The 72,089-nt window shown below is 33.9% G+C and overlaps 4 protein-coding genes and 2 long non-coding RNA genes across 7 annotated transcripts; 1 reads left to right on the top strand and 5 right to left on the bottom strand.

The window, feature by feature from the left end:
• Window positions 1-5,826: 5,826 nt before the first annotated feature.
• On the top strand, window positions 5,827-6,822 carry LOC120259982. The gene has a single exon (XM_039267432.1). The coding sequence runs from the start codon at window positions 5,827-5,829 to the stop codon at window positions 6,820-6,822; it is 996 nt and encodes a 331-aa protein (XP_039123366.1).
• An 18,998-nt stretch (window positions 6,823-25,820) lies between these two features.
• LOC120261704 lies at window positions 25,821-34,866 on the bottom strand. 2 transcript variants are annotated; one of them, XR_005536626.1, is made up of 3 exons: window positions 34,584-34,866; window positions 26,923-27,138; window positions 25,821-26,832 (listed from the first exon to the last, which is right to left on the bottom strand). It is a non-coding gene; the product is annotated as an uncharacterized LOC120261704 (long non-coding RNA). The 2 variants fall into 2 exon arrangements; XR_005536625.1 differs by lacking the exon at window positions 34,584-34,866 and having other exon boundaries at window positions 25,821-26,212; window positions 26,565-26,832; window positions 26,923-32,279.
• Window positions 34,867-35,474: 608 nt separating this feature from the next.
• Window positions 35,475-38,188, bottom strand: LOC120261790. The gene is made up of 3 exons (XM_039269775.1): window positions 38,118-38,188; window positions 36,982-37,482; window positions 35,475-36,086 (listed from the first exon to the last, which is right to left on the bottom strand). The coding sequence occupies exons 1-3, from the start codon at window positions 38,185-38,187 to the stop codon at window positions 35,548-35,550; spliced, it is 1,110 nt and encodes a 369-aa protein (XP_039125709.1). The 5' UTR covers window position 38,188; the 3' UTR covers window positions 35,475-35,547.
• A 3,532-nt stretch (window positions 38,189-41,720) lies between these two features.
• LOC120262291 (dihydrolipoyllysine-residue succinyltransferase component of 2-oxoglutarate dehydrogenase complex 2, mitochondrial-like) lies at window positions 41,721-43,870 on the bottom strand. Its single transcript, XM_039270384.1, has 10 exons — window positions 43,837-43,870; window positions 43,653-43,727; window positions 43,455-43,510; window positions 43,333-43,377; window positions 42,961-43,233; window positions 42,779-42,873; window positions 42,518-42,608; window positions 42,318-42,428; window positions 42,019-42,213; window positions 41,721-41,932 (listed from the first exon to the last, which is right to left on the bottom strand). Exons 1-10 carry the CDS (start codon window positions 43,853-43,855, stop codon window positions 41,741-41,743), a joined length of 1,152 nt encoding a protein of 383 aa, XP_039126318.1. The 5' UTR covers window positions 43,856-43,870; the 3' UTR covers window positions 41,721-41,740.
• A 4,209-nt stretch (window positions 43,871-48,079) lies between these two features.
• Window positions 48,080-48,701, bottom strand: LOC120260854. Its single transcript, XR_005536509.1, has 3 exons — window positions 48,622-48,701; window positions 48,451-48,525; window positions 48,080-48,156 (listed from the first exon to the last, which is right to left on the bottom strand). It is a non-coding gene; the product is annotated as an uncharacterized LOC120260854 (long non-coding RNA).
• A 3,217-nt stretch (window positions 48,702-51,918) lies between these two features.
• Window positions 51,919-56,509, bottom strand: LOC120259821 (CDP-diacylglycerol--inositol 3-phosphatidyltransferase 1-like). The gene is made up of 11 exons (XM_039267265.1): window positions 56,334-56,509; window positions 55,940-56,026; window positions 55,505-55,589; window positions 55,376-55,425; window positions 54,547-54,586; window positions 54,362-54,406; window positions 54,216-54,281; window positions 53,374-53,488; window positions 53,245-53,301; window positions 53,062-53,160; window positions 51,919-52,465 (listed from the first exon to the last, which is right to left on the bottom strand). The coding sequence occupies exons 2-11, from the start codon at window positions 55,998-56,000 to the stop codon at window positions 52,406-52,408; spliced, it is 678 nt and encodes a 225-aa protein (XP_039123199.1). The 5' UTR covers window positions 56,001-56,026; window positions 56,334-56,509; the 3' UTR covers window positions 51,919-52,405.
• Between the last annotated feature and the right edge of the window lie 15,580 nt (window positions 56,510-72,089).

Here is a 72,089-nt window from a genome sequence, read left to right as displayed (position 1 = left end):
AATTATTTGTTGTATAATTAATTAATATTTAAACTTTTTATTTAATACTGCACCAATTTCAAATCTTCCATCAACTAGCTTTTTAAAATAAAAACTAATAAATTAAGTTCTTAATTTTTTTTACTTTAATGTATAATTAATTATGTTTTTCTCCCAACAAACAAATCTATTCCATAAAAAATGTAGCTTCAATATTTTTTTAATAATTTTTTCATTAACTAATTAGGGTCAGTTTTATGCTTGGGCTTTAGGCCTTTATAAGCCTTGAGCCGCCCCTGTTGTCAATTTAGCATCCAATTTCTATTGAATTTAATTAACTTTTTCAACATCAAAGCTATATTAAAAAATAAAAAATTAATAAATTAATATTAATGCTTAAATCATGTTAGTATAATGAGTAAACCAAAATTAGATGAAGAATAATGAAAGAGCATAACAAAAATTAGAAACTTTTATAAAAGTGTACATAAAATCCTGCTTGTTATCTTAAATTGATTGTTTAATTTAAGATAACACCTTTGAAAGCCCAAGACCCCCTCCCTTTCTTAAAGACTTAACTCCTGGCTATAAATGGAGAATTCTAATGGCAAATAGGCCTTACTCCTTGTCATCCAAATTTTTAAGCAACCCACTTTTCCACAGGAAACTCTCCCTTCAACCATTAAACCTCAAGCTTTAGCATTTGCAGTGGTCGAACCAGTCTCTGCACAGGATGATCATATCTTTTCTCAAACGGAGGTTCTTCCCTCTCATGAGGACAGTGATGAGTTAGTTAAGTCACCATTGGATGAAGTGGATTACGACACTAATGATGAGGAGGGGGAACACCAACAGTTCCTAGTTCTTGCAAAATCACTAGAATCTGCTAACATCGACACACCTACTGACCCTCCTCAACCGGTGCCAGAACCGTCACCACTTGCACAACGAAGCGGCTGGGTAAAGAAACCTCTTTCACAATGGAGTGAAGAATCAAGGTTCACAATGGACCCTCCCCGGTCCACAAAGAAAAAAGAGATACATGATTTCCCAAACTTGTTGGAGATCCATTAGAGGCATCCGACTGTATAACTTCATAGAGCTCCCTGCAAGAGGTTCAACTGGTGGGATTGTAATAGCCTAGAATAGTGTTATAGCTACAAGATAATGTGTTTTCCATGGGAATTTCTGTTTTTCGCTGGAGTTCTCAAGTCCACATCAATCCTTTTGGCTATTTATGGTAGTTTATGGGCCAAATGATCACAACCTAAAATCTGATTTTTGGAACGAGATCCGAACAAGTAAAGGACAATCATCACTCCCCTAGGTCATCGGTGGAGATTTTGACGAGATTTTCAACATCAAAGATAAGAATAAGAGCCACCCAAATTTGGAGGGCATCCAGAATGCTTCCCTCCTAATCTAAGACCTCCAACTCTTTGAACCTCCACTTGTGGGTAGGAAGTTCACCTGGACAAACAACCAAGTTTACCTCACTTGGGTCCAGCTTGACTGCGTCCTTACATCTCACAATTGGATCATGTTCTTTCCAACTACCATTCCAACTTCGCTCCCGAGGTTTGGATCTGATTTCGTTACTCTATGTCATGAAGCTGACCCCCATATTTTTCACCCCTGGCCTTTCAAATATGAAAGTGTGTGGGAGACTACGGAAGGTTTCAATGATCTCATAAATGAGTAGTGGTTGTCACCGACCTACAATGGTTGTTTGTGCATTTGTCTTTACCAAAAAATCTTTAATTCCTCAAAAATCAGCTCCGCAATTGTTCAAAAGAGGTATTTGGTTTGGTAACCCAACCAAAAAAATCTTTGCTTCATGAGCTAAGTTCTTTAGACATTCTAAAAGAAATAAGACGCTTAACTGTTTTTGAACTGATAAATTAAATAGATATCCATTCCAACCTCAACTCCATCCTTCGCCAAGAGGAACTTTATTAGAAGCAGTGATCAAGGATTACCTGGCTCAAGGAAGGAGAAGCAAGCACTAAGTTCTTCCATGCCGTAGTAAATGGTCAACACAATCACAATACCATTCCTCAATCAAAATCATTTCGAAGATCCTTGCTAACCGTTTGAGTAAGGTTATTGATAAACTCATAAACCACACCCAAACAACCTTCTTAAAAGGTAGAAATATAGCTGATAATATCATTGCAGCTGAGTAGATAATCTTCAACATCCAAAAGCACAATTTCTTAGGACACATCTTCAAAGTTGATTTTTCTAAGGCTTTTGATATGGTTAATTAGGAATTTCTCCAAGACCTTTTCATTGCCGTGGATTTTGTAGCCAATGGATTGAATGGATCTTAGCTATTCTAAAACTTTCAAGGCAAAAATACTCATCAATGGTGTCACTACGGGGTATGTTAAGTACCAACGCAGGCTTAGGCAAGGAGACCCCCTTTCTCCCCTTTTTGTTCTTGTTGGTAACCGATGCTCTTAGCATGATGTTTACTAATGCACTTGCAACTGGTATCCTTTATGGAGTCCCACTGGGAAATCAGGGGAAGATGTGCCATCTTCAATATGCAGATGATATGTTGCTAATTACAACTAGAGGAGTAGAAGACCTAAGGATTTTTAAACTTTTCCTCTATCTCTTCGAAGGCATCTCTAGATGTCAATCAACTTTCATAAAAGCTTCCTTTACTATGCAAAGTACTGTGAACTACTAGATTCAACATGCATTTACACCCTTAACTATACAACACACAGACTCCCAGGTACCTATCTTGGTATTTCCATTTCAAGAAGAAGCCCTAGACGTCAGGATTGGCTAAGCATGATTCGGGCTCGCCTCACCTCATGGAAACTCCGTTACATATCTACAGGAGATAGACTATCACTAATTAACTCCATCTTATCCACCATCCCTACTTACTGGATGTCTGTTTTCGAACTCCCAAAGTGGGTGATTCACGACATAGATAAAATACGTAGGGATTTTCTTTGAAACACCAAGGAATCAGCACACTCAAAATGCAGACTTGTTGTATGGCCACGAGTTTGTAAAACAAAAAACCAAAAAGGTTGGGGTGTCCTAAATTTGAGAGATTTTAATTACGCCCTTCTTGGAAAATGGTGGTAGAAGCTTTCCAAGAATAGCTTTTTTTGCTAGTCCCCAGTAATCTCTTTTAACTATAATAGGCTTAGCAGATTGGAATTGTTTTTTCACACTTCGCCACACAGAAAATCGTTCTTCTGGATAGCCATTCTTAACTACTGATATGTTTTCCTAAAAGTTGCAAATATAACCCTTAAAAATGGTTGTTCTACCTTATTTTTGTATAATAGATGCCTCGAGGAGAGAGCTATAAGGGATGTGTGGCCAAACTTATTCCTAGAATGTCAGAACTATTACCTCATGGTAGCTTAGTTTAACTCTCTTCAAGTCGCTGACCTTAATGCTCAATTCCATGAACTTCAGGGTCAATTATCAATTATGCTTACAAAAGGTGTGGATTACAATGTTTGGTGTTAAAACAAACCCGGGAGTTTCACTGTTAAGTCTCTCTACACCTTCTTGAACGATAGTGTAATCAGGAGCTTGCTTAACAAATCAATTTGGAAAGGAGACTGCCCCCTTAAAATCAAAATTTTCAATTGGTTTACCTTGCACAATAAGATTCTCACCCTCAATAACTTAGCTAATAAGGGTTGCAATAGAATTTCCATTACAACTTGTGTGCAATGCAATGCGGCAGTGGAGATTGTGGATTACCTGCTCCTGACATGCCCTTTTACAACTAGAATATGGTCGTACTACAATGCTCTCCTCAACGTCTCTAGTATGTCTTCTAACCGGGAGGAGGCATAGTCTGATTGGGCTATCAATATAATCTCCGGTTCTTATGGCTTGGGAAACCTCCTCATTCGTGCGATTTGGTGGAATATTTGGCTTGAACGGAATAATTGCATTTTCTCATGCATAGCATATTCTTTCTTATCATCTATTTGTAAAATTGACCATATGATTATTGCTTGGATAAATGCAACTCCTGATTCTCGTAAAGCTATACTTAAGGAGTCACTACTGTTGATCAAGAGAAGCCTGGACTTTGTGGGACCTTTGACCTCTGTGCCAGGTGGAACCCATAGCTCGTTGAATGAAGATCTAGATATTTAACTGTTGGCTACCTTTGCCTCCTTTTTTTCCATTTGTTTTGTGATGTATCTTTTATGTCTTCCCTCCACCCTTGGTGGACTTATTTTGTGTTTTTATTTTTTCTTATTGTTATTTTCTTTAGTCTTGTTTTTCTTCTTTGCTTTCTATAGCTTGCCTTGGTTTTTTTTTTAATTTTTTTGGTCCTGTTCAGTTTTGTTCTCAATAAACTTGTGGTTCATCCACTTTTATAAAAAAAAAATTATTGTTTACATATATGAACAAAAACACAAACCATGAGTATTATTGCTTAAAAAAAATATAATACCAAATCTAATGAAGAACACTTCTTCTTCTTCTTCTTCTTCTTCTTCTTCTTCCCCAAGAAAGATAATCCGTCTTCTGTCTCTGACTTTCGTCCCATCTCTCTCTGCAATGTTTGCTACAAAGTTCTCTCTAAAATCCTTGACAATCGCCTTAACACAGTCATGCATAAGCTTATCGGTCCTGAGCAAACGGGTTTCCTCACCGGTTGTGGCTCCTCCGATAATGTCATTGTGGCCCAAGAGATTGCCCTAGGATGATCATTAAAATAGACATTGAGAAAGCCTTTGATACTGTTGAATGGAATGCGATCATTGCTACCCTCCAGAGAATGTGTTTTCCGGATTTATGGATTGCTTGGATCAGTGCTTGTATTTCCTCTACTTCTTTCTCTCTACTTATCAATGGCCGAAGCTCTCCCTGGATAACTAGTAGTAGAGGATTAAGGCAGGGAGATCCCATCTCCCTCCTTCTTTTTCTCCTAGTCACCCAGAATCTGTCGACCATTCTCAACAAAGTTCTTACCCTTTCCCTTGTCTCAGGTTTTAACCCTTCTCTTTCCCATGATTTTAATCACCTGATGTTTGATGATGATCTCCATCTGGTCACCACTGCCTCCCGTAAGACGGCCCGTAACTGTTTGTTATGCCTTAATTTATACCATTCCATCACTGGTCAACGGCCTAATCCTTCCAAATCTGCTGTCTATTTCCCTTCTTGGTGTAATAATAAACTATCTAATTCCATCTCATCCATTCTGGGTTTCAGCAAAGGATCTTTTCCCCTAAATTACCCGGGTATTCCTATTTTTCCCACCAGATTACTTGTCCTTCTTTTTAACTTTCTCATCTCTAAAGTCTAGAACAGTATCTCTGCTTGGAACCATGCTTCGCTCTCAACTGCTAGCAGAGTCACTCTTCTCAATAGCTGCATTTTCTCTCTTCCTAACTACTTCCTTTCGGTTATGCATCTCCCGGATTCAATTCTCGATAAGATTTCTAAACTTGCCAGAACCTTTTTCTGGAGTAATGGCAGCAATGACCATAGCTTTCACTCTATTGGTTGGTCGGTTACTACGCTTAAAAAATCTGAGGGGGGGCTTGGTCTCAGAAACCCTAGGCATGTTAGGCATTCTCTCATGGCCAAGAACATTTTTGCTATTTTAAATTCTGATTCTAAGATTTGGGTGGATATCTTCAATCATAAATATTCTAATTGGCATCCATGGTCTGCTGGTTCTCCTTCTAATTCTTCTTGGTTTTTTAAATCTATTTCTCGTTCTGATCAATGTTTAAAAATGCATCTTCGTATTCTTAGTGCAAATCCTGATGCTTTGGACTTTTGGAGGGACCCTTGTATCTTGGACCTTCCAATTTGTTCAAACCTACTTATCTTAATATGGACTTTAACTTAGACAATATGAACTTTTCGGACATCATCCAAGTGGACAGCCTTAATCCAACCCTTATTCACAACATCTTTGGCCTCAACCTTGACTGGGATTGGATCACTAGTATTAGGTTTGATGTTAATACTCATAATCACTGGGTTTGGGGGCCTATCTCCCTTCGTACCTCAGTCGCTGCTACTGTTTACGACTGCTTGGTTTCTTCTGATCCTAGTCCTTGGCCGGGCTGGAATTACATTTGGAAGCTTTGTGTGTTGCCCCGTATTAAGACTTTTATTTGGAAGTTAGCTCATGGCAAACTCCCTACTAGTGATTATCTTTATAGTCTTAATATTGGTCCCCCTACACAATGTCACTTCTGTGGCTTGGTTTCTGAGTCTGCCTCTCATATTATTTGGAATTGCTATAAAATTGTTCCTTGCTGGAATTCTCTTTGCGCTTCTTTCAATTTGGATTTTATTATTCTTACTGGTTTTAGTACAAGCAACTGGCTCACTTCGAGATTTACCTCTAAGATTTCTGATGCTTTCTTCAAAGCTCTTATTGCCTCTATTGCTTGGATTATTTGGAAAGATCGTTGTAATTTAATCTTCAAAAACTGGCAACCCAAATATCACACCATTTACTCGCGGGCTTGGAATTACTGTCGGGACTTCTTCAAATCAATCGGTAAAGATATCAGGGAGTTTCCTTACCCTTCTCTCACTTCTTCCCCTTGGAGCTCTATCAATCTCTTTACTGATGCCTCTTGGTCTGATTCTTCTGTGAGTTGTGGCTTAGGCTTTATTGCTATTACCAATACTGGCCAAATTTTACTTGCAGGTTCTATGAAATCAAACACTGATTTGCCAATCTCTGCGGAGATTGATGCCATACACTTTGCCCTAGACCAATGCATCTCCAAAAACTGGTCCTATAACCGAATTCTTTGTGATTGTCCAGGAATTTCTGGCTTATTAAAGCACTTCGACAGCTGCGTGGCGTAGCGCTTCAAATCTGCTATTGACAGCCTCAAGATCAAGCTTCTCAACTTCCCTTGTTCGGATATTAAGACTATTCCTCGTTCTAACAACCAGATTGCTGACGCTCTTGCGAACTTTGGTCGTTTACATCCGCACCTATCTCTATTCGATCAGGGCTTGGATCATCCCCGTTGGCTCGAAGACCTCTACCGGAGTTTTCACCTCTTCTTCTAATTAGTTTTTCTTTTGTTGAGCTTTGGCTCTTTTGTCCAAAAAAAAAAAAAAATCTAATGAAGAACACAAACGCGCAAAGCAACTATTACAACTAAACAAAATAAACATGCAAACCAACTATTAAAACTAAACAAAATATAGGTTACAAACACTTATATGGCACATTTGCTAATCAATGGTTTGAATAGCAAAGCTCAAGAAGATGAGAATATACGTGAACAAGTAGGACCAAACATTTAAATACAATTGTAAAGTTCAAATAATAAAATTGCCAAGTCCTTACAGTGACATCCACACCATTCACAAATATTCATTTTTGACCTAATTTTTTTTTATTTTATAATTAATCCTATGAAGAAAAAATGCTAGTTTGCTGCAAAACTTTCTATAACACCAAAAGAACAGACATGACACCACAGCTTTAAAACATGATACAATTTCCATTTATCATTTGATCATCAAAATCATAGAAAGAACAACATCAATAAACATACCAATAATATTACGAATGTAAAGATACACAGAAACTATTTCTGAGCAGAACTGCAAGCCATTTCTTACTCCCTTTCTAGCAGAAAATCTAACAAAGGAAAGAAGAAACAAAAATCACTCATTCAGTTCACTGAGAAAACTTCAAAAACTATATCAATGGAAACATTAAACAAAAAAGTAAATGCGATTTAAGCTTTCAATCACATCTACCAATCAGTATGACATATATTTATACAATTCCGCAAAGTCAACCAACTTCAAAGCAACGCAAAGAACAACCAATCTTGTTCAAATTCCAAAAAATCAATCCGAAACCGCGAAACCCTAATCAATTTAGAGGGGTCTGAAACAGATGCAAGTGAGTTGAGTTGAGAGAGGAGAAGATGGAGCGATGGCAGACCTCAGTAATCCTGGATGAGTAGGAGAATGGGAGAGCTCTAAAGAAGCCAATCCTGGAATTGCAGATCTTACAGTCGCCGGCGAGATAAGGAACAAAAGACAGGAGCGAGATTGGATGGGGAGAAGGAGGAGAAGAGCGAGTCAAGAAGTGCTCAGTGAGTTATCAAGAGGGAGAAAACTGACAATTTCAATTGTCCTATTTATTACAATTATTTGTATCCTCTAGTCCACCTTATTTGATTGCCATCAATTGATGCATTTACCCTTTAAAAAATGTTGAGAACAAAGAGAAAATTGAGGAGGAGATACCTAGAATTCTTGTTCGCATAAAGGCAAATATCTTTGATTATCCTATCTGTTACGGTGCTTTGTGTCCTAAAGTCCACCATGTTTGATTGCCATCAATTGGTGCATATTACCATTTAAAGAAGGTTGAGGAGCAAGAGGAGGTATCTAGAATTGTTGTTCGAATTGAGACTGATATCTTCGATTATCCTATCTATTATGGCGGTTTGTATCCCTCAGTCTACGAGGTTTGATTACCATCGATGGGTGATTTTTAGCCTTTAAAGAAAGTTGGGGAGGAAGAGGATGTTGAGGAAGAAAAGAAAGATAAGGAGGTATCTAGAATTCTTGTTCAGATTGAGTTTGATATATTTGATTGTCCTATCTATGGCAATGCTTTGTATCCTCCAATCCACCTGGTTTGATTGCCATCAATTAAAGTGTTTTAGCCTTTAAAAGTGGTTGAGAACGAAGATAGGTTAAGGAGGAAAAAGTTGGGGAGGTATCTAGAATTCTTGTTCAGATTGAAGCTGATATCTTTGATTGCCCTATTTGTCACATTGCTTTGTATTCACCAATACACCATGTTTAATTACTTTAATCACCTTTTTTAAGTCGTTATGATATGTGACTTGGCAATTTCAAAAAAGCTACTAAAGATTGCTGCTGCAGGAGTTTATCTGTTATCTTAGTCATGATAAATGAATATTCTCCTACATAGAGCCTAATGGCAAAAAGAAGAAATCCAAAGGTAACCCTTCTAGGTGGATTTTCCCTTCTAGAGGAGTGCGTCAGGGAGATCCCTTGTCACCTTATTTATTTATTATAGTTGCTCAAAATCTTACTGCCATCCTCAACCGAGCTCGTCAACTTAATCTGGTTCCTGGTTTCAATCCTGATGTTAATTGCAATTTAAACCATTTAATGTATACTGATGATTTGATTATCATCACTACAGCTACTAGGAAATCTGCCAAAAACATCAAGCTATGCCTGAACCTTTATGCATCCTTAACTAGCCAAACCCCTAACCCTTCCAAATCAAATTTGTATTTTCCTTACTGGTTTAATAGAAGGGTTACTAAGAGCATTGAGTCCATTCTCAACATTAAAAGAGGCAACTATCCTTTTACCTATCTAGGCATCCTTATTACCTACAAAAGGTTGGTGGTTTCATGTTTCAACTTCATGATTGACAAGATAGATAAAACCATTGGTAGATGGAATCGTTCGAAAATGTCTAAACCTGACAAAGTGGTGATGATTAACAGCTCTATTATGGCTATGCCCATTTATTACCTCTCTGTCTATCCTGTTCCGGACGGTATCCTTGATCATATTTCTGCTAGTGTCAGGAAATTCCTCTGGGCTAATTGTAGCAATCGTAGCGGCATCCCTTTAGTTAACTGGCAGAATACTATGCTTGACAAATCTGATGGGGGCATAGGTATCCGGAATCTCATAGCGGCTAAATTTTCACTTATGTTTAAAAATGTCTTGAATTATCTGAATCAAAAGGATGTTTTCTGGGTCCAACTGCTTTTACATAAATATGGGATGATCAATCTTTGGAATTTTCAAATTCCCACAAATTGTTCTTGGTTATTTAGAGGGATCTGTAGAATTGCAGATGATATTAAAGCAAATCTTTGGATGCAATCTATTAACCCCTCTATGACCTCCTTTTTTTATGATCCGTGGTGCTTTGAGATCCCAATTGCTTATAAACCAACCTATCTTAATATGCAGCTTGAGTTTGAACATTTGAATGTGGAAGACTTTATTCTTACTAATAACTGGAACACTCATTTGTTTTCAATTGTGTTTGGAGTAAATTCTTGCCCCTCTGTTCTTGGTCACGGGAACATAATCCATTTGGGACCTTCTCAATGGATTTGGTTCTCTTTGACCAACACTAAATCTTTTAATGCTATTGCTTATAACCACTTCAATAGCAAACACTCGGATCTGGTGAAGTGGTGTGGTTGGGACACCCTCTGGCGCTTGAGGATCTCTCCCAGAGCTAAATTTTTCACCTGGCTTCTTTTACACGGGAAGGTTAAAACTTGTGATTTTCTCAATGCTTTAAACCTTGGCCCCCTCACTTCTTGTGTTTTTTGTGGATTGATGATTGAATCTGCTGAACACATCTTTAACACTTGACCGAGGGCTCTGATTGTTTGGAACAAGATTGCCTCCATTATCAATCAAACCATTTGCTTTCCAGAAGGGATCTCTGCAGGTTATTGGCTGGAATTGCATAGGCATGACTCTTCATTATTTAAAGCTTCAGTCATTGCTGCAGGTATATGGTTCCTTTGGAAAGCTAGGTGTGACTCCATCTTTAGGAACAGGAAGGCAAACTTCATTTGGATCGCCTGGCAGGCCATTGATCATGTGAAGGAACTAATGTCTTCTCCTTTGAATCATATGGGGAAAAGGTTCTACATTTTAAACAGGCCTTGTATTGGCTCTTATGGCCTTTACACGGCAGCCTTTGGGGCGTCTGAACCAGGTATTAGTGGTGCTGGCTTCATTTTTGTTGACGCTAATTTTTCCATCATTCTTGCAGGTTGCTGTCAGTTAATCAACTACTCTATCACTGATGCTGAGGTTAAAGCGCTAAATGTGGCACTTCATTGTGCGCAAATGGACAACATTAACATTTCCAGAATTTATGTTAGCTCAAGGGAGCTCATTCTTAGAGTGGTTGATGGTGTTCACAATATTTCTTGGATCTCTAATGAAGCTGTGGATAATCTCCATCATCTTATGCTTCTGCTGAACAATCCTCGATTGGACTACATCCCTAGGAGCTGGAATCACATTGCCATTACTCTTGCAGTTCATGGTACTGAGGATCTTGGTTGATGAAGCCCATTCAAGATGTTGGTTTTTATTTTTAGCTTGTTTGGTGTAGTTGTTTGGGTTTGTTTTTTTGTTTTCCCTTTCAGTTTTTCCTGAACTTCTTTGTATCTTTCTTGTTTTGTTAATAAAATAGCTGCTGCTGCAGTTCCTTTTTCAGAAAACTGAAGCAGGTGGAAGAATGCTCCTATCACACCAATTTTATAACACCATTTTCCTGCGCTACAACCACCAACCAAGTTAACCGGTGGATTTATGAGTTTGCATATGGTATTCTTTGAAGAAGTTATAGAAGTTTGATGTTATATAGATAGTTTTACTTGTCCCGTACGTTATTGTTGTTCATCAAATTTATTTATTTTTTTGGTGCAGTAGTGCTCATTGTTTCCGTCTTTCTCTAATACTTTTAAACAAGCTATTTAAGATGACAAGTAGGACTAAGTTGTAATTGTTATGTTTTTCTCCTCATTAATATATGTGTAATTTTTATTTCCGCATTATACTGACGTGATTGAAGCATTAATGGTATTTTTTTTATTATATTTTACTTTAGCCATAAACTCAAAAGAAAATTGATGTTGAACCAAGGAAAGGAGTCCAAAGTTGTAGATATATTGCATATTGCTGATCACACTGTAACTACACCGACTATGATTCAAGCCACTATTAACTGAACATCTTAGTATTAATTCATCACTCCCTAGATTTTAGAAAAAATTTATTAAATCAACTACAGATTCATTTTCTAAGTCCATACAAATTAAAGAACAAATAAGTCCAGTAACAGCAGTTGTGAGAAACATACCAAAAATGACGATCTCATTATTTACCGAGTAATCATTATAATACGAGCGCTTAATTTTTATTTTTATTTGCTTTGATTTTTTTTCTTACTTGTGTGTTATATGTTTTTTTTTATTTTTTTCTAGTTTTATTAAAAAAAAATTTATGACATTACAAAAATTCAATAGAGCACCGGTATCAATTAGGGAATACTTTGAAAGAGATAGAAAGAAAATTTCTTTTTTCATATGTAAAAGGAAGTTTCTTCCCATTTCCCTCAAAATACTCCCTAATTGACATTAATATAATCCCATTAAAATTTTGCAATGTCACAAACCTTTTTTTTAATGGAAACTAAAAAAATCAAAACTAAAAAAAAGACATACAACACCCGACTAAAGAAAATTTAAAACAAACAAAATTACAAAAAAAATTAAGCTTTTATATTTTAGATGATTACTCGGCAAATAATGAGATTGTCATTTCTAGTATGCTTCTCACAACTACTACTACCAGAGTCCCCAATAGATTACCAAATATCTTAAATTTAGGGGACATTGGATCCATATTGAGACGCACAGCTGCATTGGCCATCATAGCCGATGTAATTGCTCTGAGATTAGTGTTACATATATCAACATCTTCAGAGGCCTTCAAACTCAATTTAGCATCTATTATCTTTTGAATTTAATTACTTTTTAACATTAACAGTAAATTAAAAAACTTTTATCATTAATGCTTAAATCATGTTAATATAATGAGTAAACCAAAATTAGGCAAACAATAACGAAAGAATATAACAAAAATTAAAAACTTACAAAGAAGTGTACATAAAATCCTACTTGTTATCTTAAATTGATTGTTTACATATATGAACAAAAACACAAGCAGTGAGCATCCTTGCTAAAAAAATATAATACCACACCTAATGAAGAACACAAATGTGCAAAGCAACTATTAAAACTAAATAAAATACAGGTTACAAACACTTATTGATAATTGATATCATAGAAAAATGGATAAATTAAAACAAACTCAAAAACTAAAGCACACAATGAGCACCTAATCCAATCTTAATATTATAGATGAATTACTTATACAATGAACCAAGCTATAAAATTAAAAAAAAAAAAAGAACATGAACATATTCTTTCTAACCTTTTTACTAGGTCAGAAGAATTTCCTAGGCACCACAGCTGCAAAATCAAAGACAAAAAGAACAAACCAAACTCAACATCTAAACATATAACAAACACATCAAAAATGCATTCTACTATCACCAAGAAAAAACACCAAATATAAAAATTAAAAAAAAATGAATCATGCATATCTTTTCAATACAAAAGGACATTGAACGTATTACTGTTATGTCTAGCTAATGGAGCATAGTTTCAACGTTTGCATCATATCAAAAGTTAACATCTTTGGCTCTTTCTACAATAAAATGAAAAAATGTCCTCAGTACAAAATATTGAGAGAGATTTAATATGAACGTAATGACCACAAAGAGCTAGAAAAGCACATCGCAAAGGAGCAAATAAATCACAAACTCATAACTAACAGGAATTAAACCATCTCAATTTTTTGTTGTATTTCCTTACAAGTCGATGGTGTTAAAAACATAAAGGAATGACTTAAACACTAAATAATATCACAGATCTCAACACCAATTGTTGTAGCAAAAAGATTCAATCACCGATCAACCAAACAAACTGAAAATAAATAAGCAAACCCTAAATTCCAAATAAATAAATAAATAAATAAAGAAAAAACAACAACTAAGCTACAATCCTAACATATGTCATCATCTCTAGAATTATCAAAGCAAAACATTTATATATATATATATATACAATGCAAAAACCCTAAATTCCATGTAAGCTACAATAATACAATCCTAACATGATACACACCTTTGCCGCCATCCGCAACGATCACTAGCTTGAAACAAGGGTAATCGACAGTTTGCTGGTTTGGAAGCGCCTGCGACAAAGATCATCAGAAACACCCCTCAAAATGCTCGAAATTAAACGAAAAAAAATCGACAAAGACCGGCACAGAAGGCTCAAAACAGCAGAAAAGACGGAAAATGAAGGAGAGAAGAAGGATGATACCATCGCTAGCTTCGATTTGGAGATGCGCCGCACGCTGGGGCTGCGGAGAGCTCACTCGGGCAGAGGGTTTTATGATTTTTATCGCGGCAAAACTAAAGTCAGGTTTCTCTGCTTCGATTCGATTCCACGCGATATCTTCAGTCGTTTGATATGATCCGACGCTCTTTTCCATTGAATTCAATTAGACCGTACACGTGGCTTCAAAACTTTAGTTGCATGTTTTTTAATTTTTTTTTTTTACCACATGTGAATCATGTGATCATATTTCAATTTGAGTGTCCCCGTTCAAAACATATCAAATGAACACTAATATTTAATTTAAATGAGGATGTTAGGTTTTCCTCTAAAAATTCAGTGACGTTGATGTTGGACTCCATGTCATCTTCACCCGTGGAGGCTGCTACATCAGCAATTTCTCCACATATGTACTTCTCCTCCATGTTAATTGCGATATCAACCTCTTCAGTTGTTTTTTTCTCATCATGTTCTTCTCATTTTCTCCTCCACAGGCGAGAACCTAAAAAATCAAAAAAGTGACATAGTTTCCAACCAACCTAAGGTTGCTAGCAGCGAGCAAACAGTGGGGCCTTCACGTCGGAAGATGTCGATGTTTCTCCAGACAAAGCTCAACCGATATTTCACATTTCTAGGAAGCTTGGTGGGAGCATCATGGAGGTTGATTGGGTCATTAGACCATAGATATGGAACGACCAATTTACCATAAGCAAACTCTTCAATTGATTTTGAACTTTGGAATCCATGTTAAGGTTTGAATGTTAGGGTTTAAGTCAAGTATTTTGTAGATGAAATCCGTAGTTTAAGTGCATGATTATTGCAAACTTGAAGTTTCTTATAATGTATCATATTCAATAGAATTTTCTTTGGTTTCTGTTAACTTGAATTGGGTTATCCGTTGGTGTAGAGAAAATGTAATTTTCTTGGCATGAGAATTAAATTTAATCAGTTCATTAGGTTTCATTACATGACTGATTTGGGATAGTTTTGTATTTAGGTTTAATTATTCCGGACATGTTTTGGGGTGTACTTTATACAATCAATTTTATTGTTTTATGTCACCATAGTGTTAATGTTTGTATGAGTATTTCTCTTAGTTGGGGAATACAACAACCTTTTGTTGTTTTTGATACATGTGAGTGTCTTATGGTATGTTATTGGTTAGCTATTATGGGTAATTGAACATGTGGAGTGTGTATTCTAACTCTTTTGAGTTTGTGTGACTTCTCTGTATATAGGAAATATTTATGGAATTAAATCGTGTATTAAGATAAATTTTGATCTCTCCACTACATTGTTATGTATTCATTTGATCATTTGAGAGCTTCTTTGTTGTTTGTGACCCAGTAATATCACTTTGCTTATGATACCTTCTTTTGTATGTTCTATAGGTAAATGGTGAATGTCATAAGAATTTCTGTTTTGTATCCATTGTTGTGTATTCATTATTCTTTCAACAACTTTGTATTGAATAATGTTGATGGTGAATGAGTAATACTAATTGTTTGCTCAATTTCATCTCAACACCCAAATCAAAATACTTCACAGCAGTGGTCCATTACATAGCAGGCAAGGTAGTCCGATGGAATGATCATAAATTAGCAGGATATGTTAATTTTTATTGTCCAGACAAGATGTCTATGTTAGAAATCATATCCATGGCAAAGGAAAAGAATTTAGAGGTTGAAGGTTGTACTTTCTCTTGGCTAGATATTGTAAGTGAGAATATGGGAATGAAAGACATTAAAAATGATGTGGATGTCTTAGTAATGACCCAGACTGTTGATTTTACTAGAGAGGTCAATATTTATGTTATTGTTATTAGGGAGCTTCCACCCATGTTTAGTGATGTGGAGATTGATGGAGAGCATAGTAAAGATGAAGCACAAGTTGACATGAATGAAATAGATAACATTATAAGAAATATTGGTAATGTCATAAGAGAAGGTGCACATGAAAATATATGCATTTCAAATACAAGGATAGATGTTGCATTAGAGGAAGATGCACTGAATAACATGCAGCATAAGAATATTAATTTAGGACAAGAGTAGTACAATTTACAGGAAAAGGATGATGGCTTAGAATGTGGTGATGACATTGCACATGAAGAAATAAATACACATAACATATGGTATAGTGATTTGGATGGTGGCTTTGGCACTAGTGCTGGCACAGGGGAACACACACAGCACAAGATCAGGAACAAGGAGAAATAGATCAAGATAGTGGCCTATATGACTTAGATTATAGTATGAGCAGTGAAAAAAATATGAAGCTGAGTGCATTATTGATGGGCATGATACTGGGATGGGTGCTAAGGTGGTGGATAGTGGAGTACAAGGCCAAGACATAACTAAGGATGAAGTTGACAGTTATGAACCCTCAGAAGAATTGCATTCATGTTCTTCAATAGAGGAGGAAGTAATAGGTCCAAATTGACCTAAATATGGAGAGTTTGTTGAGGAATTTGATATGAATGACCCACAGTTCAAGATTGGAATGAAGTTCAGAAGCTTCAAGCAATTTAGAGAGGTTGTGAGAAACTATGATATTAAACATAGGGTTGTCATGAATTTTAGACCAAGTAATAACACAAGATGCAAGACAATATTCAAGAAGGGTTGTCCTTTTTATTTGTGGGATGCTCCCATGATCAAGGCTAAGAATGCAGTTCAAATTAAGTTAGGAATTCTCAAACATGAATGCACTAGAGATCATATAAGACATGTGAATGCCTAATGGATTGCACATAATTATCTAGAATAGTTTAGGGAAGATCCAAATTGGTCTGTTGCTGATATTATTCAAGCAGTTAATCCAGTGAGGAGGTTGATATTAGCAGGTTGAAGGCTTGGAGAGCAAGGAGTATTGCAAGAAGGTAAAGTTTTTAATCTTAGCATCTTGCACACATTTTATGATTGGTGTTCCTTTAACTGAACCATATTTTTCAAGTGTTATGTTAATTTTTTTTCCCCATGTGTTTTGCCAAATACAATCTATTAGATGGTGATGAGAATGAACAAATAAGAAGCCTGTATGAGTACATACTTGAGCTATTGATAACACACCCACAAACCAGGATCAATTGTGAAGTTTCAGTGTAATGAAGGCGCATTCCTAGGTATGTATGTTTGTTTGGCTCCATTAAAGGCAAGTTTTCTTGCTAGCTATAGGTAGATCATTTCCTTGGATGGTTGCTTCTTTAAGGGAATGTTTGGAGGGCAACTTCCTTCGCCTATGGGAATAGATGCAAATGATTGCATCTATCCCATAGCATGGGCCAGGATGGACAGGGAAAACTGTGAGAATTGGAGCTGGTTCTTGGAGCTCTTGGCAGGAGATTTGGGGATCAACAATAGCCATAAATGGGCTTTTATATCTGATAGGCAGAAGGTAAGTATAACTTATATCTTTTGTAATGATTCAAGTGCTAGTGCATTGCTAATTGAATGTTCATATCTACCTTCTTTTTTAGTTTTTTTTTCTTTTTTTTTTCTGGTTCTTTATATGTCGTATAACCCTAACATTGACTCATTCAGTTTACTTCTTGCCATAGAAGAGTTGTTCACTGGCCTAGGAGTGACCAATGCCCTATGAATTTACCTGAACCCATCCACAAACATAGAGGGAGAAGACCAGTGCTCAAGAGAAGACAAGTGGGTGAAGATGTTGGATTCAACAAAGGAAAAGTCAATTAAAAGGGTCTCAAGATTAATTATAGCATATGTGGTGCTACAGGCCATAACAAGATGTTTCATGCCTCTCAGGTATGCATTCTTATTTAATCTTAGCACCTCTGACTTTTATTTTGTATGTTTTAATACTCAAGAGTGATATTATGCTAGGGTACTAAGAGGAGTAAAAGGGCAGCAAGTACATCTCAGCCTTGTGGAGCATCCAACAACAATGAGGTGAGTGTATTAATCTACAGGTTTGAAAGAAAATAATGTTGGAACAATCCTAACTTAATGATTCTCATTTCCACAGGTTGTTGAAAAATGACCCATTTGATACAATTGACCCTCAAGTCTTACTGGAGCGTTACCAAAAGGTGAACATCTAATAATTATTGATATCACCTGTTTTTTCCCATCATGCAAGCTAAATTAGATCTTTGTCCCATGATGCAAGGTTGATCTAATGGGTGGATGCCAGGGTAATGAAGGACATGAGGCACCTAAACAACCTCGACCAGATGTAGAAATAAATTTGTTTGCCAACATCAAGACATTTATTCATATGCAAAATACAAGTTATATATCAATGCGAGAGCTTAACACACCTTAGCAAGGTCTGCTTAGACATCTCAACAAGATCTTATTACAAGTGAGATCAATTATGTTTAATAACATTCATTATTTAATTATCAATGTATTTAGCACCAACATTCATATGAATTAATCTATTCCAATTTTTAAATAATGTCTCCATCATTGCAGGTTACAAACATCTCTCAGCAAGGGATGCATAGCTCAATGCAAGGAAATAAAATAGAGGACAAAATGTGGCAAGACAAAGGAAAAATCAATTGTCAACTTGGAGTGAAAAAAGAAGAACAATAGCAATAGCAACAACTGCATGACACAACAATTATAAAGAAAGCCCTACAGCTACCAGAAGCCCTATATTGAGCCCTCGGATGAAGGACAAATCATTGGAGGCAAGGGAGAAAGGAGATATGGAGAAGAAAAGAAAAATATTGAAGTCACCTACAGGCTATGGTACATCTATACCTGGGAAGAACTTTTGATTAGTTCTTTACTTTTTTTGTGAAAGAGTGATTGTTTTACCTTTTTGTGGTGCACATAAAGAAACTAAAGATGTGGGTTTAAAAAAAAAAATATGTACATCTCTTAAAATGTGAAGCCAAGGAACAAACAAAATGAATGCAAGTGCATTTCTTTTTATGAATTGTGGGTTTTTGTTGATGTACTTCTCTTTTATTGTTTCTTGATGAATTGTGTTCCTTTATGGAACTCTATTGAAATAGTTAACTTTTCTGCAATGTAGGTATGCATAATGTATTTTTTTTTTTCAATATTGATGTGCACTATATACTATATTTCTACAACAATGTTAGTTACTTCCCACGTATTTGTGTGTTTATTTATGTATAATTCAAGTGATATATCTATAACAAGTGAATTTTTTCCTTGTATTCCTCCACTTTCTTTTATCTCATTTTTGTAATTTTCACAAGTATCATTTGTGCATTTCTACATGTATTCCCACATAATGGTGTGCAAGATACAAATATAGTTCAAATAATCTGATTTTTCGATTGGAATCAAGAAAAGAAATTTAGGAGATAAACAAAAGAAGTACATGAACACATAGATGGACATGTACGTGCTTCTTAAAGTCTGAAATACATGAAAGATAGGCACTAATGAGCAATCCTAGCTCCACAAAAATTAGTTGTGCAGTAATGTCAAGCTTCCCAAAAATGTGAAACACCAGTTGAGCTTTGTCTGGTGAAACACTGGCATCTTCCGGGGTGAAAACTTCACCATTTGCCCACTGCCGACGACCTCAAGCTGGTAGGAGACTAAATGGCACCTCTTTGATTTGTTAGGTTACTGGCTATGGGAGGAGAAAAGGGGAAGAAGATGACGAGAAAAAAGAGTGAGGAGGCTGATGTGGCAGCTGACATGGAGAAGAAGTGCACATGTGGAGAAATTGCTGATGTGGCAGCCTCCACGGGTGAAGATGACGTGGAGTCTGGCATCCACATCACTAAATTCTTCCTGAAAACCCTAAAGGCCTCACCGGTGTAACCAAATTAAATGTTAGTGTTCACTTTGATACGTTTTGAATGTTGGTGCACAAATTGAAATATGTCCAAAGGTTAGTGCTCAACCAAGAAAATTACCCATGGATTGGGCCCTCATTGGAATGGTTTGTTCATCAGGCCAACTTCAACGAAAGTATATAGGGCGATAGGAGATTAGGGAATTGTAGGTTTCAATATAAAATAGCTTTTAATATTTGTCTGTAGTTTCAACATTTAAAGATTTTATAATTTTATAATTTTATAATAATATTTTGGTTTTGGAGTTACATTTTATTAAAATAATTGAAAATAAAGGAATTTTTCTAAATAAAAATAAAAAGTAAAAATATCAAAATAGTCACTCTATTATTCATATTCCGCCTTTTTAGTCCCTTTAAAATAAAATCTGTATTTTTGGTCCCCTTATTAACATATTTTTAAATTTCTAGTCCAACCATGGGACATCTGTTACCCCATCCGTCTAATGTTTGCTGATGTGGCATACTTAATATTAAAAAATTATTTAAAAAATAAGAGAAAGTTAAAAGTAATATTAAAATAATTCTCAAGTTTTTGGATCCTTTCTTCTTTGTGATCCAAATCCAATCCCTCTACATCCCTAACCGTGAGCCTAGCCCGATCGTGAAGAATTCTCACCAATCTCTATCCTCCTGACTCCAGCAACCTCTATCCTTCCGAATCCGGTGACCCCAAACCCATAAGCACGGCGGCCTTCACCACTATTACACTACACGGCGACAACCCCAATGGATCGACCACTCTTGTGTACGAGGGCCTTCCCAGAGCTTCTTTGGTCAAGCATGCCCCTTTCCTTAATAGATCCATAGTTCAACATATTTGCATTTGTTACATCATATTGGTTGTAGTTTGTACTTATGTGGGTATTATTGTGAGAATTATAGTTTGTAGGTGGTCATGCTTCAACAATGATAGATTCAGAATTTAGATTGATATTCTAACATTGTCTCCTTTTATTATAGTGTTGTTGAGGGCTTCAAAAGGTGTTTTTATTTTTCCTGGAGATAGAATTCATCACAATCCTAGAGCAATATATGATGTTAATTTAGTCTTAGATTTTTATTTTATTTTCACCAATGTTGTAAGCATGGTTCACTGCAATGAACAATTAAATTTATGTTAATTTAAAAGTTACTCCCTCCGTTACTTTTTATCTGTCGTGAATAACCGAATCTCACATACCAAGAAAGTTGGTTATTTCACATAATTTAATAAAAAATTAGTTATCTTTCCAAAATTACCCCTAAGTTATATCTTCACATTTTTCTCTCATATTAAATTTCAAGAAGGGAATTGAATAGAGTGTTAGGGTAATTTTGGAAAAAACAAAATAATAAATGCTTCTTGATATTCAAAAATGACAGATAAAAAGGAACATGGGTTTATGACAGATAAAAAGGAATGGAGGGAGTATTCTATTAATTTAACAATAAGCATGGTTGTTAGCATGGTTAATTATAAGTATGGTTCAATTAAGTTAACAATTATTTTTCAAGATATTTTAAGTAAGAACAACAATGAATAAAAACAACAATTATCTATATTGCTATGAATTCTATGATCCAATTTGATATTTAGTCAACAAACCATTACAACCTTAGACAATAATCAAGTTTCACATAGCATCTATCAAGTTTGAGACAAATATAAATCATTCTCAAAAAACAAAAACATCCTTACAGACAGATTGCTTCCTTCCTTCAAGGTTGAGGAGTTTATGTAAGAACATCATTTATCCTAATTTGTTGTGTTGGTAAATCCATAACTTCTACTATGGAGCCCTGACAACTTTCTATATTATGGTTGTTAGTTGAAAAAAGTCATTTATTCCTTCTGGCCTGGAATCATAAATACCAAAGATGACATAGTAACATATATTACCAATTAAAAATTAAATGCACGTTGAATTTTTTTTGTAACACTATATTTAAATTGAGAACAGATATTACATCCAATTCTACAATGCTAATGAATGATAAATCATGTGGAACTTCTCTTCCAATAATTAATTCTCTAGTGTGAGCACCCTACAACATTGAAAGAGCATATTTGGTTTCTTTGTCAACCATAATTGATTCATTATAAGGATAAAATTATGACAAATAAAAATTCTTATCAAGAGAATTTCCCACTTTTGTTCCATTCAAACAGCAAAATGGTTTCTCAACTATGAATTGAATTTGTAGTCTTAAATAGCAAGTCAAAGTCATGAATTTTTTTTTTGTTTTACAAGCCCACACTAAAAGTAATGCAACTAAATTCACCAAAAAAAAAAAAAAAATCATGAGAATTTTCAGTTCTTAAACAATAGAACAAAATCATGTGAATTTTTTTAATTTTTTTTAATTTTTTTTTGTTAAGCCATTGTTGATTCTGGAGGAATATGATAGCTTTAAGTGAACTAGTGCCAACCCGCTCCAGCTGATACTAGTCCTCTAATAAGAAATAAAATGGTCTCACAACTATGAATTGTGCATTCTTAAATAGCAAGATAGAATCAGGACATTTTTTTGTTACAAGCCTACACTAAAATTATATCAAATCAAATCCAAATGCAACAGTAAAAAATCTTGTCACCATTACACTAATTCATCAGTCTCATGATTGTTCATTCTTAAATAGTAGTACATAATAAGGAGAATTTTTTTTTTACAAGTCTACACTAAAACTAGTGCCAACCAAATCCAAATACAACAGTATAAAACCTTGTGACCACTATATTATTTCAATGCACTACATATGAACTATAATTAACAATTTGGGCATCAACCAGCTTGTTTTAGCCATATCATTTTCAAAATCAGACAATTCTTCTCTTATAATTGTAAATAAAATGATCTCACAACTATGAATTATGCATTCTTAAATAGTAGGTCAAAATCAAAACATTTTTTTAACAGGCCTACACTGAAACTATATCAAATCAAATCTAAATGCAACAATATTGTCACCATTGCACTAATTCAATACTCTAGATTGTTCATTCTTAAACAAAGGGAAATAATCAGGAGATTTTTTTTTAATTACATGTCTACACTAAAACTAGTGCCAACCAAATCCAAATGCAATAGTAAAAAATCTTGTGACCACCACACTATTTCAATGCTTTGCATATTTCATTCTTAAATAGCATTACAGAATCATGTGATTTTTTCTTTCTTTCTTTTCTTTTCTCTCATCTATCCTTTTTCTTTTTTGTGCAAGCCGGAATTGAAATAAATTGCAAGAATGTTGGAAAAAAAAGGATACTCACTCTCAAAATACTAATAGGACCATAACTAGCAATAGCTCTCTCAAAATACTAATATTTCATTCTTAAATAGCATTACAGAATCATGTGTTGCTTGGCCACTTGAACTAATGTTAGAAGAAGTATAGGTAGAAAGAGATCAAGTTAACATGTGAATAAAAACTACTAACTATTTTTAATTAAATAAGAACTCACAACATCATTTTTGTTTGGACAACATCTCTTATTGTGATCTTCAACATAGCATACTCCACACTTGAAGACTCTGCCCTTCCTAGAGAGTTTTGTAGTGATGCTACTTTTCTCTTCCAATGGTTCTTTGCTCCTCTTCTTTGGAGGTCTACCAAGCATCTTCTTGGGTATAGGTGGTAATAGTGGACCTTCTTTACTAGTTAGCCAGAACTATCTACTTCTAACTAGACTGATAGTGAATTATTATGACTTAAGATAAGTTTCTTTTTAGAACCAATCAGACACAAAACTAAGAGGATATTCCCCATGAAATGTTGTTGCAACTATGCCATGCTAACAATAGATACCAATCTTGTCCCATTTATCACAAGTGCAACCACTACTTGCCAACCTAACATCATAGCTTTCCCTCACATGATATTTTGGATCATACAAAAACATCCAAGGTCTATCTTCCACTTGGCAACATATTTTACTTTTTGTAACAATTCTGCTTATGACATATCTCCTAATTTCTTGAAGCATGGTATTTACAGGCTTGCTCTTGGCTTTAACCATAACTCCATTAAAGGTCTCGCATATGTTGTTGTCAATTGTATCAGACTTGACATGGTTGTCGAAAATGCTTGGCACCAACCATGTATAGGCCACTTTTCTAACAAATCTTCTACTGACCTCTCCCATCCTTTCATAGCTTTCATCTTCTCCAATTGTTTCTGCATCTCAAGCCAGCTAATGCATCTTGCAATGATCCAAAATTGAATTTGCAATTATTTACCTGGCTACTGCTTGCCCCATCGGGCATAGATGTGTTTTAGACACATCCTATGCTCAATAAATGGTTTACCAATAACAAAGTTATAAAAACATATTTCAATAAGATAAGCCTCCTGCAGCCCACGAGGAAATCTTCTCTAATAGATTTCAAGCAGATATATATCTTATAGAATAAAGGTAATTCATTGGGATTCTTCTTTCAGATACAACTACCACACTACTATCAGGATTTGTAGTTTTCAATTCCATTGTATAATTATTCAGTACCCCAAAATCTTCCCTAAACTATTGTTCAATTCTTTTAATTGCTAATCTCTTAGCATTCCTGCTTGTCAGTAATGAAAACTACTAACTCCCTTCTCACCATTGTCTTTAAATACCTAGGCTTAATAAAGGGCATAGTAGATATCATATCTCCAAATCTTCTTGCAACTATAGGAGATGTGACCCTTTTATTCTTAGAAGCTCCAATTATACATGAATGGTCAGAGACATAATGTTTCACAACAAACAGTTTTTGTCCACTACACCTTCAACACAAAATTAACCACACACAGCCTTTGTAGAACATTTGGCCCTTACCTTCAATGCATCATTTTTTACATACTTAAACTCAAATCATTTCCTAGTTGAGAAGTCAACAAGCTGATTCTTGAACATTTTTAAATCCTTGAACCTAAGATTAAGTCTAAAATCTTTCATAAAAATACTAGGGTAAAATAACTTGTTATTTGACTTATGTCTCACTGCATCATCAACATCAGAATCCCCACTCATGTCGATATAACTCCTAGGATCTAATGAGTCAATATAATCATATTCATAACCAGTAACTTTTCCACTCTTATTCGCTGAGATGTATCATCATCTCCAGTATGATAATCTTGACCATTAGTAGCCTTTCCTCGATCCCCATCTTCATTATCACTAGAGAACCAGTAACTTTTCCACTCTTATTCACTGGGTCAGCAGCTGATGTCCACATCATCAAGCTTACTTGGGTTGTCCATGTCAGATTAAGTGGCTAACTGGGACAAATAACTGACACCTCAGCCTTTTCTTCTTCTTCTTCTTCTCTAGTTTCTCTTCTTTGGCCTCTTCTTTTTCTAGCCATTGTTCTGGAGAATTCTGAGCTGGTGATCTGTTGATGAGGTTTTATGAAGATAGGGTGATTGGGAGGTCTATTTCACCATGTGTAGAAGCTTTTTAAGAGTCCACACAAGAGACATGCCCTAGGACCTAGTGGAAGTTGTTCTTCCTCTTTTGCTTGATTTCATTAGATTATATTGTTAATATTAAGTTGATTATAATATTTATTTTTGGTTGATTGTATTGTTTGCTGATTGTATTGTTTGCTGAGCAAGAACCCAATTTTATTTTCATATGGAATACACACATTAGTTAATTTATTAGTTAATATACCATACAGCTTAGCTATTCCCAAAGAGCAAATCAGTGCATTTGTTTAACACAGCTTGGCTATTCTTAGAGAGCTTTATCTTAAGCATACAACATTGTGAGCATTACTGATTAATGGCAGTTAACAATTGATTAATAGTAGTTAACATTGTGAACATTATTGATTAATGGTAGTTGAAAATTTCATTCACCAAAAACTGTAATTTCATTCACATATGCTATGCAAATTTTTACAACAATGGCTAGCCATTTACTCGTTCAAATGTAAGAAACCAAAGTCTACAACAAGATTAATTATAAAAGATGCGATTAATCATAAAGCTATAAATTTCATTTACTCATTCACATCTGCAATGTAATTTCATAGTAATTAATCATTGCATAACTCATTTACATGAAGATTGTCAGCCAAATTCAAAAAAATTACAAAACATGATTTACATGCTTGGCTTATGAAGATCTTCAACAACACAATACAAAATTGCATATGACAGAGCAAAATATAAATGTTTGGTTTATGAAGATCTTCAGCCAAACATCACAACATACAAAATCTTCAAGTTTGTAGGCTTTTGGTTTTCACTTCCTGCTCTGTTTCCTAACTCCACCAATGGAAGCTCCTGGGGGAACCCAATTCCTCTTCTTTTTGCTGAGATCTCCTTCTTTGGCCATGTCGTCATTGTCCTTATGTCTACCTTGATGCTTCAGTGGAGGATGTCTGACAGTACTTCCTGCAAAATTCTTATTTGATGGATCCTTTGCAATTTGCTACAACTGAGTATAAAAAATCAGCGCAAGATTAGTTTGGTTAGTATGCCAATTTTAATTGCATTTATTTTCATCATTACAATGACAATATTTAATAGATTATAAAAACAACATATTGTCCAACATCAATTTTTCTAACTTGATTGAGATGTCCAGCATCTGCATCATTAATAGCTAAACGCCTCCTATTGTTGTCAATTTTTTCCTTCCACAGGCATCAGATAATACAAATTGGGACCCCATGGTCTAGTCAAGTTCATTAATAATCTAAATGAATTTAGAAAAACATGAATGGTGAGAAAGGGATACATGATGCTGACCAAAATTCAGCCCTACACTGGTCTATAATAAACCTTACCTGTGACACTGGTTCTCCAGCATTTTGCCACTTGTAACATCTCCTTCTTGTTGGTTGGCTCCAATTAAATTGTTGTTGAATCATTTAATTGACATTAATAAAAACACGAGTATATGTGAGCCACAATATAGAGTAATTTAACAACACTGAACTTCACTCACCATTTGGAAATGTGCTTGTAAAACCTAGGAATCAATTGTAGTCATAAGATCTGTTACTTCAACTGATTCATGATATGTTCATGCTCACCTGTGTGTCCATCATTAACCTACAAAACATATAGATGGAAAATATGAAATTACCTGCATACACAAATAGAATAATAACATAATTGAAGGCATGCATAACAGAGACTCACATTGCCTCCCTTGTGATGCCTTTTATTGTGCCTTTTAGCACCACAAACATTACACTTCATGGAAACTCCTTTTTTGGTGACTCTTCCATCTGTGAAGCCACTAGTCTCCTCATCTGGCTCCCTTCTTAGTAGCATAGTCTTCCAACCTCTCTTCCTAAGGACTACGTCAGGTGGTACCATTGGACCTTGATCACTCTTTGACCAACATTGTCTGTCCTGCGTGGGATTCAATGTGTGCCTATATGTATCTAAGAATGTTCTGACTTTATAGCAGTTATGTATATAATTTTATGGTTTGTCTCGATTGTAATAGATGACTAAGATGGCATGATAGCAAGGAATCCCTGAAAGTTCCCACTTCATGCATGAACAACTAGCCCCATCCTTAGCAACCACAAATTGACCATCAGGCCTAACAACCTGATATTGGCTCCCCCATACCAAATGGTGTTATAAGACCAACTGAGTTACTTCATTTTTTCTAGTTTTTTCAGTACTTTAGGGCAATGGACTGTTTGGCATCTCTTCATATAATCTCTTTTTTTTAGATCCTAACCATTAATGTGGTCCTTATGATCTCATTCATTGTGACTATGCCTTTAAACCTAGCTTCGAGAATTTAGCTGTTAAAGCATTCACACATATTATTAGGTAGTATGTCACACTTGTATTTGGTTTGGAAATAAGACCTACTCCAATGATGGGGGTATATTTTTTTTCAAGTATTCAAAAGCACCTAGAGACATATCTTTTAATTGTTCCATGGGTTTCTCATATGAAGGGATGTTGGTTGCTTTGGCACAATTCTACAGCTGGTCCTTTAAGGCTTTTCCTCTATAAGTTTTTTTCGAAATTAGTGTGGATGTGCTTCACACAATATCTGTGTTCATTATTGGGGAATAGCTCTTCAATTGCAGGTATTAAACTCTAAGGTTTTGTTTAATCTACACACATATCAACCACCATAGGCAAATGGGGTGAGGAAGGGAAAAATATATACATAAAAATCTGGATGAATCACTAACAATTGAATCATTGAATTTAATTGTTTGTGATCCAACCCTAACAACAAAATGAATCATGTATTGAAACCATATAAATTTGTAATAAATTAAGCAAGTAACTTCTTGCTATCATAGAGAAAAATCATACTGAAATTAATTTTCTGCTATCTAATCCTAGCAGCAAAATGAATCACTAAAATTAATTAGTTGTTATCCAACCCTAACAGCATAATAAATCATGTACTATATCATATAAATTGGGTAGGAAACTTCTTGCCATATAAGTCAAAAACCACACTAAAATAATTGACATGGAATTCTTTGAAGACATCAAGCACTAAAATTAAACTGGACAGGAAACTTCTTGTCATACAAGAGAAATTACACTGAAATAATTGACATGGAATTCTTTGAAGACATCAAACACTGAAATTAAATTGGACAGGAAACTTCTTGCCATACAAGAGAAAAATCACACTAAAATAATTGACATGGAATTCTTTGAAGACATCAAGCAGTAAAATTAAATTGGATAGGAAACTTCTTGCATATATTATATATGCTATCCAACTCTAGCATCATACTACTCATCTTGATTAATCATAAAAGGTCAACCATTTAGTCTGAAATTAATTATAAAAAACATAAAAAAAATTTAATTGAACCTAGGTCAGCCATTTACCTTTTACCTATTGCTCATGAATGCCCAGTGGAATCTATTTGTTATTCTAAAATCTTCTGCCAATAGCTCCAAGAACTACTTCCAGTTGTCTTTGTTCTCCTTACCAACTATGGCCCAAGCAACAGGATAGATGCAATCATTAGCATCTATCCCCACTGCAGACAGAAGTTGTCCACCATATAGTCCTTTAAGAAACCACCCATCCACTGATATAATCTACCTGCAACCTACCAAAAAACCCTCCCTCAAGTGAGCTAAGCAGACATACATGCATTGAAATTTACCTTGATCACATCTAAAAATCACGGATGATCCAAGATGTGTCCTCATCAATTCCAATCTATAATCATATAGACTCTTCATTTGTGTCTCCTCATCACCATCTATCAGCCAAGTTCAAAATCATGACAAATTAAATATACATAAGTACATAACTCTATGAAAACTATCTGATTAAATTGAAAATATTTCATATAGGGTGTGTTATTTACTTGAGTGCTATACACTTTGCCCTGTAAGCCACTAATCTACCGATCATGTCTTGATTAGTTTTGACAGCCTGGATGATGCCAAAGATCTTCCATGCAGAATCAGCTTTGAATTGCTCCAAGTAACTTCTCTCAATCCATACTGCATTCACATGCCTATTATGATGATCCCTTGAATACTCATGTTCCAATTTCCCTGATTTTATTTGGATTGTACTCCCATGCTTCACCATTGGTGATGCCCATAAATAAAATGGACAACCCCTCTTACATATTGCTTTACAACTTTTCTAGGAATTGGGCTTAAATGGCATTACATATCTATTCTTTATCCAATAGTTCTTAACAACATCTTTGAATTGTTTAAAGCTCCTAAATTTCATTCCAATCTTGAATTGAGGATTTTTCATGTCACATTCTTCATTGAACTCTGTGTATTTACGCTTTCTTGATACTAAATCGTCTTCATCTGTTACTAAGCAGGAATCCAGGTTATCAGAATCAGCATAGTCTGACTTAATATGCACCCCACCAGTGTTTTCTTAAGGTTCTTTTTCCACAACAACAATATCCCTTACTGTTTCAATCTTCTCAACAGGATCTTCTTCTAACTCATCACTGAAATTGTAATCAGAATCATGCATATCACTATCTTCTCCATCATTTTTTCTTCTACCATCCATTCCAATAATTGTATCTTCCAGATCTTCTTCTTCTACATCTTTTGCTTTCTCTAATTTCTCTTCCTCCAAATTGTTTGTTTTATCATCAATAGCCTCTATTACTATACTGTCCTTTGCACTGAATTTACTAGAGCCACCTTGATCACTAACACAATGTCCACTCCTAAAGAACACACAAACCTCCTTACCGGAATCTACTACCATGGCCATATTCAGTGCATCTTGGTCATTTTTAATTTCTCTTAATTCCTTGGCCCCATGGCTTATATCCAAGTGCAACATTTTAGATCTAACATAAGACTCCTACCCATTGGCAGCAATTCTATTTTTGAAATTTGATCTACACTCCAGTAATCCACTAAGCCAACCAGCTCTTCTACACCACCTATTCTGTAATGCATCTTAATGGTAAACAGCTCTGTTGTTAGTACTGAAATAAAACACACAACTTTTATAGTTATTGTTTAGTCCTAACTATAAGGGCTATAGTAACAAGTTATGAACACAAACACCTAAAACTAACTACCATATATCTTAAGGTTCTGACATTGCAGTTGAACACATCATCAAAAAAAAAAGGAACCTATTGCAAAAAATTAATGGTGCACTTATATATTACACTACAATACAAATATGTTTAAAATAATGCTGCACTTATATATTCCAATACAATACAAACATTTATAGATTTATCTTTGGAAATTTATCCGCATTGGAACAATCATGAATAGAAAAAAAGAAAGCCAAGCAAGAATAAGAAGGTGAATGCAATATATCTTTAAGGATTTCTATATAAACACTTTTACATCTCACTGTATACATTCTAGGATTTCAGAAATGGTTTTTTTTGCAAGATTAGTATTGAACAAAGATAATGAAAATTTGTTATAACCACTAATCATTGGCCAGTTGGTGTCAAATGAAGATTGTGTGAAGATTGAATGAATTTTTCTTCCTAAGGAGAAAAGCTCATTCAATAAATGTAGGACATTACTTCATGAAAGGTTTGTTTTGTGATCCTTTATGGGCTTTTGCATAATGAAATTGTGTGCACAATGGAAATGGTAAACAACTTCCTAATAATTAAGCATAATCTACAAAGCCATGCTTCAATGGGCCTCTTTTACTATTGGCACAATGCATCTTTGATATTAAGAACCTTATGCGGTGAATTTGAAGTAAATGAAGACTGAGATCTATCCAGAAATGACCAGAAATTGTAAGGCTTTTTAGACATTTTGAACAAACTGGTTGTCACAAATTGAAGAATTTAATATCAATCTTCTGGCTAAATTTATAAAATATAAAATACAAGAGTTTCAAGTTGTGGACAAAGTCATCCTAAATACCATTGTCTATAACAAGGCTCAACATGAGATGGAACATATAAAATCAACTTGGACAATATTATCCAGGATATAAGGTCATCACGTCATCATTTATCAATTTGAGAAACTAATGAAATGAGCCAAAATTTCACATTGTTCTTTCACTGTTACATCATGCCAAGGGAACATCTTAAATACCATATTGATTGTAATCAGGTTAAACGTAAGACAAAAATTTAAAATTTTGGATTAAACATTTGTATAATAAAATATCGAATATGGCAAAGATGAGATAACCAATAGCATATAAACATATGGCATTGATCATTTGATGAAGTAACAAAGAAAGCAAAGTTTGTGATTATCTATGTATATATATAGACAAAACCATAGAATATACAAGATATTCAAAGTTTTTGCATCTTTTTCAAGTTCTAGTCAACCTGAGACCACAAGAAGGACACATATTATATTACACATGAGACCCATATTGCACATATTATATCTGAGTTGTGTTCTCTTTGACAGCAACTCCTAATTTAACATGTCAACAACATTGAACAATTCATAAAAACCCACATTTGGTGCAGCATCCACAGTAAAAGTGAAAACCCTCAACCAAACTACAAACCCTAACTCCTGATCTATGGTGAACTACAATGCTACAAAACCAAATAAGAAAAAAAACTAGAAGCAAAGCTGGGGTTTCCTTACAATACTCCGGCGGCTCCTCCCCTGCTTGTCGAATCTCCCAATTGATTGACATTGTGCACCACTAAATGTTTGTTGTTTTCTTTGACAGATGAAAGCAACGCTTCACTTCTCCCAATCACCGGTTTAAACAGTTAAAACTAAAACTTTGATCACTAGCTCATAAGTCTCCAAAACAATGGTGATAAGAAGAAGAGGGCAGAGACGAGGAACCAGAGAAGAAGAAGAAGAAGAAAAGGCTGAGGTGTCAATTATTTGGCCTAGTCAGCTACTTAATCTAACTTAGACAAGCCAAGTAAGATTGATGATGCGGGCATCAGCTGTTGACTCAACCTTTACTGTGGCCACGTAGGCTTTTGGGCGTCGGAAAGTCTCGGGTGACTAACAGGAGAATGTTTTTGTAACTTGAGTGACCACTTTGATATATTTTGAAGTTGGATGACTGATGTGAAAATAAGGCAAAGTTGGGTGACTGTTCAAAAAATTAACCCACATAAACTATATAACTATATTTATATAACACACATATATAATTATATGTATATATATACACATTCATATAACTATATATATATATATAGACATAACTATATATACATACACACATATAACTATATATATATATATATGTATACAGGCATATATAACTATATATGAATACACAGATATTACTCTAAATATACACACATATGCATGTGATGCTCTTGCCTCCACAACAATAATGATGGAATATAAGGAATTCAACTCAAGAAATGGAACAACTTCAAACAACATCTCAAGGAATTGCATATATAGACACATAAGTCATGTAACTAATAGACACATATAACTATATATACATAGACATTCATATAACTATATATGTATATAGACACGTATAACTATGTATAGATACACATTCATTAACTGTATATATGTATATAGACACATATAACTATATACACACACATAACTATATATATATATATGTATATATATATATAGAAGAAACATCAACTGCAAATGTTCATAGAACGTCCCCAGTTGGGCACAGTTAACACTAAGGAGAGAGACAGAGATATTAAACGGGTTATTAGGTTTAGTTTTTGTGTAGTTTTGTTCTTGTAGGTCTAGTGAAAATAAGATTCAACGGCTGTAATTGATTAGAATACTGTACAAATATTATTGAACGATTCAGATCAAAATACTATGCATCCCACTTTTCACTATACTACTATTTATAAATATAGTAATACTGTTCATATTACAGTGCACAACCGTTGGATTGAAATCCAACAGTCTATACGAACGTTAGTAGATTTTGAATCTATGAACATTTGTAGATGATTGATGCCCATATATATATATATATATAGCACATAACAATATATACACATACACACATATAATTGTATATATATGTATATAGACAAATATAACTATATATACACATATAACTCTAATTATACACACATATGCATATGATGCTATTGCCTCCACAACAATATTGATGGTATATAAGGAATTCAATTCAAGAAATGGAACAAATTCAAACAACAATAAAAAAAGATCTCAAGGAATTACATAGACATTCAATAAACTTCTATTATTAATTCACACTTGATTCACATCGTGCTTTTAAAACTAAACCGGGGAGTGAACTGATCTCATATTTGGGTCATGGGTTAGTCTGACTGGATGACCCATCTCGGTCAGACTGGATGACGTCATAAATATATATACATATATATGAATAATATATATATATATATATATATATATATATATATATACATATGAACAAGAAAAGCAATTTAGAAATTTTTCAACACAAACTAACAAAAGCATAACACAATATAACAACAACATAACAATAACATAAGCAAACATAACAAAAATACGTCTTCTGAATAATGTATATGAAGAAACTATCATTAATGTTACAAATAAGATGCACATATCTATACATATATAAACTGAAGTCATTGTCATAATGAATATGCATATATGGTTTAATGGTTTATTAATTAGCTAGTGGAAAATGATGAATCAACTACCAATCAACTATGTCACTATCCATTTGTCTATGAAAAAGAGAGAAACTTTCTCTCTAATTATGTGAGAAAGAGATAGAAACATTCTCTCTAAATATGTAAGAAAGAGAGAATGCATGGAGAAAAAAACAAGCTAATAGAGAAACATCAAACAAACCTCCTTAATTATTCTCGGATTTAATTATAACCCAAGCCATTCTCCATCTCTGAAAGGCAGAGAAACAAGGTTGGCATGAGATGGCAATCTACTGATCCAATCCAGTTTTAAAAACCTTGAAAGAAGCACATGCTTTCATAAAACATCCTAAGCTTCAACATATGACCCATTTACGGTCCCCACCACTTTTTTAATAGCAAGACCAACTCATACTGTGCTCTTGGCAGTTTTAAGACCTAAGTTACTACCTTGAATACAAATCTAATTCTCTATATATATGTAGACACATATAATTATATATATAAGGTGGTCCTGTACACATTTTTCATATGTAGAAACCACTACATCAACCATGAATAAGCATGGTGAACTAAATAAAGGACTTATTAAATTATTGTGAAAGAGGATGAGGGTCCTACTAGAGCACATCCATTTAAATGTATATTAGATGTAAACCAAACATCACATTTCACTCTATACATCATATATAACAGATACAAGAACACAAATATGCTAAATTAGATACTCTAAATGCCAATTCATACATAGCAAGGGAGTGGAGGAGAGAGGTATACCTTGCGGGATAAGTGTTGGGAAAGCCCAGCGCAAGAGTAATGGAGCCGCTTAGGAAGGCTGCTATACTTGTAATAGTGGTGGAGGCCACCGCGCACAAGGGTATGGGGGTAACTGAAGTCGGGAGGATGGAGATCGGCGAGAATTCTTCATGATCTGACTCGGCTCATGGTTAGGGATTTAGGGGGATTGGATTCAGATCTCAAAGAAAAAGGGATTTGAAACTTGGGAATTATTTTTAATATTACTTTGAACTTTCTCTTTATTTTTTTGAATATTTTTTAATATTAAGTACGTCACATCAGCAAACACTAGATGGATAGAGTAACGAATGTCACCGAAAATTTTCAAGTATGAAAACAAGGGAATAAAAAAGACAGATTTTATATTATATGGACTAAAATGATAAAATTTGAATAATAGAGAGACTATTTTGATATTTTTTTCAAAAAAAAATAAACAATATAAAGTTCTAAAATTAATATGTAAAGCTCATGAACAACATGCTTTTAAGATAGGTTAAAAACACTTGTGGTACAATGGTTTCTTGTTAAAATAGTGAATGGGCTCCTCAAAGATCAAAACCTTTTAGATTCCATACTATGCAATGTTGTTGTATAATACTGTTTATTAGATTCTTAGCATATCATTATTACACAATTTATTAGTCCATAACTTTTTAGGAGACTGTTAAGTCACCAAAACTGATACATCTCTATACTTGTTTATCCTTTTAACAACATTTGTTATTTTTTTGTTCCAAAAAATATGTATGCTTTTAAGATAATTCCTCCCTTTAAATGGCAAAAAGAAAAAGAAACAACCAAAGAGACCATAAAAGAATGATCATGCCTCAAACCCACATCAATCTACAATAAAGAAAACACCGAAAATAAAATAAAAAAAATAAAACCCAATTTATAAACTTTGAAACCATGAGTGATCACAATAAACAATGATCAATGATCACAGACTGAGTCGACGAGTGCGAACGCTAAGCAAAGAAACATCATCAACAACAGGGCCACAAAGTGAGCTAAGATCATCACTACGCGTGTTATAGGACGAGCTCCGGAACACAACTCGGGTTCGCTCAGACTCGGCCTTAAACTTAAGCACAGCCCTTTTGAACCCGCCATTGCCTTTGGACTCATAAGGAACTCTAATAGTGTGCTTGCCCGCATAAGCATCAACAAGCATGGACCCTCGGCAAGTGTTGTTGGCATCACCGATGGAGAATGCCAATGCGTAGGATCGCCCGAGTGATGTGCGCACGAGTTGGGCGATGGCGCTCTCCATGCCTGCAATTAGCTCGATCGCATGTTTGCCACTAGGGACCGAGAAGTGGGCTGAGTCTAAGTACTTAACCGCTTTGGCTGACTCAACGATCCAACCCGGTAAGGATGAGTCGTCATCTTCCATGCTTGTTGGAATTAAGACACCCCATGTTGTGTTTGGTATTATGTATGGACCTTCTTCGAAGTCTCCGTTTTTCAACATGTTTTCTGCAATATTTTTTATTTTTTATAATTAATTAATTAATTAATTAATTATATTAAAACAAGGTATCCCAATTATCATAGTAGAGTCAAATAATATGTATGTTAGTATATATATATATATATATATATATATTACCACCATATAACAAAGAGAGTTCGGGTTTCAATTATTTCTCAAATCAAAAACTACTGTTCAAATAACTACTTTATCTACATTTCTTAAAAATAAAAATAAAGTTTTTATATATATATATATATAGTACAAGATGTTTGATTGAGTAATTATTTAGATCTTCCAACTATGGAGATTAAATTTATTTTATTGATTAATTAAGTAAAATATATTTATTAGTTATATTGTAAAATATTGATAAAATTTTTAATTTTAAGTTAATATTAATCGAGTGAAAAAGTGGTAGTTCATAAGGACGTTTTCAACCATGTCAAAATAATGTTTTTGCTAATGCATTGAAATGTCAAAATGAATTGCTTTTTATTTTGGTTTTTAGAAAATAAAAAGAACACTAACTCTAATTTAATGGTAATTTGGTAATTAGAAGGTTTGGTTTGAATTTTGAGCTAGATTTAAGTTTCTAATTCTTCTTTAAAAATGCTCCTACTTATATTCTTTTAAGGCGCCAATGATTTTAATTATGTATGTATACATTCAAATCTATAGATTGTCTTCATAGAGGAAGCCAATTATATGGAGTTAACTGAATCTTTGACCTAAAATAAATCACCTTTTCATTTGACAGTAACTATTTTATTTTATTTTTTTAAGGAAAAATAATTATCAAATATAAGTTTACTTTATCCTAGATTACTATGAATAAAACCACAAGTAAACACACACACACAAATAATAACAAGTCAATAATGCATAGAAATAACTTACTGTTGGTCAACTTTGGAGGTCTAATAGTCTTCATAGCAACAGAGTCAATAATGGGACCACAATCAGGGTCTTCAGAGTTACCAGGGTTGTGAATCAGTATATCCACCTCACTTGACTTAGCTTTGAAAGCCCAAGCATAAGAATCCCATCCATTGCTACTGTACATTGTTTGCATGGGAATCACGTCCGAGTCTGGACTGATTGAGATGTTTAGAACCTCATTTTGTGCGCATGTTCTTGCAGCACTGAATGTCAATGAATAATGCTCTCCTTTTTCAAGGTTCTTCACTCTTTGCTTTATCGATGCTTCGTTGCCGAGCCGAACGGCGAAGGATCCTTCCGGCACGACGAGGATCATGTCCTTTTGTTTTTGCCCGGCCTTGATGTATTCTACAATACCAGATGTTTCCCATTCTGGAATTGCATGAGGATCTTTTATTACCGTTCCTGTTAGCTGATTTGGTTGTGGTCCTAGCTCAAAGTTACCATTTGGTAGCAATCCTGTATACATGAGAAATTCATATTTAAATACTTTTTATATTAATATTAATGAGTAAATTATTTATCAATCTTTCACTCTTTTTTATTGATAAATATTTTTTATTATATTATTTTTGTTAGACTCTATAGAAATTATTTAAACATATATAATTTTTTTAATCAATTTATCTATTCATTTGATCAAGACATCTATGTTTTCTGGTTGTTAATTGAATGACACTACACATTAGTGGATGACAGGGTCTTGCTGCTCTTTTCACAGAATCCTTGATGGGTAACTATTTTTTATTTCTTAAAAAAAAATCATAGTTTTTTTTTTTTTAAATAATAATAATAATAATAGTAATAATAATAATTTGATACCAATGCTATTCTTGATAGACTAAAAACTCACTACATAAAAAATTGAAATTTAATTTTATTAATTATTTTAACGAATTCTAAAAGATGACTTAATTGTGCCACTGTTCTGTTCCCAAGCCCTTAAACTTTTGAATATTTAAAAAATGGCATTAATAATCCTAAGAATGCTACTGATACTAGCTTTAATAAAAAGAAACAATTAGCTAGAAACAATTTATAATAATAAAAAGGGAAAAAAATAAAAAGTAAGAATAGAAATGGAGATAACTCACCGTCGGTGAAAGCAACAGCAACGCCGGCGGCGAAGCAAAAGAACACGAATCTCAAAACAAAGTCTTGCATTTTTAGCCAATGTTGGGAGGAACATAAGATCGCGATCTATGAGTTTATAGATCTTCAGTTACCAAACAAGACACAGACTTGCTGATAAATCACGGAAATGCCACTCTTCTTTTCCTCGTTTGGCAGCGATGGTGCGGTGAAGCAACGCTATTTCCAAATATTTAAGGAAAATGACGGTTTTGTCCTCTTATGGCATGCACATGGCATGGGAGAGATTCCCGATCCCACGAGGCTTTTTTCTAGACCGGGCGTATTCAAAGTCTCCAAGGGCATTTTTGTCAATAGACAAATCAAACACGCAATACCCAAGGTTTTTTTAGATTTAATTCCATGATTTATGATTTAATTTAATTTTAAAGGGATTATTTTTATATATATATACATACGTCAAAACGCTCATAGCTTAGTGGCACATTCCACTTGTCTAAAGTGATGATATAAAGGACCTCTATTATCCTCAAGTAAGAACGGAGGGATGAATAATTAATTTTTGGTTTAGTGTGCATATGTAACTAAGTACATTTGTCGCATTTATACCCACACGTCTAAAAAAAATTATGGATGTATAACTCTAATGGATTACTATAATTCATTGTACTAGATTATTAGATTATTTATAAAAAAATATTTCTTTTTTGGCTTAAATATTATGGAAAATTTTGTCCTTAATTAGTGTAAAAAAAATAACAATTATGTCTAATAATAACTTCAAATGTTGTACATTGTTGTTAAGATATGATATGAACATATGATATGAACACATTACATACATTGTTGTACATGAACTGTTAAATATTTAGAAGAACCATTGGTCTAAAAGACATTTCACCCACAACTAATATAGGAATATTACAAAACTACCCTTGGAAAAATGATGGAAAACAAGGATAATATTGATTAAGAAAATTAAGATATCATCAATAATATATACTATTAACATTATGAAGAATAAATGATTTTGAGTTCCAAGAGAGAGGAAGCACATGGAGCTTGATCAGAAAGCACCTGCTTTTTGGTTCCTTTGTAATGTAATTGAAAAATATGGGGGGAGCACTTGGGAAGGCCAGACCAGTGTATACATTAGAATAATGAAACCGACCTGACAACCCTTGTGTTATGTCTCAAAGAAATTATATATATATATATATATTTTTTTGTTCATGTGGTTCCACCAGATCTCATGCCGGATTTAGTGCCTTATGTTGGCTAACCCAACTTTTTACCTTTTTAATCTGACTAGACTTGACCAGATACAACACACTCTTGCATGAACACTTGCTTGCCCAGATGTATTTTGTTGATGTATATTGATTCATTCATGCTTCTTCTTTCAATTTTGAGATTTATTTATTTATTTATTTATTTTCTTTTGGATCGGCCACCTCAAACACTGACCATATTTATATCTCAACACCGCATTAAAAGCAGGGGCGGTGACTCAACTTAATTAAAGGCCTAAACCCAAATTTTAAAATGAGACCTTATTTATTGAGTAAAAACTAATTTTTATTTAATTTTTTTAATAAATATTTGAATGAGATGTTAATCTTTTATATGGCTATTAGATATTGGCATATTGCCATTACTCAAATTGATAAATTTTAAATTTACAGGTAAAAATTAGTAAGAAGAAAGATAAAATATAACAATATAAATAAATTTAAATTTGTTATAATTAAACAAAATTGTAGATTATTTTGGAAATAAAAGTGCCTGTATTTGAAATAAATATTAAAAAGGTAGAAAAAAGAATTTTATAAAATTAGTTGTAAGAAGATAAAGAATTAATTAAACATTAAATTAAGATATTTTAATACTTTATTCTAAATTTCAAAAAAATAATTGTAATTATAGTGTATTAATCAGGTATTAATTTAAAAATTAATATATTAATTTATTATAATTATAATAAATAATTATTTAGAGGTCTCCCAAAATTGAATCTAAAATGACTTGAGTGACTTTACCCTTGAGACGTTCTGTGAGAGATAGTTGAACCCCTAATTCTCTCTATATAAGAGTTAAATACTTTATCGCTTGCCCATTGTGAGGCTGATTTAATTTGATTATAAAAACAAGAGTATAAATCTAGTTTAGTAAGTAGTTTTAATGTGAAAGAAATAAAATAGAAAGGGTTTGTAGGTTTGGGAGCTCTACAACACGTTTATTTTTTTTCAAGATGGGCAGTTAAGTCCCTGTAAAAAATAAAGGTGTGCACAAACTTAGGCGCATACACATGGGCGCTAGAGCCACCTGCATATAATCACTACTTACACTCCTAAAAATACGCTCTCACTCATAATTCGAAGTCTCACCATTTCTGAAAAATTTTAATGAAGATCCAACTACCAATAGAGTACTTGACCATTGGTCAACACATGCCTCCTTCCAAACATTGAGAAATATAATTTTGAAGATGTTTTTGAAACGATTGCTTCCAAATATTAGGAAATTCTATTTTCAAGAAAATTGAATAGCTAATGTTTGCAGCATTGTTTAGTTTGTTTGGACAATTTAAACATGTAATTAAAAAACCAACGACCAAATAGTCTATTGGTATACGGGTCGTCGATAGAGCTCTTCACCAAGTGGTGAGAGTTCAATTCTCGGCTGAAAGCACATTTCTGGGAGATGTGAGCGGTGGTTGTGTGCGGGTGGTCCTAGCGCCCATATGTGTATGGACCCCGCCCCCTTTGCTCCACCGAGGCTTGTGCACGCCCTTAACAGTTTAGCAGGGCTTTTGGGTTGTCTGTTCCTTTTGTTAAAAAAATAAAAATAAAAAAAATTATTTGGGCACTCTTTTTACCACATCCACCTAGTAGCATAGCATCAAAACATAGCATGGAAACAAAGAAATTCATATATGGATCAAAATGAAAATTAGTGACAATTCGAGTGTGTTTGGTTAAAAATATAAAATATTTGAAAATTCAAAAATATTTAGAATACTAGATGGCGACCTATACCCAAATCAAACTGTTGAAGAAGTTAGGTTGATATCTAGAACTTTATATTTCTCGGATCAAACGCAACTTTAACACTGCTGTTAAATAAGCTAGTATCACGAAAATTTGTGAATAGAACCAACTATCAATAAGAGTTTCATCTTTGGATCAAAAACAAGCAAGAACACTAATTAATATAAGATCATGTTTTAGTAGAGACAATGCATGTGGAACAACTTGGCATGGAATGAAATAAAATCCCACATGGCAATTGTTATGGTTTCTTTCATTTTTATTTTTCCAATCATTTGTAACATTAACATGAAAAAAATAACTCCAACATGGCAAGAAGATTGGGTGCCGAATTTCGATCCATAATGGCAGTACACAATGAGATCGGATAATTGATTGTAGGCATGATAAAATATGATAAAGATAAGGTTACATCTATTTATAAAACCAGCCTAATAACATGCACAAAATCCACAGAATCTCACCTTTGGCATATTACTCAAACATGGAATATGAACCAACAACCACCTTAATGAGTTTTTCAATAAGCAAGGTGTATTATTTTAAAAGCATTGAGGGGGGGTGAAATACCAGGCTTAAATGTCAAGGAGAAGCCTGCGAGGATCCTCAACCACATCCTTGATTCGGCGCAGGAAAAACACTGCCTCTCTCCCATCGATCAGTCTATGATCATAAGTAAGAGCAAGATACATCATGGGCCTTGGAATAACTAGTCCATCAACAACCATTGGACGGTTTACAATGGAATGCATGCCGAGGATTGCCGACTGTAAATGCAAGTGATTAGGTTCACAGTGAAAGAGATTTGAAGTAAAAAAAGCAATGTCTGTAAGTAACTAGTTATATAACATACTTGGGGAGGGTTGATAATTGGTGTACTCATTAGACTCCCATAAACTCCACCATTCGAAATTGTAAATGTGCCGCCAGCCATCTCATCAATTGATATTGTTCCATCATTAGCCTTACAAGCAAGTTTGTTAATCTCTTTCTCAACATCAGCAAAGCCCATTGTATCAGCATTGCGAACAACTGGCACCACAAGTCCCTGTCCAATGTAGGAAATCAGATTCCTCAGCCTCAACATCTCACTCAGTGTGTGCAAGTAATCCTCACAACTCAATTCATGAATATTGGAGGTTTTTGACAAACCTTTGAAGTGCCAACAGCTATGCTAATATCAATGTAGTCCCTATAGATGATATCATCACCATCAATGACTGCATTTATAATTGGTTGGTTCTGAAGTCCAATTGCAGCTGCCTAATAAGATGATGAGAGAGGACACGAAAATCGGAGAAAATACATAGGAATGCGATGAGAACTGAAATAAAAACTTTCAGATATCATACTTTCACAAAACCTGACATAAGACCCAGCTTCACGCCATGCTTTTCCAAGAAGGCATCTTTAGAGTCAGACCGAAGTTTCATCAAATTGGTCCTATATCAAACAAACAATCACATACTGAAATGACAGGAAACCAGGAAGGCAGTCGATTCACAGAGTTATTTAGTGTGATCTGCTGAAAACATAAGACAGCATGAAAATGTACATTATCAAAAGTTACCGGTTATTAATCAGCCAAATTAGATAGAACCCAAATCACATACATGTCAACTTCATTAAATGTAGTCAGCATTGCAAATGTGTTCTGTGAATCCTTCAAACGGGTAGCCACTCGTTTCCTTAGTCTCGGCATTGGAACCTGAATGCCAAAATCACAGTAAGAAAGTCAAAGAAACCAGAACATCTAAGAACAGTTCCATGAGAAAAGAAAGGCACTATAACCCACTCGTCGTTCCCTCTCCTTGGGTGGCAGCTGCGGTTCTGAAGCAGAAGTTTTGGGTAGTACTGCAGATGGTACTTTAGGCTTTTCCTTGGTTGAAGTATCAACTTTAGGAGCTCTTTCCTCAATCTCTATTTTGGGTGGCGGTGGTGGTGTCTGTGAAGTGTCTTTACCTGATTGATCTTCTGATGGCGCAATGTGTGTAACCCTGGCCTCACCCTTGGAAATGACAGCAACCTTGGTTACTGGAGTAACAGTATCACCTTCCTTCACTACAAACTGCCAATAGATTCTCAAAATCAGCATTGCAATAGTTACATTAATACAAAGGAACTAAGTTGAAACATGCACACAGCAACCGAGAAAATTGAAAGCAACCTTTTGGATAACCCCAGCTTCAGGGCTAACTACATCAATTGTCACCTGAGAATTAAGGAAAGAGTTCCAATCAGCTTCTGTGCCGCAAACAAGCAAAACTTTTGTACAGGAAAACTACATACCTTGTCCGTTTCAACCTGAGCAATTGGTTCATCAACTTGAACACTATCACCAGGCTCTATCATGGCATATATCTATGTCAGAACTAAAAAAGTATGAAAAGGGAATGACAACATGCTTTTGCACACTCTTCATAAACTACAAGGTAATAAACTTGCAATCCTAAAGGGAGGATAGGTGTGTACAGTGTAAGTACATACTTTTCAAGAATGTCGCCAGAGTCCCATCAGTAATAGATTCACCCATAAATGGCACAACTGCATCAACTAGGTCACCTTCATTTGGACACAAAAATGGAGAAACATTAATAAGTGCAGTTCAGATAAAACGATTATATATAGCAGCTGGTAGGCCGCAAAAATGAAAAACAAGAAAATAAGTTACCATTTTCTGAGGAAAGCATCCGATTCTGAATGTGATGAGGATATTCCTTCAGAAGCATATTACCAAATTCCCTGCAAGATACATCGTCTTTAAAGAAAAAAAAAATACAAGCAATACAGCATGTTCTGCAGCAATTCCTCAAAGTCGGGATGATCCAAGCTAACAAAAGATAAGTAGTTCTAAAAAAGAAGAATATAAAGGAGAAAGAATATAGGCTCCACAAACCTCCTTGATTTTAAGCTAGGTGTGTAACCTGAGATAATGTGAGATTAAGAAAGTAAGAAATCACATAGGTAGCAAGTAAAACTCTTAAATATCTAGAAAATTAATCAACTAGCCAGGAGAAAATTACCAAGAAAGACATGATGACTAAAGTTCTTAACACTACTGCACAGAAATAAGGCCTGCACATAAAATAGAAAATGTAAAAACAATTTTCAAAAAATTGAGCACTGAATTTGAAAAATCAAAAGACTGCCATTCGTTTCACACAAGGAATTTCTAACCAGTTGAAGGTTTACCTCTTAAGTTCAACATGAATGGACCATTTTTCACAAATAGTCTAGTCACAGACATGATTTTTCAAGGAGCAGTAGGTAGATAATTCTAGAGGTGCAAACTGGGCCGTGCCGGCCCGAGCCCGGCACGGCCCAGCACGGTTTGGGCCGTGCCTGGCCTGGCACGGTCAGCTACAGTACCGTGCCAGGCCATGCCCTGGTGGCCCGCAGCCCGCCATGGGCCGTGCTGGCCCGAGCTGGCCCGAGCACGGCCCGCCACACGTTACCGTTGCGGGCCGGCCCGGCACGGCCCGCCAATTTTTTTTTTCTTAATTAATTTAAATATTGAAAAATGACTATTGTAGCCCTTTTAACAACTATAAAACGACTAGTTTTAAGGCTATTTTAGACTTTAAAATGTAATTACTTTTTTACCCTTTTTACCAACAATAAACGGCTAGTTCACGAGGGTATTTTGGGAATTAGAAGATTTTAAAAAACCTATAAATACCCTCAAACACTTACATATTTCTCCACACCAAATTACTCATTCTTGTTCTAATCTCTCAATCATTGAAGTCTCCAAGCTCTCTTAGTTCTCAATCTCTTCAAGTTCAAGATTTGAAGTTTGTCAAATTCGGCTCAAGTGTTTCATCAATCCGGCAATTTCCCCACCTTTTCATCAATTCATCAATTCGGAATTTTCAAGAAATCCACGAATTAAATTTACATCATCAAGGTTAAGGTAACCCTAAACCCTTTTTTTTATTTTTTATAATGGCCGGCTCTCCCAATTTTTCCTTTCGATACACCATTTTTTTAATGAAAAACAAGTCCGAAAAATTTTTGATGATTCACAACTCGAGCTCGAGCTCATTCATCGAATCCCCTAATATGGGAGCATCTAGTAACAAGCCTCAAACAAGCACAAGAAAAAGAACTTCGGGTGTATGGCAATTTTATAATATTGTTGAAATTCCAAACAAAGGGACTCGTGCCATTTGTAAAAAATGCAAAAAAGATTTTTCTTGTCAAACTTCGGGTGGAACGGGTCATTTGAAAAGGCATGCCGACAAACATACTACTAATCAAAATGATCCTTCCCAAACACAAATTAGTTTTTGCAAATTCAAGTATTGGAACTTTTTGTTTTTTTCCAATGAAAATGCAAGAAAATGGATTGCAAAAATTTATTGTTCAAAAATGAACAACCTTTTTTTATCTTGTTGAAAATCTCACATTTATAAAAAAATGCAAGTTAAGGGTTTTAATCCGAATTTTTAAATCCGTTTCAAGGACTACTATGAGAAAGTATTGTCTTATTATTTATGAAGAATATAAAGAAAAAAATTAATTTCGAAATGTCTAAAGGTTTATTTAAAAATTTCTCTTACTTCCGATATTTGGTCTTCTCAAAAATAATTCCGATTATCTTTGTGTTACCGCTCATTATATTGATAATAATTGGACTTTGCAAAAACGTATTTTTGAGTTTTTATTGAGTTAGAATACCAACATACCGCATGTAATATTGCCGGTTACATCATGCGTACTATTAATGAGTACAAAATTGAGAAATTTGTATTTTTCAATCACTCTTGACAATGCTTCGGCAAATAATTGTGCCGTTGATATGTTACAATTGCATTTTAGAGCCTATGTTTTTCCGGAAATTTTTTTCATGTTCGTTGTATATGCCATATATTAAATTTATGTGTTAGAGATGGTTTTAAAAAAATTATTGATTCTCATATTACGTAAAGTTAGAGGAGCTATCTTATATGCAACAAAAAGCTTCTTCACGAAGGCATGAATTCAAAAGATTTTGTAGGCAAATGGGGAAAAAATATAAAAAATTTATTTCCGATGTTCCTCATAGGTGGAATTCAACGTATAATATGTTGAATTGTGCTTATGATTACAAAGATATTCTTACAATGTATTGCCATGAGTTTTTTCCCGACCTTGGAATTACTAATTATGATTGGGAAGTTTGCTATATGATAAAGGAGTTTTTTTGGAAATTTTTTTAATTCCGCAACTAATTTTTTTCCGGTATTTATTATCCTACTACTTTTTATGACTATTTCTCATTTATATTACATTAGTGAAATTTTTTTGCAAAAATATAGATGTGATCCTAATTTTTGCTCCCATTGTTGCTCCTATGGAATTAAAAATTTAAAAAAATATTTTTGCAAAAAAATCAACCCTCTTCCCGCTTTTATCTATGTTTCTTGATCCCCGCTTTTAAAATTGATGGTACTTTTTTTGTATGCTTGATTCTTATGATGAAAAACATGGGACTTGATCATTCAATTTTTCAAAGATGAATATCGCTCTTTGCTTCATGATATGTATAATGAATATAACCATACATATGGAAAAACGACGAGCTTCTACTTTTGCCGGAGATTTTGAAAATTCTTCTTCACTTTCCAAAACTAAATCTCCGGCCGATCTTATAAATATGATTAGAAGAAAATCTACAAGTGCTTCTTCTTCTTCTTCTTCTAGCACTAGTTCTTTGCATGAATTAAATCTTTTTTTAAATAATAATTTTTAATGATTTTTCTTACTACCGAAGAAATTAATAACTTTTAATATTTTTCTCGTGGTGGAAACAACAAGAACATAACTATCCCGTGCTAGCCGCCATGGCACGTGATCTACTAACTCCACCGATGTCTACGATGGCGTCGAGTCTTGTTTTTAGTGCGAGGAAAAAAAGGGTACTCGATGATAAGAGGAGCCGCATGAACCAAGAAACAGTGCAAATGTGCATATGTCTGAAGGATTGGTTAGAAGCAAAAGATAGGTTACAAGAACAACAAATACATGAAGAAGGTGGTGATACCGGAGAGGGCCTTACACCATCCGAGCGTTCAACTTCAACCCGTGTTGATGAAGAAATAGATTAATCAAATGAAGTTTGAAGTTTGTAATTTTTCTAAATTGTTTTCGAAGTTTGTCATTTTTCTAAATTGTTTTTGAAGTTTGTAATTTTTCTAAGTTGTTTTTCATAGTTTTTTAAATAAATGACAATTTTTTTCCTATATCTATTTGTAATTTATTTTTTTAATTTATCTCTATTTTTTTCAATGTAATTTTTATTTTTCTAATATTATGTTAAATTTTTAAAAAAATTGTCTTTTTTTGTATTCATGTAAATTTAAATTTTTTTGCATATTTTTTTAATTATTTTTTTCTATAGTCTTTTATGTGTTGTACATTTTTTTACAATCAAGAAACTCATATTTTTATGATATTTAGATTTTTTTCTTAAAAAAATTTCTTTTAATTTTTTTAGTATTTTTTTAAAAGTATTTTTATATAATTTTTTTACAATTTTTTTACAATATTTTTTTAAAGAATTTATAATTTAAAATAAAAAAAGGTGGGCCCGGCCCGGCCCGGCCCAGCCCAGTTGGCTTTAGGGCCGTGCCACATGGGCTGGGCTAACCCCTGTACGGTGGGCCGTGCTTGGCACGATCGATTGCTAAGCTGGGCCGGGCCTGAGCACGATGCAGTGCTCGGGCCGCACCGTGCTGGGCCGGCCCATCTTGCAACTCTAGATAATTCTATGTGAGAGTGTGAGGCAATAAATTGTGTATTAAATAAATAACATAAAAGTAAGCATATGATGAATCAGAAAGCAACCATGTGAAAGGGCTTCTCATATAGTAATTCAAGGCTTCATGTGATACACAAAGAAGCACAGTTTTGCAACATGAACTTTGAGAAGCATTCCCTCCAAAACCATATTCCAAACACAAGCACCAAAGGAAGGAAGAGCAATAACGATGCCATTTTCCTTGATTGTCTGAAAAATGACACCTTTTTAGTCATTCTTCAATAAATGTCATATGCATTACAAGCAGCGGATTATACTAAAATTTGAGAAATAGAAATCATGTTCTGACCACAACAAGAAATAGCCGGAGACGCTATTTTCAAGGAAGAGAACCACAGTAAAATGATTTCCAATACTTCATTTACTCAAAATATTTATCCAATTCACAATTTTACAGTAATAACAAGAACAATTACAAGAAAAAAAAAAACACAATCACACAAATTGGAACAATAAATGAAGCAAAAAGAAGTAGCAGTATACCTCATTTCTGGCTGAAATTTTCTCCGAATAAGCAAAAACCGCAGGACGTGCTGACCTCACTAAATTGCCAATAATCTACACAAATAAGCCGAAAAACAAATCAAACTACCAAAAAAAAAGGCCAAAAATTCAAATTAAAAAAAAAAAAAAACAAAGAAATTCTTCAATTACTGAAGTAGGGAAGCCTCTACTGCCGATCTTTCGCCTGACGATTCCCAACATCACCATGAAGATCCCCACCGGAACTCGAGATTGATCTTCAAACGAACGAACAATGAGAATTTTTTTTTTTTTTTGAATAAAGTGGATAAACCACGAATTTATTAATGAAGAAAGAAACTAAGAAAATAAAGTACAAGTGAGAAAATAACAAGCAGAACAAAAAGAGAAGAAAGTAAACAGTTATCCTCACCCGGAGATGAGGAAAAATAAGGAGCATAGAAAAAAAGAAAAGGAAAAAAGCGTGGAAATCAAGTCGGGCAAGTCGACCATCGGAGAGCAGAGGCCGACTTAGAGGCAATGATAGCGAATTACTCTCGAGTCGAGTTGGGACGCCATATCGTCGGTGAAATCGAGCGGATCTGGAGCGCAAAAAGTTTAAAGAGCGCTTTATCTTTTGAACACCTTCAGAGGCTTCTTGTTGATGAGATTCAGAATCTGCAGAAATCCAAGAAAGAATCATATAAACAGTTTTAAGAATTATAGCAGAAGAAGGTGCACATTTTTGGTTAAAAATACGATTGTTGCGTTCTAGCCAAATGTTCTAGAAGATAGCTCTGGAATAGAGATCCCATAAATTCCTGTGAATAGAGTTTATGGAAGGAATCCAGTAGGTCCAGATATTTGAAACTGAAGAAGGTAAAGTTTCAGATCTAAGTGAACATTTGAAGAAGGACCAAATGCGAACAGAAATGTCGCAGTTTAATAAAAGATGATCCACTGATTCTGAGTTATTATGACATAGAATACATGTGTCAGTGGCAAAAGGATTACAGCCTTTTTTAAAAAGATTCTCAAGTGTTAAAATTTTATCCTCCCAGGCAAGCCAACAGAAAAGAGTGATTTTGCTGGGGGATTTAATTTTCCAGAAGTTGGAATAAAGCTGGGAACGAATTCCTCCATCGATTAAGAAGTTATAAAAGGATTTTACAGTGAAGGAACCATTTTTTTCTAAAGACCAGGAGTAGGAGTCTTCATGATCATTAAAACAAACCGATAAATGATTAGTAAAGCTAGCAACAACATGTGCAGTGACAGATCTAAATGGATTACCCTGAGAATTAAGAGCGTGAAAAAATTGTTTTAAAGTAATCCAAGGATCATGACAGTCCAGGAAGAGAGATTCCCAAAGATTTTTGGGAGATTGGCCATCCAACCATCTGTCATGCCAAAATAACGTATTTTCTCCATTAATAATGATTTTGGTTAAGCAGGAGCGAAATGAATGAAGTATGGGATTGATTCCTGCCCAAAAAAAAGACTTATTTCTTGGTGGATGTGAATATAAGAAGTTTGGAGAGTCTCTGTTAAAATAATTAGCTTTAATTATCGTAGACCAACAAGAATCAGAAATAGTAATAAATTTCCACCACCATTTTCCAAGCAAAGCTTTATTGAACTCTTGAAGATCAAGGAAGCCCCAACCACCCATGCTTCGGGGGCGACAGATTCTTTTCCAAGCAATTAAACTTAATCCTTTAGATCCCAGACCAGGACCTTTCCAAAGAAAATCTCTCCTGATTTTGTCAATTTCATGAATAACCCAGATAGGAAGTTTGAAGATAGACATCCAATAGACTGGAATAGAGGACAACACAGAGTTGATAAGAGTTAAGCGACCCCCCAAAGAAAGATAAATTGCTTTCCAGGATGTGAGTCTAGCACGAACAGATTCAATCAACTTAGTCCAATCTATTCTTCTGAGACGTCTACCAGAAAGGGGAACCCCCAGGTATGTAATTGGGAGACAATCTCTGTTACAATTAAGTAATCTAGCAGAGGGGGTGGCCGGTTGGTAACCAAAATTGGTGGAAGTTTCCACTTCTTTTATTTTTAAGTTTTTAAAAGTTTTAATTTTGTTTTCCAAATTTATTTTATATACTACTTCTACAGGACTGCGGCGGCTAGGAGCTATCTGGAATGTTCCCTCCTTTTCTAATTTACACTAGGGTCCAAAGAAATATTTTATAATCTAGGGAAAAAAAAGCACCTCAAGCAAATAAATCCTCACACATTATAAAAAATCGGGTTTAATGATCACATATTATGTTTTTTTTTTTACAAAGTAAACAATGTAAATAGCAGTGTGTACCACGGAAATTTAAACACCTGATTTGTGTGCATTCATCTAATTACATGAAGATTAGACTATAATTATGCTCTCACTGTTAAGAACTTTTTGACACTACATTGTCAATGATCAATAGGGGTGGACATGGGCCGGGCGACCCATGGGCTGACCGAACCCTAAAAAATACTGAGACTGGGTTTTAGAAAGTTAGCCCAAAAGCGGGTTGGACTCAAATGTTTTAGCTGAGTTGATTTGGGCTGGGTTTGGAGTCGGATGAATTTTGACCCGACCCGACCCTGACCCGACCGAATAAATAAATAATATATATATATATATATATCATATATTATTTATAATATATATAATTATATATATAATATTTGTTGATAATATTACTACTTATTTATATAAATTTATTTGAACCATTTATAATACTTGTATTGTATTTTTTTAAATGTTTGAAAAAATTTTAGGGGTTGTAGTTGTAGTTTTATTTAGTTATTTTCAATTATTTCATAAAAAAATTATTTATTTTTAGGGTCGGGTTGACATTTGGGCGCAGACTAATGATAATCAGATGGGTCGGGGTTTGGATCAAAAACAATTTAGTCGACATGTGCCCATACGTAAAGTGAATATATAGGGTTATATTTTTGAGTCTAGCATGGGACTGGAGCACCTGGCCCATGTCCACCCCTAATGATCAAAAAATAATATATTTTCTAAAATAAAAATTACTTAAAAGATAAGTAATTTTCCTCGGAGCTGCTAACATCAATAGTAATTTTTTATTGTTTGCCCATTAAAATTGCCATCTTAACTATTAATTTTGAAATTTTATTTTTAAAAGTATGTTTGTCAATATTTTTCTTTTATCAAGAAATAAAGTTATTTTTATCCATATATTATTATTATTATTATTATTATTATTATTATTATTATTATTGCTGCTGTTGTTGTTGTTTTTTTGCCCATTTGGATATTTTGTATTTTGGGCCAGAAGTGGGCATTAGCTTATATTTATTTTAGAAATTATAAATATTCAGAAATAAAAATAAATTTAAAAATTTAAAAACAAAAGTAAACAATAACCATATTAAACATTTTGAGTGAAAATAAACAGTGGGAAATGTACAATCAAAATGATTTTCACACTATTATCATATAGTCACACCTAATAATCCTAACTTCACATATTCAACATTAGGTTTGTTTGTTTGTTTGTTTTTTTGGCGTAGAATTACAAACCAAAATGCCATGAAAATATGTTCACATTGAAAGAAGCTAAATGCATCAAGATCAAAGAGCATGCTATACAACAACTGTCTTCTTGTGCAGGAGACAATGGCAACTCATGCAGATGAATGGTTTTCAAGGTCTCAATGAGCAACTAATGAAAAGAGGAAATGCAGAAATCCAAGCCAAAAACTAGCTAAGAAACAATAAACAAACACTATGAATTACAAGAAGTTCTGAATTTTTGCTTCAACCATCTAGCACCCATCCATTGATTCCCACTGGTCATTGGTATGCAATGGCATCAGCCAAACAAGAATTGGTTTTTGGGATAACCCACAAACTACTGAATGGTTTTGAAGGCAGTGATATGAGCGCAAGCACGTGAGATTGACAACAGCAGCAAAAGGAGGCAATTTTTCTGCAGGCTCATGGTCTCTCCTTTTTTCTCATATCATACACAACACAGACATCAGCAGCTGTCTTCATCTGCAAGGGGTAAAACAGGCATAATAACAGATGAGTCAAACAGTAAATCAAGAAAAGAGCCCAATGTTTAAGCAAATATTGCAGGGGACATTGCCTACAGTGAAGACAGTGGGGATAGAGTTTGATATATAATAAGCAAAGAAGAGGAAATTCTATAAGGAATCGATGTTGACAGCGTTTCAGTAATATACACTAATGAGGTTTGAATTTAAACTTCAAAAGGTTATGGTTTTTGACTCTTAGCCATTGCAGGTGCTTGAGATGAATAGTAATTGTGCAAATTCTAAATCATCTACATCATTATAAAGAAAATGCCTTTTGCTGCATAATCTGCAAGCATTGCATAAAGAGATGGAGAAGAAAAAACTTATCAGTCTTCTCTGCATACTTATCCATCAGACAATAACCGATGATGTTATTTACAATGATATACAAGAAATGGAAGAAGACAAAATTATATGGTATAAACTGGTGGGGTGAACAGACTTCTTAAAGCACTTGAAAAGCAAGCTTGCAGCTGATAAATAAGTAAGAAAATTCTGTACAAAACTGGTGATAAAAGATGAGTGAAACTCACAAAATCTTGAAGAATTTACCTGTATGACATTCACCACTTGCTTTATAGCACATCCAAATAGAGCTAAAGCAAACGGCAATGAAAGAAGTAAACTATGCTTCAGAGCATTCACAGAAACCTGCCAAGTGCCAACAGAAAATTAAAACAGATGAACAAGGGATGTTATATTGAACAGTACAGGAAAAGAAAAAAGAACGCTTACTGTGATGATACTTTTAGAATGACTATCGGCAAGAAGAAAGAGGGCAATGTAAAGAACCTGTGGCACAGAAAAATTTAGCTTGAAGATTCCCAAAAGGGAAAATTAAAACATGAAATTGGGAAGACTAACCTCACATGCCACGCAACAAAAGGCCATGAATAGGCGGTGTCCATAATAAGCTCTCAAAAGCCAATTGCCTGTGTCTTTAACATCTTTGTGACTGGACTTGCCTGATAGAAAAGTGCTGAAAGAACAAAACACCAAAAAAATATAATAAATAAATGATAAGAAATTACAATAGAGATAAAAAAACCAAAGTTAGGAGGTTTTGCATGGGAAGAAAAAAAGCGATCATGTATGATCAACAAAAGAAAATAGGTATGGGCCCTTTTAAACAAAGCATCAAGGCACCATCTGCATTAATGGCATGTTCCTATAATCCACTACAAAAGGCAAGAAATGCTTTCCCATGGATGATGTTACACAGGCTTGAAGTAAAGAGAAGAAAAATGTATAAAACCAAGAGGTTTTTCTTGTATCATGGCCCTTCAAGTTCTCACTCGTAAATATAAAATTTGAGTTTGGGAGACCAATTAAGTCTAATGTGAAAATTCACAAAAAATATTATGCCTTTGAGTTCAAGCTCCACAAAAATAACCTTAAGATAAACTCTTCACCCAAACTACAGACCCTCAACGAGGCAACTTATTTTGAAAAATATCTAGAACTTCCCATATATACACCAAAGTATAAGCATGCCAAATACCATATGGCCTCAATATAGAACTACACCAAATACTGTGCAACATATGACCTCAATATAGAACCACCAAATACTGTGCAACATCCACTTTAGGCCTGACATTTACACCTCATCTCCATACACTAGGATTTCTATAACAGGAATGCATGGTCTAATACCAAAAGGTAATGCATGTACTTCGAAGATGCAGCAATAAAGTAAACAATACCTGTACATTTGCAACCAATGGCTGGCAATATCTAACCCTAGCAATGCCAAAAATACCAAGCCTGGCCTGCAAAGAGTACAAAGATCATTGTCTTGGATGCTGAAACAACTGAACATTTCAATACAACAAATTAGCAGCATACTAACCTGTATATCTGAGAAAGGGCTGCCAATAAACAAGCAGTACTGACTCTGTTAAAAAAAATATTCACAAATAATTTAAATTGCACCATGTGCTAACAATCATTTGATCCACGTGAAATCACAAGTATAATTGCTCTATTGACTATTCAACAAAAGCATACGACAGTCATTATTTTGAAGAAACAAACCTGTCTGTAACCATGTCCAGGACAGCTCCAAAGGTTGACACTGAATTAGAAGGACCAAACAAATCAATCAAATGAACCAATTGAATTCATCGTTCTTTGGATATTTGTTTCATACTATCTTTCATTTAAAACAACATTATGACATAGGTTGAAGTACAAAAAATAAAACTAGCTTGAAGGCGAACTTCATAAATTATAATAAGCATGAAAGCAAGAGACGTTGAAGCATCAAAGCTACCACAAGTATAGGGTAACCTATGCCTGTCAAATTAAATAATGGAAAAGATTGTTGTGTAAGACAAAAGTAAAAAAAGGGATTTCCACAAAAAAGAAAACCTCAACAATTATCTCTTTACAGAAATAAAGCAAAACATGGTACAATCAATTGGTCAGGACCATATATGACATCTTGAGGTTCTAAAGAAAAGATTATGCCATGGCAAAAAGGTGCCTAACATAACAAAGGCATCAGCAAACACCTATAAAGGATTCATTACTTCTTACAGAATATCAAACAGCAAAACATATGCACCATGTGACCACAAAGGATTATAATGCCATGCTAATAAATTAAATTTAACAAAAAAGTAACAACCAGCTGTAATGTTCACAAAATGTCGAAGTCACAAACCAGCAGACATTTCTTCCATTAAAAAAGTGACATATATAGTGACATGCTACTTTCTACAAACAGTTTGACAAGGAAACGTAAAATTAAATGTTAACATTATATACACTAAATCATAAAAAATAACTTGAAAATATTGATTGTATATGAGTTATCTCACTTGGAATTTGAGTATGTGGAAGGCATAAAAATGACGTATACCTTGATTAAATTTGCGTGCAAACCACCCATCCAGTCCATCACAGACAAAGCTAGCATTTTAAAGGATACAAATCAATAAATAACATCCAGGATCAACCAACAGATTGAAAAGAACAAAAGTTAGCATACCTGACAAAGTAAAGAGTCGCAAAGAGTGGTTTATTGGAAGAAGAAAGAGCAAATGCGACAATGTTCATGATTACCCTTATGTAACCTGCAACCAGTAAAAATTAAAACAACAAAATGAAGTCTAAACTAATTATGACCAATAAATCAAGTTGCAAAGACAAATAATGCATCTCAAAAGATGAGAATATACGTGAACAAGTAGGACTAAACATTTAAATACAATTGTGAAGTTCATATAACAAAATTGCCAAATCCATACAATGACATCCACACAGTTCCATATATTCCATTTTGACCTATTTTTTTTTTATTTTATAATTAATCCTATGGACAAAAAATGATAGTTTGCTGCAAAACTTTCTATAAAAGCAAAAAAGAAGACTTGATCATTAAAATAACAGAAAATAACAGAACGAACAACATCATTAAACTTACCAATGATATTAGGGATGTAAAGATACACAGAAACTTGTTTATGAGCAGAACTGCGAGCCATTTCTTACTCCCTTTCGAGCAAAAAATCTAACAAAGGAAAGAAGAAACACAAAATCACTCATTCAGTTCACTGAGAAAACTTCAAAAAACATATCAATAGAAACCTTCAACAAAAAAGCAAATGCGAGTAGTGCTTTCAATCACATCTACCAATCAACATGCATATATTTATACAATTCCGTGAAGTCGACCAAGTTCAAAGCCAAGGAAAGAACAACCAATCATATTCAAATTCCTAAAAATCAATCCTAAACCCCGAAACCCTAATCAATTTAGAGGGCTCTCAAACAGATGCAAGCGAGTCAATAGAGGAGAAGATGGAGCGATGACAGACCTCAGAAACCCTGGATGAGTAGCAGAAGGGGGGAGAGCTCTGAAGAAGCCAATCCTTGAATTTTCGATCTCGCAGTCGCCGGCGAGATGAGAAACAAAGGACGGAGGCGAGATCGGAAGGGGGAAGGAGGAGACAAGCGAGTCGAGGAATGCTCACCTAGTTATCGAGTTGTTCGTTCCTTTTTTTTTTTTTTTATTTGGGGTTTTACACGCCAACCCCTGAAAAATAGTAAAACCACTTACAACAGTTTTTGAAACATTATTGTCGTTTTAACTTGGATTAAAATGACTTGTTTCTTTTTCTTATTTAAGTAATTTTTTTAATGCTTATTATTAAATGTTAGATATATGATTAATTTGAATAAATAAATTATTATTTATTTTCTGAAAATAAAAAATATTAATTTATTTAATTAAAAATATATTCTAAAATATAAAATATTATCAAATTTTATACAAATATCCAATAAAATTTATTGAGAACCCTAGCTTTAGTGAAGACTTCTCTACCGCTTCTTCCTTTTCAAAGCCCTAGGACAAGACAATCTCTATTGGTTAGTCCTGTAATTTTTTTGTATTTCTTTTTACGAATTTATATGGGAAGCATGCCTCGTGGATCATTAAGTTCTGGTAATCATATTTTTCAAAATAGAAAAGCATGAGTTAAATACCTACTTTTGCCTAGTATATAAGCATCTTTCTTAATTTATTTTTATATAAACCATGTGAAAATTAAAACATGTAATTATTGCGTAATTATTAAAGGGTAAAATTGAGAATAATCATAAGTTTGCATGGAAAACTTATTCATACCAAACAAGAGAATTCATTTTGCATGTATATCAATTACAATATTCAAGGTGTATATCAAATATTGTATTGTTACCTTACAGGGAAAGTAAATACATGGAAAATCTTTGTAAGAAAACATTTTACAGGAAAAGTGTTTCCCTGCAAAGCACCAAACGGGCCCCAAGGGTCACAGAATGACCGCAACCTTAATTCATAGGAAGTCAAGGAACAATGAAGAAGGAACCCACTACATATCTAGTCCAAAAGTTTAGACTTTAGATTTTAGGATATTGGATGGCCACCCCCGGTCCACTGCCACGTGGACCAATCAGCGTCCGGTATTCAAATAAAAGTTGGCGCCAAACGTGGAGAACCCGCAGTGGAGTGGTGCATGTGGGTCCCGCCCGTCCCTGCAGTCGTCCTTCTGTCTAACAGCTATCTCACACCCAGATCCACATTACTCGAAGTCCTTATTGCATTTATGTCCATGTCACGAAATCCCAAGCCTTTGTGTATTTCTCCCGGATCAGTGAGTAGTAATGATGCCTAACACAAATAAGAAAAAACAATCGATAGGAAACAAGAAAAACAACCTATAAAAAGACATACAAGCTATAAAGTCTATAATGTAATATAAAATAAGAAAAATATAGTACATGTTATATAAATATAAAAATACATATCGGTGATGTGATAATGGAAATCATGACCTAAAGAATTAGGTTAGGATAACAAGCAAGGCCTATATATACAAACCATGATATACCGTGCTTTGAATAAGAAAAATATTAAAAAAAAATACACCAAATATAATTAATATAATACAACTAGGAAAACATATAAGTAAAATACAAAGCAATACAAGTAAATATATATGTATTCAATACAAATGATGTCGAGAAAAAAGTTATAAATAAGAAGGCATTGGATAAATACCCGTAAGAGAATTATAAAAGGAAGCATTCGTTTACAGAAAGCAAAAAATAAATATTCATATTGACAATACATAAGAAAATAAATACAAGACAAGTGAAAGTAATATATTAATAAACATTGAATTGAGCATTAAAATCCGTCTCCATGTCGATTACATATTGGTCTAATCTGTTAACAAAGCTAGACACAACTCGTATTACATTGTTGACGAAAATTACACCAAGACTTTTTAGAAACGACAATACATGATTCGAAATACATGGAGAAAACCACAACCAGTAGGTCATAGTGTAGTAAAAAAAGGGAAAGTTAACCAATACTTATGGATCTGAATAGTCCTCCTCAAATTATAGTTGAAATCAGAATAGCTGGAATCAGGTCCATGATTACATAATATAATCGCAGGAATGGCACCTGCTATATGAATAAGCTTCCCGTACTTGCAGTTTGACTGCCAGTTTCTTTGAGCACCAATTAGTTCCTTCCAATGCTTCAATCGAAGATATTGAGGTGCGACGTCATCAATCACATTGTATGTGACATCGTTCCTGAAGATATTCGAATTAAAGTCTATGTGGCTATAGATATAGTTATGTGATCCCAATGATCTAGCCCAAGCAGCCTTACCTGCCCTGCTTGGACCCTCTAATATAAAGCTTGTTGGCTGATCAATATCCTTTCTAAAAACATATATATATATATATATATATTATCCCCCCGGGGCGTGTAGCGTCATTAATAATAAAATTATCAATTAACCACTGCCAATGCCATTACTAACAAAGAAAGATGAGCATTCCCATTTAGATTGGAAAACATGGATATTTGGTGAGAATAAATGATCAACATTAGCTAGGTTATGATACTGAAGAAAAAATGACTTTGGATCCTTCTTACTAATAACCTGCAAAGAAGCTTTTGCGAAAATTTCTGGCACTGAAACGAAATCTTCGAGGAAGAAGTGGCATAGTTTGAATAAAAGAGTGTCACTGAATGAGCTCCTTCGAGAACACATATTAAAGTAAATACAGGGAAAACCTTTGCAAGGAAACACTTTCCAGTGAAAGTGTTTCCCTGCAAAGCACCAAATGAGCCCCAAGGGTCACAGAATAACCGTAACCCTAATTCACAAGAAGTCAAGGTACAAAGAAGAAGGAACCCACTACATTTCCGGTCCAAAAGTTTAGACTTTAGATTTTAGGATATTTAATATTTTATAAATTTAAATTGTACATTTTAGTCCTCTATATATTTTGATATTAGCATTACTAGTGTATTACATTATTATGACATAAAAATAAGAATTTAAAAATAAAACAAAAATTTTAAAAACAATGAAAAACCTTGCTCATGAGTCATGACCCAGCTGGGTCACTAGCTCACTGGTCAGATTACTCGGATCACCGATTCAACCCCAGGTTTTTTAAAATATAGGTTTCTATGGTGGATTTACGGTGAACCTGGTTGGACCATTTGCTCCCGTCCCGGTTTAAAAACATTAATCCCAACATTGATTAACGTGAATCACATATTCACCTTATAAATTCAAATTTGTTACAGAAACCAAAACTTTGTTAATTGTTATGACAATGGCAAATAATTGGCAACAGAGCCAACAGGTACAAAAAAGGAGTAAGCAATTTTTAATAGGTAGTGGAAAATCTCACCAACTGAAAATATCACCAACTGAAATTTACCAAGCACGAATATTTTGATTTAAGCTGATCTTAATAGGTATTTGGAAAACCTCACCAACTGAAATTTACCAGTTGTTAACCAATTACTTAATTTTGCTATTCTGTTATTCAACTCAAAAACTAATCATATTTTTTTAAAATTAATTTTCTTAAATAATTATATTAAAAAATAAACGTTTTAGAATATAAAAATACAAAATAAGTTTTATTTTAAAAATTAAACCATTAAAAAATCATCTTACTAAAAAGAAAAATTGTACTATTACAAAATCAAAACAAAATCCAAAATCTAACAAAGTGACGTGGTATTACAATATCGAAATAATATCAATAATATGGATAAAAATGTATTTGATTTCATTCATGGAGTACAAATACAAGTTTAACATGAAAATCGGATACAAATACCATGGAAAAATTATCTTGCATAGCAATTATATAATATTATAAGTATAATATCATACCATATTATTCTGCATTATATTATATTATTATTGTAAATTTGTAATCATTTGCGTTTTATCGTTTCCATTGTTTTCCTCGCTTTCGTTTCCGCCCCTAGTTAAAAAAAAAATCCCCTCCTTTTCATATTTTTATTAAAAATGAAAATCCTTGACAGCAATTCAAATTCGAAATAAGAATGCACTGCTGGATTTATTAATTTTAATAAATAAGCCATCATTTTTCGTTAAAAATAAAAAGATATTTAATTGATTTAATGGAAGAAAATATGGGGTTTATTAAACTAGAAGATATTGTCATATTTAATTTAGGTATAATACTTGAATTGGTATCTTCACTATTCTCTCTCTTCTCTTTTTTGTCTTTCTACTCATAAATGCGCCATACTAATCCCTATATTCTTTGAAAATAACCCAATTTAGTCCTTCTATCCCTAATCTTTTTCTATCTAGTCCTTCTACTCTTGAAAAATACAATCGGACTATTTTAGAGTAGAAGGGACTAAGTAGAACCATTTTCAAAAGTAGAAAGACTATTTGAGAGCATTTCTGAGTAGAGGTAACAAAAGGGAATAGAGAGAAGGTGGCAACGGATAAAAAACCCCTTTTTTCCCTTACATTACCCAAAAAAAACTTCACGGAAAATTTCAAATTCGAAAAGGAATGCGCTAATACATTTATTAATTCTAATAAATCATTGGGTTTTTATTAAAACTAAAACTGTTTAACTGATTTAATTGATAAATATTGGTATTTTATTATAACAAAAGATATTATCATATTTTATATCAAATATCTAAAAAAAAAAGTATAATACCCTGGATATTCTCTATATTATACTCAAAGTACCCCTTGAGTCTCCCTAATATTTTTTGTCTAAGTAGGATCCTGTATTTTTCATTTAATGTAAAACGAATCCCTGCCAATAATGCCCGTCTAATTTTCCATTTGCAAGGATGACGTGACATTTTTTATGAGTAAAAAATTGTTATAATGCCATGTTAGTCCCTCTATTATTGCGATTTAGTCACCTTTATTCATTTGTCTTTAAAAAGTCCTTCTAATAGAAGACTAAAGGGTCATTTTGAAATAACAAAGGGATTAAACGGGGTATTATACCTATAAACTTAATAAAAATACCCTAAACAACAATCAAAAAGAGGTTTTTTTTTTTGTAATATTACATTTTTAAAAAATATTTATCAAAATGTGCACATTTAGCTATTATTTACCAAAGTCTGTACAAATGCATGAAACAGGTAAAAAAAAAATACCAGTTTCATTTGTGTATTAGAAAAACAATAAATGCTTTATTGTTTTTTTTACTTGTCCTTTGATATCTAATGGACAGCACAAATTTTTGTATTGTTCTTTGTTTGATTTCTACAAGTATTGGACAAATTATTGTAAAATTACTTCTGATACCCTTTATACTGTCTTATGTTTGTTTTACAATAAACAATTTCACAAGTAAATTTCAAAGTTTTTTTTTTCAATTTCAATATTAACCTAATTAAATTTTGTATAATTGATCAACTTATTAAATCATAATTATATTTTTAAAATATTTAAAATACAGGAAATCTGTTTTATTACTAAAAAATACATGATAAATTCGGTTAATATATCAATCCAAACAATAAAATTTGTTACTCTATAATCTTATTAAATATACTACAATCTATAATCTATATAACCTAATTTATAATTAATAATCTTATTAAATCATAATTATATTATTATATTATATACACTAATTTAAAGAAGATAAGGTTTCAAAAAATTAATTTTCACATTGTTTTTAATATATAAACAAATTTACAAAATGTCAAGAGATTAAATAATAAAATTTGTAAATATGATTTTCTAAAATTATAAATTTTTAATACTATATGTACTACTTTGTAAAAATTTTCAAGTTTCCAACCAATAGACTTTAAATATAAAAATTAATTTGTAAAATATCATGGAACCAAACAATAAATTTTCATAAATATTTTTATTAAAAATATAATTGTTTTATATTATGTGCATCAACATGAAAAATATATATAATACAATTTAAATTTTCAATTTTTGGATAGCAACATAAAAACAAATTATGTTAATTTTTATGATTTGGGTCCGTTTGATTCGCATATGAGTACATCACAACACATCACAAAGGTTGTAGTACAACACAACTGCTTGTCATGCACTCTGTTTGTTATTCAAAAGATAGTATATTTTTTTTTGTTGTTCTTTGTTTGATTGGGGTAAGTACAAAACAACTAAGTATAAAATTACTATAATACCCTTTATATACTACTATGTTGGTAAAAGATAATGTTTAAATTACTCACCACAAATATATTTTTTAAATTTTGAAAATGTATTAAACCAAAATATATTTTAAATCACATTTGTAACATAATTCAATATAATTTGATTTTCATGCGACTCAATTACAAACTTTTCATAATAATATTTGCCATTTATGGAAAAAAATTATAAGTATATATATATATATAAATATATATATCCCCCACATGATCATTATCACAAAACTTAGGTTAAAATAAATAAATAAATAAAGCCAAATACTAAATCTAGCGAATGATATGCATATCTAAACATGAGATAATACCAAAAAATTGTGAAATTATTGTAATATCATTTATAAAGTAATATGTTGTTTTTTAATAAAAAGAATTTGTATAAGATAATATTTTAAAATTATTTAGCACAAATATATTTTTTATTTTCAAATACATTAATTACTAATTATATAAAAGAATATATTTTAAATTTATCAATTTTTTCATTATTGGTGCCATTTATAATATTTTCCATACCTTTCACATTATAAATCTTGTATTTTGTAAATTTGATGGGGCAAATTTAACATTTGTTTATGCTGTCACATAGCTTAAAATTTGTACTACGGATTTGGTGGGACAAATTTTTCGCTCTTTTGTGTTGTACTCCAATATGTTTTTATACTATACCCAATCACATTTACAAATCAAACAAGGGACAAGAGGATTTGTGCTGTCTTGTCCTTCATATATTTGCGGATCAAATGGGCCCTAATTGTAACCTATAGTTCCCCAAAATCAAGGGCTCAAAATCGCTTAAGCCCAAGGTTTTATAGTAGGTATTATAAGAAAAATAGTCCAAGTGGACTCGATTCCGTAGTAATTTCTACGGAATCAAGACATGGCTCATTCTTGGCCATCGGTTTATAAATTTTGTTATTTATTTATTATATAATATAGAGTTAAGTTAGTAATTACTTTGAAAGATTGTTGCCCTTTATTCTAGAAGTTACTTAATTGAGACAATCTAATAGGTGAGGATGAGCCACATCTTGGTTCCATCGTAACTACCATGGAACCATGTTCGTGGGATCATTTATCATAATATAAACCAAAACCAAAATTAAAGGATATATGCCCATGGTTTACGTAAAACCTAGATCTGCAATACTCTACATGGCACAACAATGCCACCACTCAAAAAAGCATAAGTATAACCAACTTTTTAAGATTACACCCTTTATCACTCTAAGAAAAACAATTTCATCATCTTCTTTCCATAGATTGTTTTGTTTACGGCATCCTAGCTCTATTGGAGTATTAACTCTGACAGGGTCTCCAACGTTGGTGACACAGCCTTAAACTGGGCTCCTGCCCTCTGATGGTTTCCCTACCTAGGCCTGGAGATAATTGAAAATTGAACAAGGTTATGAACTCTAATCCAAAGAGTAGCCAGTCTAAGGGATTGGAATTGGAGCTCTGATACTAGCATATGGGGTATGCACTCAACACTCCGAGGTGGGAGTGTTAGGAATGGATGCACTCATCACCTCCAGGTGATAAGGGTTAGGTGAAGGAAGACGGAAAAGAGAGAGAAGCACACAAAACAAAAATAAATATATAATATTTACATCTATACATAAGAAGATGAAGAAGGAAGAACTTTGGAAGAAGAAAAATTTTATTAAAAAATTGGATCTCTGCCATTGGTGTCCACCCCAAGGACAGATCCATGAATTTTGTTCATTGGGGCAAACTAATATTACATATAAAAAAATATATAATGAACTCAAGTGAATCAAAAGCTTTTATCATGTAAAAGTAAGATACTACAATTGCTCTCAACATGTTTTCATAATTTAAAAATAGAATAGTATCATTTTATTACTAGTATTATAAAATGTATCTTTTTCTACATGTAAACAAACAATCATTCCTTTAAGAATTTTCCATTTGGCTGCTCAAGTAATTTTTCACAATTTTCATTGTTAAAAAAAAAAAAAAAATCTTTCAGCTACTACGCTTGATAATCTCATGCCCATTGTTTAATCACCTGATTTGATAGTCGAGGTCAGTAAGGACTGACATGTAGAGTCCTAAAGGAGAAAGGGGTATTAAGAGATGGAGCTGGGTGATTAAAGCACATAGACGAATGTCTTTTTTTTCATAAAAAACTTTATGAGAGAAAAATTACTTTTTTGCTATTATAGGTCAAGGCAAGATTTATCTTACTTTAGTTAAATTTAATTTTTTAAAATAAAATTTCTCATATGCCATTAAAAAAATTTCTTATTATTTTTGTATATCTTTTATTTTTCAATTTTAGTGGGGAAAAATTAAAAAAAATAAATTTTTTTTACAAATTCATAAAAAACTCCTCAGATTTCATTAGGGCAGCTGTACTCACTTCCCCCATGCTAGATCCGTCCCTGCTCCACCCATTGAACCCATGCTAGAGTACAAACTACAAGGAGCTTTATATAGACTCCAAAAGACACAAAACCATGAGCTTAAAACCACTTAAGCCCAATATTTTACAAACTCTAAAAATGGTAAAGCTTTTACGTTTTTATTTTATTTTCCTTTTTTTTGTAATTTTACAACCCCGATTTTTTTTATTTTTTATATAAAAGTTTTACACTTTAGTCATTAAAAGTTTTCTAATTTAAACTCTTTCTCATAACTTTATTTATCATCACTTATTTAAACCTATAATAGGTTAAAAAGCACAATTCTTAAAATTTTAATGGTAACTAATTACAATGGTTAAATCTACAATGGATAAAAATTACAATGTCAAATCTGCAATTATCAAAAAGTACGTTAGTGAAATCTATAATTGTTAGATATTATGACAATCAAATCTGAACTGTTAGAATTTTGATGGTCAAACCTACAACAATTAAAAACTTTGAGGGTCAAATCTATAATGGTAAAAAATCACAATCATCAAATATGCAATTGTCAGATGTTGTCGTAGTCAAATTTTTAACTATCAGAATTTTGATGGTCAAACCTGCAACCATTAGAATTCTAACGTTCAAAATCTACAACTATAAAAAATTATGATGGTAAAATCTATAACGTTAAAAAATCACAACAGTTAAATATGCAACTGTCAATAATTATGAGTTTTAACAATAAATGGTTTATAAAACCGTTGGCTAATGAGAAATATTTGACTCTCTATTAGGTTTCTATTATTTAGTAGGTATGGAAATTACGCTGGTTTTCTTGTTCCTTTCCAAGGACAACACTATCACTTAAGTTCTTGGGTTGATGGGCATCAATGACTCATTCCTCAAGAATTTTTCAATATGAAACATGCTTGTGTAAGAAATGTGATTGAGAGAACATTCTGTGTTTTAAAAAGTCATTGAAAAATTTTATCCAGCCCAAGTTTCTGTAGTGTTAGTACTCAATGATGTATCATTAACGCATGTTGTTTGCTATATAACTTTATGTTGGCATGAGTTGTTCTCCACGGGATTAGTGGAGAAAGTATCTTTGGATATAATCAATCAATTCAATTGATTAATTGATTCATTAATTGATTGATCGAGGAATGATACATATAGCCATATTTAGATGTAACCATATTAAGAGGTTTTCATATTTAGATGTTTACATTCTTTTATATATACTGATGTATTCTTGTAAAAAATAATATAATAAAAAAAGGAGAGATCTTCTATCTCTATACGTTTCTTCATGGTATCATAGACAGCGATCCTTCTATCTACTTTCTAACCTTCCATAGCTGATCTAGACTCCATGGCTGAATCTTCACCGTCCTCTATTCTCACTGAGTTGACCACGACAATGATTGAAATTCCCGACAAAACTTCAATCCTAACTCAAACCTCTGAAAATGCTCCTACACCGGTTTTCATCAAGTTGGATGGCACCAACTATGCCCTTTAGTCCTAGGTGATCGAGATGTATATCCGGGCAAAGATAAACTGGGATACATCAACGGTGATCTCCTTTAACCTCCTCCGATGGATCCTTCTTTTTGACGATGGTGCACAGATAATGATATCGTTAAAAGCTGGTTGATTAATTCCATGGACTTCTCTCTTATTGGTAATTTTATTCGCTTCCCCACAGCCAAGCAGGTGTGGGATGCAATTGCTACTACCTATTTCGATGGCAGTGACACCTCCCAGGTGTATGACCTCCGGCGACATGTGACCCGCCTTACACAAGCTGGCGGCTCTCTTAAAAAATTCTACACCATCCTCCAAGGCCTTTGGCGTGAAATTGACTTCCGTCGGCCCAACCCGATGGAATGCCCAACTGATATTCAGCATTACAACTCCCTTATTTAAGAAGATCGGGTCTATGCATTCTTGGATGATCTCGATGACCGTTTAGACCACATCAGAAGTGATGTTCTGCAGTTGAAGCCCTTCCCAACAGTGGAGCAAGCTTATGCACATGTTCGGAGGGAAGCTCTTCATCAAGAGGTGATGACGACAAGCAGCATTAGAGCTATACCAGGAGCAGGTTTGGCATCCAAGAGTCTTCCACATGGCTCGTCGCCTCTCTCTTTGCATGGTGGCAAATCCGGTTCTATCTCCAAGTCTCATACTTCCTCTGACAATTCTAAATGCTCTCACCGTGGGGGTACAAAGCATACCCGTGAGACTTGTTTCAAGCTTCATGGGTATCCTAATTGGTGGCACAAACTACAGGCTCAGAAATGACGTGATGGAGTTGGGATTGATGCAAGTGTCGGCAAGGCTGCAGTGGCTGCCACAACACCACATCTTTCCCTTATTCCCGCCAATAGCTCCAATATTGACCCAGGTAATGCTTCCTTTGTTTCTAATCGAGAGGCTGACTGTAGTGCTTGGATACTTGATTCTAGAGCAACAGATCATATGACGTTTGACGCCACTAATTTTTCTCAACACTCCCCTCCTCAACGAACTAGCATCGCCAATGCTAATGGAGGCATCTCTTCAGTTATAGGGGCCGGGACTATGATGTTGTCCCCAGCCCTACCATTGGCGAATACTTTACTCATGCCTTCTCTTTCTCACAAGTTACTATCCATGAGTCAAGTTACTAAAGACTTGAATTGTGGCGTGCTAATTTATCCTGGTTTTTGTCTTCTTCAGGATATTCTCACCAAGGAGATCATTAGGCGTGGTACTAAGAAGGGGAGACTCTACTATATGGAAGATTTCAGTATTGGTCGTACACACCACATGCATTGCCCACTCTACCTCAAAGTGGAACAGATTTTTCTTTGGCACCGTTGGTTAGGCCATCCGTCATTCGGTTATCTACAACATGTGTTTCCTAATTTATTTGTGGGTCTGTCACTTTTAGATTTTAAATGCGAAACTTACATTCTAGCTAAAAGTCATCAAGTCCCTTATTCATTGAGTATAACTAAGAGTGATGTTCCTTTTGCCTTGGTTCACTCAGATGTTTGGGGTCCTTCCCCTAAACCCACTATGTCTGGTTTCTGCTGGTTTCTAATATTTGTTGATGATTATACTCACATGACTTGGATTTATTTGTTGCGACATAACCATGAGGTCTTTCATGTCTTTCAATCATTTCATGCAATGATTCAAACCCAGTTCTCGGTAAAACTCCAAACACTCCGCTTAGATAATGGAGGGGAATATGTGAATCAGCAGTTTTGTAATTATTTCCAACATCATGGACTGATTCATGAGACCTCATGCTCCCAGACTCCACAACAAAATGGTATTGTCGAGCGCAAGAATCGGCACATCCTTGAAACTGCTCGTGTGTTATTACTTAGAACTCATGTACCTAGCCACCACTGGGTGATGCGGTCACCACAGCTATTCATCTCATTAACCGTATGCCTTCCAAAGTCTTTGAGTTCAAGACTCCACTCCAGGCCTTATCAACCTATGTTTCATTACCTACCATCCTGATGCTTCCACCTCGTGTCTTTGGGTGTGTTGCATTTGTTCACCTCCACAAGAACAAACGAACGAAGCTTGATCCTTGTGCCATTCGTTGTCTTTTTTTTGGGCTACGCCACACATCAAAAAGGGTACCGCTGCTACAACCCAACTTTCTACTCTCTGGTTGCATCCAATCTTAAGGGGGAGACACCAGCAGTAGAAGAGATGAATTGGTTAACATTTGACTGGTTCAAGGATACTGATTTGACACCAAATCCATAGTCGACATCTTTGACATCTCCAGAAGCTGACATAGCAATACCCCCCCACTCCTCAGTATCCAACGACCCATCTCCGGAGAATATCATTGAGGTAAGCTCTCCTATCACACCTCACATTTCTAATGATCCTGTTGGCTATGAGTTACCTTTTAAGCACAATCGGGGCAAACCACCAAACAGATATTCCCCTTGAATTTGAGGACCAGAGATCGAGATATCCAATTGCTAATTATGTTTCTACAAAGGGGTTGTCCAAACCCCTCAAGAACTTTGTGAATGAACTCTCTTCGCATCCTATTCCAACAAGTGTTAACAAGGCTCTGGAAGACCCTAAGTGGATCAACCCTATGAAGGAAGAAATGGAGGCATTACTGAAAAATGAGACATGGACTCTTGTTCCCCTACCCGAAGGTAAAAAAACTGTGGGTTGTAAGTGGGTATTCTCCATCAAATACAAATTTGATCTTTCAGTTAAAAGGTATAAAGCAAGATTGGTGGAAAAAGGTTATGCACAAACCTATGGCGTAGACTACCAAGAGACATTCTCACCTGTGGCTAAGTTGAACACTGTTAGAGTCCTACTATCTCTTGCAGCAAATCTTGATTGGCCATTACACCAGTTTGATGTAAAAAACACCTTTCTTCATGGAGATCTTGAAGAAGAAATCTACATGGATGTTCCCCCATAATATATGGCAAACTCTAAAGATAAGGTTGTATGCAAACTACAACGAACCTTGTACGGCTTGAAGCAATCTCCTAGAGCGTGGTTAAGGTGCTTGAGTTCAGCAATGAGAAAGTATGGCTTTCAGCAAAGTAACTCAGATCATATGCTATTCTTGAAGCATCACCAGACCAAGATAACAACATTGATAGTCTATGTAGACGATATGATCATTACAGGAGATGCCCTTGAAGAAATAGCAAGACTTCAAAAACAATTGGCTACAGATTTTGAGATGAAGAGTCTAAGAGGTCTCAAATATTTTTTGGGAATTGAAGTTGCTAGATCAAAGCAAGGCATATTTCTTTCCCAATGAAAATATATCCTAGATTTATTATCAGAAGTTTGGTTGTTGGATTGTAAGCCAGTAGATACATTAATAATCCAAAATCACAAACTTGGAGAATATCCAGACCAAGTGCCAACAGACAAAGGAAGGTATCAAAGATTAGTTGGAAAGCTTATTCATCTCTCTCATACACAACCTGATATTGCCTATGTAGTGAGTGTAGTAAGCCCATTCATGCATTGTCCAAGTGAAGATCATATGAATGCGGTGATCCTGATTCTCCGATATCTAAAGTCCTCTCCTGGAAAAAGGTCTTTTGTTTTCAAGAAATAATCACCTACATGTAGAAGGTTACACAGATGCTGACTGGGCAGGAAATATCTCCGATAGGAAATCCACCTCAGGCTATTTCACATTTGTTGGCGGGAACCTGGTCACATGGAGAAGTAAGAAGCAAAAGACAATAGCATTATCAAGTGCTGAAGCAGAGTTTCGTGGGATGGCTAAGGGTATGTGTGAACTTCTCTGGCTTCGAAGGCTATTAATAGAAATTGGGTTTGCTCCTAGTTATGAGATGAACCTGTTCTATGATAACAAGGCTGCAATTGACATTTCTCACAACCCAGTCCAGCATGATCGTACCAAACATGTGGAAGTAGATCGGCATTTTATCAAACAAAATCTTGAGGCCAAGATAATTCGATTTCCTTTTGTTAAATCCGAAGACCAGTTGGCAGACATACTCACGAAAGCTGTATGTAGCATAAGCTTCTACAACTCACTTGACAAGTTGGGCATTCGAGATCTATACTCACCAACTTGAGGGGGAGTGTTGGCATGAGTTGTCCTCCGCGGGGTTAGTGGAGAAAGTATCTTTGGATATAATCAATCAATTCAATTGATTAATTGATTCATTAATTGATTGATTCATTAATTGATTGATTGATGCATGATACATATAGCCATATTTAGATGTAACCATATTAAGAGGTTTTCATATTTAGATGTTTACATTCTTTTATATATACCGATGTATTCATGTAAAAAATAATATAATGAAAAAAAGGAGAGATCTTCTACCTCTATACGTTTCTTCACTTTATTAGAAAGGAGATGGTCAAAGACCATGTAGAAGATGACATTGGCAATCTAACGTTTGAGGATACTTCGCAAGATGATACCGAAAATATTACAACTATTAATCCAACGGATGAGTGGACACAATTTATGCTTAATAGGATTGTAGAAATGTTTAACGCTTGGCGTTGAAGTTGATTGTATTGTTTGGTAACTGTACACCGAACATGGGTGTTTTATGTGTTATTTTTATTTTAATGATGTATTATTTTTGCAACTATATATATAATGTTGATGTTGGAACATTTATGTTGTTTTTATTATAAATAATAGAGTTTCATCCCCACCATATTTCATTGCATTCATAATGGAAGGAGATAAAAGAATCAATCCTCATTAGAACTCCCCCACTTGATTTTGGTTGCAATTAATTGACTAATTGTTTGTTTTTATTTAATGGTCTGACATTTTGAAAAGATCTTTCTCGTGAATGACAAGATCATTGATAGTAGTTGTAAGTCAAATGTAGGTTTATTCAATGCAATTTACTTGTATGTTATGGCTACCAAAATATTGATCTTTGTAGTGAATTAAATTTTCTAATAACTAATGTTGTTAGTTATATTCATAATTCACGCAACTGTAGACATATAACTGTGAGGAAACTATTATTTCTGAATATTACTGCATTTGTATTTGTCATTCATTACCTTACAATCTTTTTGGTTCAATTGATTTTTAAATTATGAAAAGAAATGAGAAGCCTAGTTCCAACTAAGAAAACATTTACATAGTCAAAGTAGATTGTGAATTTTATTTTAATTACTTCCAAAACATATGCACAAGACCATGTTATGAATGTCTAATTGGTGTAACAAATAACACCCATATTAATCAAATCTAAGCAATTTTAGACTTTTTATTACCTAAATCTTAGTCAAACTCAATATGAAGCTCTTTTTTTTTTTATATATTTTAATTTTTTTATGTTGATTCATATATGGACCCTCATCATTAAGTCAAATTGGAAGCCCAAAATACAACTGACCAAGACTTATTTAAATCTAGGATTAAATTGTTAATGTAATATAATATCATTTTGGTTTTGATGTTTTTCTTTTCTTAATTATTGTATCTAATTATTATTATTTTTAGACATTTATTTTGGTGTCCTCAGTGCAAGTTGTTGGTTATGGAATTTTTTTTAATGGCTTGTATGACTATTTTCAATGCAAGTTGTCAAACTCCATTTCATAAAGATATTCACTACATGATTTATGTTTTGTATTATAGAACATTATATTTT

This window comes from Dioscorea cayenensis, chromosome 5 (genome assembly GCF_009730915.1).
Source record: "Dioscorea cayenensis subsp. rotundata cultivar TDr96_F1 chromosome 5, TDr96_F1_v2_PseudoChromosome.rev07_lg8_w22 25.fasta, whole genome shotgun sequence".
In the NCBI taxonomy this organism is placed as follows: Eukaryota; Viridiplantae; Streptophyta; class Magnoliopsida; order Dioscoreales; family Dioscoreaceae; genus Dioscorea; species Dioscorea cayenensis.
The sequence above is the reverse complement of the archived record's forward strand: the minus strand, read 5'-3'. Positions and strand labels throughout refer to the sequence as shown.

Bases quoted from the DNA above. Each gene is read 5' to 3' on its own strand.
- LOC120259982 (XM_039267432.1), top strand. From the start codon at position 5,827: ATGGACTTTAACTTAGACAATATGAACTTTTCGGACATCATCCAAGTG.
- LOC120259821 (XM_039267265.1), bottom strand. From the start codon at position 56,000: ATGGCTCGCAGTTCTGCTCATAAACAAGTTTCTGTGTATCTTTACATC. The intron at 54,407-54,546 runs GTTTGTTTCTTC...TTTTTTTAACAG, and splicing joins CTGGACATGGTTACAGACAG to AGTCAGTACTGCTTGTTTAT. The intron at 53,302-53,373 runs GTTAGTCTTCCC...TCTGTGCCACAG, and splicing joins TTTGTTGCGTGGCATGTGAG to GTTCTTTACATTGCCCTCTT.
- LOC120261790 (XM_039269775.1), bottom strand. From the start codon at position 38,187: ATGCAAGACTTTGTTTTGAGATTCGTGTTCTTTTGCTTCGCCGCCGGC. The intron at 37,483-38,117 runs GTGAGTTATCTC...TCATGTATACAG, and splicing joins TGCTGTTGCTTTCACCGACG to GATTGCTACCAAATGGTAAC. The intron at 36,087-36,981 runs GTAAGTTATTTC...AAAATATTGCAG, and splicing joins ACCTCCAAAGTTGACCAACA to AAAACATGTTGAAAAACGGA.
- LOC120262291 (XM_039270384.1), bottom strand. The intron at 43,511-43,652 runs GTATGTACTTAC...ATGCCATGATAG, and splicing joins TCTGGCGACATTCTTGAAAA to AGCCTGGTGATAGTGTTCAA. The intron at 42,609-42,778 runs GTATGTGATTTG...TGTTTGATATAG, and splicing joins ACATTTAATGAAGTTGACAT to GACCAATTTGATGAAACTTC.